This window comes from Solanum lycopersicum, chromosome 8 (assembly GCF_036512215.1).
Source record: "Solanum lycopersicum chromosome 8, SLM_r2.1".
Taxonomy (NCBI): domain Eukaryota; kingdom Viridiplantae; phylum Streptophyta; class Magnoliopsida; order Solanales; family Solanaceae; genus Solanum; species Solanum lycopersicum.
This window is the reverse complement of record NC_090807.1, coordinates 65462553-65532620: the sequence shown is the minus strand read 5'-3', so window position 1 is coordinate 65532620 and position 70068 is coordinate 65462553. Positions and strand designations below refer to the sequence as shown.

General features: G+C 34.4%; 12 protein-coding genes and 2 pseudogenes across 13 annotated transcripts in view; all 14 read right to left on the bottom strand.

Moving 5' to 3' along the window:
* LOC109120963 (subtilisin-like protease) overlaps window positions 1-2460 on the bottom strand; it is a 2640-nt gene extending 180 nt beyond the window's left edge. The window contains exon 1 of the mRNA XM_019215356.3: window positions 1-2460. This exon is cut by the window's left edge and continues 180 nt beyond it. Within this exon, the coding sequence (XP_019070901.1) occupies window positions 1-2169 (2169 nt within the window). The 5' untranslated portion in view covers window positions 2170-2460.
* A 239-nt stretch (window positions 2461-2699) lies between these two features.
* On the bottom strand, window positions 2700-7187 carry LOC101252512 (uncharacterized). 2 transcript variants are annotated; one of them, XM_004245623.5, is made up of 8 exons: window positions 6880-7187; window positions 6714-6805; window positions 5301-5439; window positions 5044-5175; window positions 4726-4875; window positions 3467-4612; window positions 3182-3351; window positions 2700-3090 (listed from the first exon to the last, which is right to left on the bottom strand). In XM_004245623.5, the coding sequence occupies exons 1-8, from the start codon at window positions 6955-6957 to the stop codon at window positions 2934-2936; spliced, it is 2064 nt and encodes a 687-aa protein (XP_004245671.1). In that variant the 5' UTR covers window positions 6958-7187; the 3' UTR covers window positions 2700-2933. The 2 variants fall into 2 exon arrangements, with proteins under 2 accessions (XP_004245671.1, XP_010325439.1); XM_010327137.4 differs by having other exon boundaries at window positions 5301-5452; window positions 6880-7184.
* Window positions 7188-10264: 3077 nt separating this feature from the next.
* On the bottom strand, window positions 10265-12472 carry LOC101267729 (subtilisin-like protease). The gene has a single exon (XM_019215208.3). It carries the CDS (start codon window positions 12470-12472, stop codon window positions 10265-10267), a length of 2208 nt encoding a protein of 735 aa, XP_019070753.1.
* A 2137-nt stretch (window positions 12473-14609) lies between these two features.
* LOC109120842 (subtilisin-like protease 3) lies at window positions 14610-17084 on the bottom strand. Its single transcript, XM_019215053.3, has one exon. The coding sequence runs from the start codon at window positions 17001-17003 to the stop codon at window positions 14733-14735; it is 2271 nt and encodes a 756-aa protein (XP_019070598.1). The 5' UTR covers window positions 17004-17084; the 3' UTR covers window positions 14610-14732.
* Window positions 17085-17872: 788 nt separating this feature from the next.
* On the bottom strand, window positions 17873-20729 carry LOC101252801 (subtilisin-like protease; annotated as a pseudogene).
* Window positions 20730-22297: 1568 nt separating this feature from the next.
* Window positions 22298-22865, bottom strand: LOC101268305 (subtilisin-like protease 3). The gene is made up of 2 exons (XM_004246085.1): window positions 22850-22865; window positions 22298-22638 (listed from the first exon to the last, which is right to left on the bottom strand). The coding sequence occupies exons 1-2, from the start codon at window positions 22863-22865 to the stop codon at window positions 22298-22300; spliced, it is 357 nt and encodes a 118-aa protein (XP_004246133.1).
* A 1075-nt stretch (window positions 22866-23940) lies between these two features.
* LOC101268601 (subtilisin-like protease) lies at window positions 23941-26448 on the bottom strand. The gene has a single exon (XM_019215085.3). The coding sequence runs from the start codon at window positions 26414-26416 to the stop codon at window positions 24176-24178; it is 2241 nt and encodes a 746-aa protein (XP_019070630.1). The 5' UTR covers window positions 26417-26448; the 3' UTR covers window positions 23941-24175.
* A 1624-nt stretch (window positions 26449-28072) lies between these two features.
* LOC101253111 (subtilisin-like protease) lies at window positions 28073-30309 on the bottom strand (annotated as a pseudogene).
* A 1612-nt stretch (window positions 30310-31921) lies between these two features.
* On the bottom strand, window positions 31922-34302 carry LOC109118744 (subtilisin-like protease 4). The gene has a single exon (XM_019215066.1). The coding sequence runs from the start codon at window positions 34274-34276 to the stop codon at window positions 32039-32041; it is 2238 nt and encodes a 745-aa protein (XP_019070611.1). The 5' UTR covers window positions 34277-34302; the 3' UTR covers window positions 31922-32038.
* Window positions 34303-37045: 2743 nt separating this feature from the next.
* On the bottom strand, window positions 37046-39365 carry p69F (subtilisin-like protease). The gene has a single exon (NM_001321071.1). The coding sequence runs from the start codon at window positions 39340-39342 to the stop codon at window positions 37102-37104; it is 2241 nt and encodes a 746-aa protein (NP_001308000.1). The 5' UTR covers window positions 39343-39365; the 3' UTR covers window positions 37046-37101.
* Window positions 39366-44041: 4676 nt separating this feature from the next.
* LOC109120848 (subtilisin-like protease) lies at window positions 44042-46499 on the bottom strand. Its single transcript, XM_019215086.3, has one exon. It carries the CDS (start codon window positions 46443-46445, stop codon window positions 44208-44210), a length of 2238 nt encoding a protein of 745 aa, XP_019070631.1. The 5' UTR covers window positions 46446-46499; the 3' UTR covers window positions 44042-44207.
* A 1289-nt stretch (window positions 46500-47788) lies between these two features.
* LOC778308 (subtilisin-like protease 4) lies at window positions 47789-50230 on the bottom strand. The gene has a single exon (XM_019215389.3). It carries the CDS (start codon window positions 50171-50173, stop codon window positions 47927-47929), a length of 2247 nt encoding a protein of 748 aa, XP_019070934.1. The 5' UTR covers window positions 50174-50230; the 3' UTR covers window positions 47789-47926.
* A 5400-nt stretch (window positions 50231-55630) lies between these two features.
* On the bottom strand, window positions 55631-59963 carry LOC101254322 (subtilisin-like protease 4). The gene has a single exon (XM_019215390.3). It carries the CDS (start codon window positions 58021-58023, stop codon window positions 55783-55785), a length of 2241 nt encoding a protein of 746 aa, XP_019070935.1. The 5' UTR covers window positions 58024-59963; the 3' UTR covers window positions 55631-55782.
* Window positions 59964-60741: 778 nt separating this feature from the next.
* On the bottom strand, window positions 60742-63158 carry p69c (serine protease). The gene has a single exon (NM_001330779.1). It carries the CDS (start codon window positions 63129-63131, stop codon window positions 60867-60869), a length of 2265 nt encoding a protein of 754 aa, NP_001317708.1. The 5' UTR covers window positions 63132-63158; the 3' UTR covers window positions 60742-60866.
* Window positions 63159-70068: the final 6910 nt, after the last annotated feature.

The window sequence follows — 70068 nt, the reverse complement described above, 5'->3', positions numbered from 1 at the left end:
CTTGTTAGAGATCCATGATATAGCTCCTTGAACAAAGCGGTCAGTGATTAACCCCGTTTGGGTAAATGATACTGAATAGGTTTCCTGTTGGTTTACCTGAGTGAAGACGAGGGTGGCGGGCTCAACAACTACATCGACTCCTTGAATTTGAGTGATGTTAACGGTGTAAGTTGAGCTTGCATCACCAACATTTGTAACTGTTCTTGTATAATTCTGAGTCTGTGGTCCAAGTATGATCGAGAAAGAAGGATAGTTCAGTTCTGCTTCGGATATACTTGATTGTAGTGAACACTTGACAGTTTGTTGCGCAAGGAGTTCAATGTCTTTGTCCTTGTAGCCTAGACCACATAGATATTGGATGTAGTTCTCAACTTTGATGTCATAAATAAGTCCGGGATCACTTGCCTTTGATGGATTTACATGGCCGGCACCAGTAGCAAAAATATCAGCAGGTAGATCCCTCTGATCAAGGATGGGTTGGCCTTCGAGGTTGAATTGATCAGCTGTAGTCATTATCGCGGATTTAATAGCAGCTGGTGACCAATCGGGGTGTGCACTTTTAAGCAGAGCTGCAATGCCACTAAGGTGAGGACATGACATTGAGGTTCCTGAGATGATGTTAAATGTCAAATCAGTGCCAGTTTTGTTCTCTACCGAGATGGGCCATGCTGCAAGGATGTTCACTCCAGGACCGATGATGTCCGGTTTGACTATGCCTGGACTTGCCAAGTTAGGACCCCTGGAGGAAAAAGATGATACAGATGGTGAACTCTTAAAGCCTATAATTGTGCCTTTGAAAATGATTCCAGCCGAGGGCGTGGAGGTTGAGTTTATGTATGCTTTAATACTTTCTCCAGCAGTATAACCCACGTGTGTCGCAGGAAGAACATGAGCATCAGCAAATGTGCCATCTCCGTCAATCTCTAGATTGGTAAGAATCATGGCAGCACCACCTGCATCCTTTACTGTCTGGCTTTTCTCAAGTCTTGGAACATCGCCACCTCTGTCACATACAACAACCTTGCCTTTGACATCGGTGTTATTAAGGGATCCTGAAGAACAGAGTGCAGCATCTTGATCGGAAAAGCCAGGGTATACCAAGGGCAATAAAGTATGAGGAAAACTCGCGGGCTGAAAAGCCGATTCACCATCATATTCTTGTCCATTCCCTAGCACAGTTGTTGCCACTATCTTCCTATCATGGGTGCTAGCGCCAACTGTGAGAATCCAAGGGGCCTCATTAGATAATGTAGAATTCAATGGACCTTCATTACCAGCAGAAACGCTCACAAAGATACCCTTTTGCATTGCAGCAAACGCCCCAGTGGCAATACCATCTTCATAAAACGGATCAGAAAATCCTCCAATGGAGAGAGATAGCACGTCAACACCATCATCTATTGCAGAATCTAATGCAGCCAATATATCAACATCTGAACAACTTTCTGTACACACCTTGTACATAGCAATGTGAGCAAGAGGGGCCATACCAGCTGCTGTGCCATTAGCATTGCCAAACAAACTTGCATCATCGACAAAGTTACCAGCTGCCGTACTTGAAGTATGTGTACCATGACCTTCATCATCAAAAGGTGGATCACTTGAACCACCCACCAAATTCCTCGCGCCAATGATCTTCTTGTTACACGTCACATTTCCTCTGAACTCACATTTCCCTTTCCACTTTGCCGGTGGAGATGGCATGTTCTCATCACTAAAAGATGGATGATTAGGAGTAATCCCAGTGTCTAGAACCCCAATAATCACACCCTTACCATAATTTGATTCTTGCCAGAGCCCCATATTCCGATACAACCCCAAGAAGTTTGGAGTATGCGTTGTATGCAAAGCTAATATCTTCTCAACCCTCGCGGACACAAAACCATCTTTCTTTTCCATTTCGTTTACCTCCTCAGCTGACAATCTGGCCGCAAAGCCAATAGCCACATGGTGATAAGAGTGAATAATGCGCGATGGCTCCTCTGCACCAGCCAACACTTCCGGTAAAAAGGAGCTGTAGTAGCTTTCTAGATCATCCGAGTTAGCAAGAATTCGGGCATCTGGCTTATTTACATGAACAAGGTAAGTTTGCAATGCATTTGAACGTTGCGCAACTGTCAAATGCAAACTCAACAAGAAAGCAATAGAGAAAATGAAAATGTAAGTCATGGTTGATATTTGGCTATGGATGATCAAAATATAATTATATATATACTATGAACAGAGGAAAAAGTAATATTATAAACTAATACAAGAAAACAAAAACATAGGTAATTTCTAAGTGAGCCGGCTTAGGAACAAAATTGTTGTATTTATTTACTAAAAGTATTTATCAAAGGAGGGAACATCATAAGAAGTAAATCACAACAATATTGGATTATTTGGGAAATTATTATTGATATTGTCCCCAAAGGCGATAATTCTGTTGTTCATGTAAGAAAAATAATATTGGATATTTCTCAACTCCAAGTATAGTCCAACTGGATTTTCTAATTGTTAGTCATTCATAGATTATGTATTGATTATTTCATTGATCGTTTAAATTAGTAATATCAACTCAACTCAGTGTTACAACAACAATATACTCAGTGTAATCCCACAAGTAGAGTGTGTATGCAAACCTTATTCGTATGTTGAAGGTCATATAAGAAAGACGAAATCATTAAATAGTAATGTACCTGCAGTATGGAGGATATAAGTAATTAACGAATGAGTACTCATTAATTGAAGCTGTTAATTCCATCAAAATTACATGTAACTAATGGAAGTAGATATTTGTTTTTTTTTCTAATCTATTATGGTAATAACTTAGCTTTTTTTCTTTTTAACTTATGAACTAAACCTCATATGCTTATTCTACAGTAAAAATTACAATGAAATGGGCTTAACATATGAAAATCCAGCCCTTACAAGTCTCTCAGACGATGCAGAATCTAATTCTTGAACTTGAGTTTTTCGGAAGGATATATACTATTGAGTTGACGTCCATTTTGTCCATGCCCATACGAGAAATCTCTGCCACGAATCTTCTTACTTTGAGTTCGTTTACTGTTGGCTTCACTGCCTTCTTCCGGTTTGTTTCTCCTACGACTATTATATGTAAATGGCACAAGAATTATGGTGTGACCAAATAGAGAAGATCAAGCAATAAATTGCAAACAGAACTGCGTGAAATACAAACCTGAAATGCAGCAAAAGATACAATACACCAACAAGCGCAGTGCCTCTAGCAACTGTTTTCAGCAATGGTCTCTGTCGATGTTTATCTTTTAATTCACCAGCATCTGTTTCTTGATTTCCCTCTGAAGCATTTTGTTCCCACAAATGTGGAACTTTATGTTTCCTGTCACCCTATTTAACAAAAAGAAACGAAAAAATGTCAATGTGATTAAAAGGTGAATTCTTGAAATTACTAATGAAAAATGAGTCGGAGTTCAAGAAGATTCACAACTAAGAATATACTTACATCATCTCCTGGAAGTGTTGGTTTACATACTTCACTTGCATCACCTGAACCACAGACGGTGCAGGAACAGGGGTGGCCTTTTTCAATATGTTCACAACAATTTGCAGAATTAACGGAATTATTCCGATCCATGTTAACACCATCCAAAGTCATGGATGGTTCACATGTACTACTAACTACTTCAGAAACAAATTTGAGATACTGTGAATCACCATCACATCCTTCATTTCTGCCAACTAAAGAGACATTCTTAAGATTATTTCTACATGCAGCAGTATCAAGACAAACCATATCTTCACTTCTTGCAACCTCGATATCTTCACTATGTGTGGAAGCAGAGAGCGGTTCATCTGAAGCGGGATATGTGAGCTCACTGAGACTGGCAGAAATTTTAGGTTTTATCACAGAGGGTTCCTTAGTATCATGAAAAACAAGTTCAGTAGTAACAACATTCCATGCTACATGACTTGCAGATAAATCCTTTTGCTGCCGATCGGCCTCATTTTCCAGTAAGGAACCAGAGGTTTCTTCTGTTAAACATTCGTCTGCATCAAATTGGTCATCAAAATCCAAAGCATGCACCCGACCTAGTACAGAGCTCATGCTAGTGGTTGATGAAACTTCTGCGTCTTCATTATCCGAATATTTATACTGATGTCCATTCTGAAAAGTCCCTTTACTGGAATTTGGTCTATGGGAATCAATTGCCATAAATAAGTTCAAAATATTATCTTCACCTTCCCGCAAAACAGGCGTACTACCATCAGTTCCACCAATAATTGAATCTGAGAATGATAAGTAGTTGGAAATACAACTACCTTCCATTTCGTAATCATACATAGAATCTCCAACAATTGACTCATCATTTTCCGCATTAAGGTTACTATAATCAAAGTGTATCCTATTATTGGGACTAATATATTTCCCTCCATTTCCTAGAGAAGAGCTGTTTTTCTCTCTTCTGTTCTTGCTAACAGCTGAATATTCACCGAAAGAATTGTCTGCATCTGTATCTGTGGCATTACCATCTTCAAGCTGATTCATAGATGAGCAACAAGACTCTTCTCCCACAAATTTGCTCTCTGCCTCATCAGACTCTTCAGATGAAGAATCATAGTTTGCTTCACACTCTGTGATTTTATTTCTCTATAGCATTCATAAGGATATATTAGCATCTCGCAGATAAGAGTGTAAACATTTTTATCACAAGGAGAAAGAAAATAGTGTACTATTTCCAACTAATGGTGCATTTAACATACCTCCGTAAGTTTTGATCTTGTTTCTTTATACGAGTAATAACCAGAAGAACTTGAAAGGCTGCATTGTGATGTCTCCAAGCTTCTTCGAATGCCACCCACCATATTTTTTGGCATGACTACCATAGAGGTCACCAAGTCGAAGTCAGGAACCTAAGGCATACAAACAGGTTTATAGCAGAAGTAAAGGAAGTACAAGAGTTCGACCGCAACCGAGAGAACATAATAACCAGCCAGAGAAGCACAAGCTATCCAGAAGTAAGTGAACGATGTTACTTGATAAAAAAAGGAAATGAAAAATGTCTGCAAGAAGATTTTTACCTTCAATTGTTTGGAACGGGCCTTATTTGAGAGTGCCCTTAAGCAAATGCAAACTTTCCGAATGTTCTTTTTCTCAACAACATCAGATGGGGAGAAGAGATCGATACCATTTAATCCTAGTATTTTGCATATCTGCCAAAGCCAGGGATTACAAGGTTTATCCCCTTTTCTCGGTCTCATTGAGGGGTTTTCTCCCCCTCATGAATAGCAGTGTCGTTATCTCGCCATTGAAATAGAGACAAATCAGAAGAACTTACCTTTAAAAATGAGTCAACATTAGAATATGGCATATATCTCCCACTGCATTTCCGTGAACCAAGTGGTTCATACTTCATATGTCTTAGCTCTCCACACTTTGCCAATAGCATATTCCATAATTCTTTGGCAACTTCAAACCTACACAAGTTATCTTTTCCAGATGTTAAAATACAAGGTCATATATTCTGGTAAACTGCAACACCCTTCAGAGTATAAAGTGATCTCATACTCCAGACTAGAAAAGATCAGAATGTACATTCAACTAAGGTGCAAGTACTGGACAACATAAGAGAAAGTAGTTTGAAACGGTTGGTCAATCCAACTACTTTAAAAAATAGAGCAAAGAATAGATAAAGGATTCAATCCAACTACTTTGGAAGTAAGTCCTGAATCTTTGCTGCATCATTGCAGCTTCGAGGGATCCTAAATTCCCATACACTAAGAACCATTGATTCTTAGGTGAAGTAATACAGCAGCTGGTAAAACACGGGGCAGGGGATAGTACAGGTGTAACGGTTGATTGAGCTTGCCTGGATTAACACTTCTCTACGCCATACATAATCTCAATTTCAAGGGGCATACAACATGGGGAAAACGGAGCCCTCCCCATTGGATAAAATGAAGAAATAAATGTTAATGTTCCCTTTGTCGTTTTCCTAATATTGGTAGTTGAAGATTTAAGAAGCAGAGAATGTCTCAACTCAACAAGGAGAACTTTAGGAACATAAAGGGTTAACTCTGTCATTTGCCGTTTTTGAGGCAAGTAAAATAACCATTAGTATAGATATAGTAGGATAGGCTTAACAGAATATCAAGTACTCACACTTCCAAGTGTACATACATGATTTTAACATCAACACCTCGAGAATCAATAGATTGATTTTTATTATCTATTGGTAGCTAAAAATAAAAACTTGAACGAATCTTCAGTTTTGATCCCTATAACAAGAAAACATAACAAAGTTGGAACTGAAGGAATACAAAGTCTTCATAATCAATGTGTTAGTTTAGTTTAATCCCACTAATTGCAATTAAGCTCTTCCCTTATCAAACACAATATCAACATTTCAAACTGGATACAAGCAACATCAAATTAAGCCAAAAACGAAAAAAAAAAATGTAACAGTATCAATGTGCAAGAACTCGAACAATTAGTCACAGCATTAATAGCAATGGGGTAAACTGAAATCATCATTTCTTTTCGATAACAGTGGTATCCAAACCAGCTTGTACCTACCAGCTTCCACCATCCCATCATCAACATGTTACCAGTTGAAACCACCATTCTTTAATAATGAAATACCAAAACAGTTGGAAAACCTCTACTTAAACTTCAACAAAAAATAAAAAAATCCTACCTTTACCATAAAAACATCAGTAAAACTCAAATGGGGAAAAGGGGAAATACTTACAAAAGATCCCCATCAGCAAGCAAATCAGAAATATGCAAGTGCTCATCCAATCTCATTTTCAACACTTCCCCAAGCCATATCCTTGTTTGAGTCTAAAAAAACAACAAAATTAACCACAAATTTTTTTTTAAAAAAAAAAAAGAAAAAATGGGGAAAGTCAATTCACCTGCAAGAACACATCATCAAGTTCACGAAAGTTAGATTCAGCTGAAGATTTTGAAGAATCACCACTGTAGCCGCCCATTTTTGTTTTTGAATCAGTCAAAAACAAGTGAACAAAATCACTACAGTAACATAATTTCAAAATGAAAGCTTAGGTATTTGACATTAATGGTGAAATTTAATGTGAGGATGGCGTAGCAGACGCGTATTTAAATTTTAGGGCAGATAAATAGTGAGAGTTCTTGTGGACTGTGTTTTACTTTTTTTTATATCAGAAGAAAATTCACTCACTTTTTCCCCTAATTTCTTGGTATGTTTGAAAGTAGACAAAATTTAAAATAACATCACAATCTCTATGGGCCCACAAATTTTTAAATCTTTTTGTTTTTTTAGGTAGGTGCGAGTTGAGTTGTGAAGAGATAAATTTTGACGTAATTCATGCGAATAAGGAATAGGATTGTATCTAAACGTGATTTATATATACATGGAGAAAGTTGATATTATTCATTGCGAATGAGTGATTGGATTGTATTTGATATAATATACTATTTTTATATGGATAATGTTACCTAAATGTATTTCGATGTTTTGGTTGTTCAATCATGTCATGAACAATATTTTCTCAAAGTAAATTGATTTGTGCTGAAAAATGCATGTTTGTGGTTCATCGTGGTATAAAAAGCTATTTAAGTTTAGATGTTTAAAATTTTAATTTAACAAATAATTGAGCTAAGAAAAAGGTTTTGTACGAGGGGAAGGAAGTTTATGAGCTAATTACTTAGATACATATTAATTTGTATATTTATGCATTTTATCAGATTTTGATGTACTCAAAAACGTGTAGTTACGTCCAGATGTATGTATCTCGAATACATGAAGTCAAAATTAAGTGTAATTTATTCTAGATATATCCAAGATGATTTATATGTATTTTGAGAGACATAACAAATGTCGCTCGCCTTTCTCGCCACTCCCATTTCGTTCTTCATGTATCTGAGATTTAATATACATGGGAAATACATACATATCCACTGTGATTGCATATGTCTAGATACATATCGAATCTTGCTTATCTCCCTCCCCATTTTTGTGTATCTAATAACAAGAATATATATATATATATATATAAAATTCTTATTGAATGATAAAATATGTAATATATTTTTAAAATATAGATGATAATACTATATATGATAGTGAAATATGTCTAATCATATCGAAGTAGAGCTAAAATGGATTCTGCCAAGTCTTTTATTCAAGTATAGTTGGGCTAAAATTTATTAGCCCATTTAAAAGTGAAGCTCAATAACACAGCCTCTCTGGGCCCGTTTATGTCAACAGCCCAATCTCTCTTGGCCCAAAAAGATTGGGCATATAGCAAAATACTTTGGAACAATGCTCATTTTTTATTTATTTTCTAATATAAAGATCATTTATTTGAAATACTCCTCAGGGGTGGATATTCTATATTTGGTTCGAGGTTCTCAAATTTTGGGTTTGATACTTTGGGAATTGATAGTTAAAAGTATATATTAAATATCAAAATTTTAAATTTTTATTCGGTAATTCAGTAATCAGTAAATTAAATTTCGATTTGGTGTGATACTCGATAATATCGCATTGAAGTTGTAATCGATTGTATTATAAAGTTAATACTATTTCTTCAATTAATTTTATGTTTTTTTAAAAAAAATTATTTATATATTTTTGTTATGTGGAGGCACATATAATAGAAGAAGAACAAGTAAGAAGACATCAAGAAAAACACATTAATAAAACTAAAAGACATTTAATTAAATTGTTTATTCTTTAACTTTTTCTTTGAACTTATACTAGTGAGTAATGGACATGTTGATATGTGACCTTCATTAAGAATAATTCGGTATTTGGAGAAATGTCGAATACCAAGTGGTACTAATGTCTTATATCAAACACAAATTCAAATACCATAATTTTATAATTTTACCCCCAAATACCAAAGCGAATAACGAAATTACCAAAAAATTGTGATTTAATTCGATAATTTGACTTTCGAAATTTTATGCCCAGCCTTAATACTCTATACGTTCATTTTTACTTGTCATTTATTTCTATCATTTTTACTTTTCACTTTTAAACATATCAAGAAAAGACAATTATATCCTTCCATATTTTACTTTTAACTTCAAATTTTATTCAAATAATTTTCCAAAAATCAAATACTAAACATCAACTAACAGGGACAATGCGATAAAATATCTATATCAATAATCAATTTCTCAATAGATATATCGAGTCACAAGTAAAAATTAACGGAAAGAGTAGTATCAATAGGGTTTATTAAAAGAAAGTGTGAATTTAAAATCTTTTTAAATATAATTGATAGATATGTTTGCGTATTCTTAATTTTTTCTCTGTCTTAATGTGCTGCAAAAGACTGTGATTTACTCTAATCCCACATCGAGAAAAAGTAAAATTAGTTTAACGTTTAAATGTGATTAACTGGTTGTAGCTTATCGCCGAGCCACGTAACGTTGGCTTGTAACCAAGTGGGGCATTAAAGTGGTGTGGATGTTCGATAATGTGTCTGATAATGCGGATGCCGTTGGGCTTCTCTACTCTTGGCAGAAAAATGGTGCACGCCACAGCTCTACACAGAGCTGGTAGCATTACAAAACCATTGAATGCTTGGGGTTTTAATGCTCGAGAGGCCCCAAAGTTGCGGGAAATTACTAGTGGTCCAAATGGTTCCTTCTAGCCCGCATCAATCTTAGAGATGATTCCTCGGTTCTGATTAAGCGTGTCTGTTAGGCTCGATCAAACATACAACCACTTTTTATAATTTTACAAAAAGATAGATAGCCCCTCCTCCCCTTATTCAAATTTAACAGAGATTGGGCTTCTAACAATATACTTATTAGACATCCATGATATAGCATTACAAAACCATTGAATGCTTGGGGTTTAATGCTCGAGAGGCCCCAAAGTTGCGGGAAATTACTAGTGGTCCAAATGGTTCCTTCTAGCCCGCATCAATCTTAGAGATGATTCCTCGGTTCTGATTAAGCGTGTCTGTTAGGCTCGATCAAACATACAACCACTTTTTATAATTTTACAAAAAGATAGATAGCCCCTCCTCCCCTTATTCAAATTTAACAGAGATTGGGCTTCTAACAATATACTTATTAGACATCCATGATATAGCATTACAAAACCATTGAATGCTTGGGGTTTAATGCTCGAGAGGCCCCAAAGTTGCGGGAAATTACTAGTGGTCCAAATGGTTCCTTCTAGCCCGCATCAATCTTAGAGATGATTCCTCGGTTCTGATTAAGCGTGCCTGTTAGGCTCGATCAAACATACAACCACTTTTTATAATTTTACAAAAAGATAGATAGCCCCTCCTCCCCTTATTCAAATTTAACAGAGATTGGGCTTCTAACAATATACTTATTAGACATCCATGATATAGCTCCTTGAACAAAATGGCCTGTGATATCACCAATTTGTGTAAAGGTAACTGAATAAGTTGCTTGTTGGTTCACCTTGGTGAAAACAAGTGTGGTTGGCTTGACAACTATGTGGACTCCTCGAATTTGAGTGATGTTAACGGTGTAAGTTGAGCTTGCATCACCAACATTTGTAACCGTTCTTGTATAAGTTTGCGATTGTGGTCCTAGTATAATAGAGAAAGAAGGATAGTTTAGTTCTGCCTCAAGTATGGCTGATTGTTGTGAACATTTGATAGTTTGTTGCACTATAAGTCCAATTTGTTTATCGGTGTAGCCAAGACCGCATAGGTACTGGATGTAGTTATGTGGTTGGATGTCATAGATAAGTCCTGGATCATTTGCTTTTGATGGATTTACATGTCCGGCACCAGTAGCAAAAATATCAGCGGGTAAATTCCTCTGATCAAGGATGGGCTGGCCTTCGAGGTTGAATTGATCAGCTGTAGTCATTATCGCGGATTTAATAGCAGCTGGTGACCAATCAGGGTGTGAACTTCTAATCAGAGCCACAATGCCACTAAGGTGAGGACATGAGATTGAGGTACCCGAGACGATGTTAAATGTCAAATAGGTGTCAATTTTGTTCTCCGCTGAAACGTGTGTTGCAGCAAGGATGTTCACACCAGGACCGATAATGTCTGGTTTGAGTATGCCTGGACTTGCCAAGCTAGGACCCCTAGAGGAAAAAGATGATACTGATGGTGCACTCTTAAAGCCTATGCTAGTGCCTTTGAACAAGATTCCTGCCAAAGGCGTGGAGGTTGAATTTACGTAGGCTTTAATTATTTCTCCTGCACTATAACCTACATTCGTCGTAGGAAGGAGATCAACATAAGCTAACGTGCCATCTCCGTCAATCTCTAGATTGGCAAGAACCATGGCAACACCACCTGCATCCCTTACTGTTTTTCCTTTCTCAAGTTTTGTTACACCACCGCTTTTGTCACACACAACAATTTTGCCCTTGACATCAGTGTTATTCAATGATCCTGATTTACATATTGCAGCTTCTTGATTTAACAAGCCAGGATATACCAAAGGAAATAAGGTATGACAGTCTGTGGGGTGAAAAATCGATTGACCGTCATATTCTTGACCATTTCCTAACACAACGGTTGCCACTATCTTTCTATCATGGGTGCTAGCGCCAACTGTGAGAATCCAAGGGGCCACGTTTGATAGTGTAGCACTAAGTGGACCATCGTTACCAGCAGAAGCACTCATAAAGATACCCTTTTGGATTGCAGCAAAAGCGCCAATGGCCATACCATCATCATAAAACGGAGCAGTATATCCACCAATGGAGAGAGAAAGCACGTCAACACCATCGTCTATTGCAGCATCAATTGCAGCTAATGTGTCAACATCGGAACAACCAGAGTCTGAACACACCTTGTACATAGCAATGTGAGCAAGAGGGGCCATACCGGCTGCTGTGCCATTAGCATTGCCAAACACATTTGCATCATCAACAAAGTTTCCAGCAGCTACGCTTGATGTAAGCGTTCCATGGCCTCCTTTTTCAAACAGTGGATCAGTTGAACCTCTCACAAAATTCCTCGCACCAATAAGCTTCTTATTACACGTTACATCCCCTACGAATTCACATTTCCCTTTCCATTTCTCCGGTGGAGGTGGCATGTTTTTATCACTAAAACATGGATGACCTGGATTAATCCCAGTATCCAGAACCCCAATAATCACACCTTTACCATAATTCGACTCTTGCCAGAGCCCCACATTCTGATACAACCCCAAAAAGTTTGGAGTACGCGTTATATGCAAAGCTAAAATCTTCTCAACCCTCGCGTACACAAAACCATCTTTCATTTCCATTTCTTTTACCTCCTCAGCTGACAATCTGGCTGCAAAACCTGATACCACATGGTGATATGAGTGAATAATTCGCGTTGGCTCCTCTGAACCAACAATCTCTACCGGTACAAAAGAGTTATAATAACTTTCCAAATCAGCTGAATTAGCGACAACTTGTACATCAGGCTTATTTACATGAACAATATAAGTTTGCAAACTGCTCTGAGGTTGAGCAACTACGAAATGAAAAATCAACCAAAAAGCAAACGAGATGATCAAAATGCAAGTCATGGTTAGTCTTTCTATCATCATATACAACCCCTAGTGAAGAAACAGGTTCTTTAAACTACGAGTTAACGGAAGAATAATACGATAAACCAAGCAAAGAAAACGAAAAAGAGAGCTTTCTAATACAACCGGCTTACAAACAAAGTCACTGTTATTTTATTTTAGAATAAAGAAAAACATAACAAGAAGACACCAAGTAAACCAGAATGCTGGATTGTTTAAAGAGACGAAAACTGTATTATTTATTTCATTGGCCGATTAAATTAGTAATTCATCCTTCTAACTTAATCAGCATTGACAATGTAGTCAGAGTTTTGGTTAGCAGAGAATTTGTGGGACACAAACTTGATACGTTATCACTTGTATATATTTCGAGTAAACTAGTTGAAATTATTTCTCTCTATACTTTGTACTATTATATGTCGATTGACCAAACCACGTTAAATCGTTGTGTCTTTTGGTACATTTCTCATTTGTCTTCATGGTGCTTTTGAGGTTTGCTTTGCTAGCCTTCGCATTACACAAAATTATTTTTGGTCCTAACAGTTCAACCCTAATATTTGGAAGCTTTAGCTGAAATCCTACCAAAAAATTCAAATATCAAATTCTAATACTACTAAAAATCCAAAATTAACTCTTGGGCGGCCAGACAAGGGGGTTAAGTAAACGTCTAGGTCAATTATGCCACGGAGCAATGTATTAATTGAAATTTTGTTACTAGTATGTTGTCCATTTTTTCCAATCATTATGCATATTTTTAAAATTATTTTTCTGAAAATACAATAGGCAATTAAATTTGCAATATTTTCTACTTCAGGGAAGTCTCAATTTTTTTCTTTTTAATTTTCCTACTACTACCAGAATATTTTGATAGTTGGTGTAACAATTAATTTAATTGATAAAAATTCTAAAACTATAATCAATAAGCTATAATTGATAACAACTTATATGGATATAAACATATATATATGAAATGAAATAAACATAATATCTCTTTTTTTTTAAAATTTTGTTGAATTGGATTTCTGAGGCTGGTGGCCAAGGGGTGACCACCACTTGGTTTAATAGTTAATTGAAAAGCAATATTGAACTCAATATATATATATATATATATAAATCAAATAAACATAATATCTCTTTTTTTAAAATTTTTTTGAATTGGATTTCTTAGTTTAAAAAGTTAATTGAAAAGCAATATTGAATTCAATGTTAAGCGGCAAAAAACAAAATATTATTAATTAATAAAATCAGATGCTGTTAAGTAAAGTTATAAAAGAAAATTTTGAAACTAAGTAAATTTGTCTTATTCAAATATTAATTAACTCAATCAGAGTCAAATCCATAAATAAGTTGCGGATCATTGATATTGACGAATTTGATCGAATCCATAAATAAGTTGAGAATTATTAGGAAAAATTAATTTATAGTGTTTTGTCGTTGAAAAACACTTTCTATTAAAATGTGAATATAACTTCTTCAGAATTTTATGTCATATCCCATACCACTTCAAACATAATTATAAATCTCTAATACTAAAAAAGTTTCTTTTGACACTATTTCAATTTGGTAGACTAGAAACATAAGTCCAGTCATCCAATCCTGTACTATATATTCATTTCACTCAAAGAATCAAAAGTCTAGTCACCAAATCTTGTAATGCTATATTTCACTCAAAGAATCACTTTTCAACACAGTTGAATAAAAAACATTGTAAATGACATGATGAACAACAAGCGCAATGTAATTTTAATTTGCTACTTAAAAAAATCTAGATATAATTATGTAGGCTCGACATAATCATCATAAAGTTTGAGTAATTTCACGAATGAATACTCGAAAGTCAACTTTTAGATTCTGAATTGGTGTCCATATCCACAGTAGTTCCAAAGTGCTAACCATAAATCTAGAAGTCAACTTAGCTTTTGCAACATGGCTAACTAAAATATTCATTTTGAATTATTGCCTATAGATTTCTCCTTTTCAGTTTAAAGATATTTTACTTTGCTTACTAATTTATTAGCCTTATCTTGACTTCTCCTGATCGAAAATCGTTGAAAATATGAGTTGTTAAACATTTACTCGGAAAAATTGGTATAGTATTTCATTTTTTTGTACTGTTGGGTTGACAAGAGAGAAAAAAGACAACATAACAGTATTTGATTTTATTGCAAATAAAATAGAAAGATAAGAGGATACATTTATGTAGAACATATTTTATTGCTAATGAAAAATCTTGATCAGTGTCTCACTGAGATCAGCTTCTTCATAAAAATCGAACAGCGATTTGGCTTCTAACAATGTGTTTTTCAGAAATCCATCTGAAAGATCCCTGACTAAAAGTGGTGTTTGGTAAAGTAGCCAAAGGTGTAAATGTCACTTGATAGCTCAGTTTTTGTTTCACCTCTGAAAAAACAAGTGTAGTTGGTTCAATTTTCACATCAATGCCCGGCGGTGAACCAATTTCAACTCTGTATGTTGAGTAGGCTTGTCCTACGTTTGTCACAGTTCTTGAATATACTTGAGCTGTTGAGTTGACTCTGACAAGGATCGAAAATGATGGATAATTTAGTTGAACTTCTAAGATGCTAGTAATCTCTGAACAGTTAGCTTTGCGTTGCAGAAAGATCCCGACTTGTCTGTCTGTGTAATTTAAACCACATAGATAAGATAAGTAATCGGATGGTTCTATGTCATATATCAGGCCGGGATCATTTGCTTTTGATGGATTAACGTGGCCTGCACCCGTGGCAAAGACATCAGCTGGAAGGTACGTCTCGTCCTCGATTAAGTTGGATCTGAGGTTTACATCATCGGCTGTTGTCATAATTGCTGACTTTATTGCAGCTGGAGACCAATCGGGGTGAACACTTTTTAGTAATGCTGCAACGCCACTGAGGTGAGGACATGACATTGACGTGCCTGAGATCATGTTGAATCTCGAGTTGGTATTTGTTTTGTTTTCCAAGGAAATATGCCAAGCTGCTAGGATATTAACACCAGGACCAATAATGTCCGGTTTTAGAATTCCAGGACTTGCAAAATTTGGACCCCTGGAAGAAAATCCAGCAACCACTGGAGCACGATCATCACCGATTATAGTTCCCTTGAATACTATTGTTGCAGTAGGGATCAATGTTGAGTTTATATACTCTTTGATTTTTACACCAGCTGCATAGCTAACGTGTGTGACCGGAAGGACATGTACCTCGGCCAATGTTGTGTTAGCCATGTCTTCTGGATTCATAAGAATCATGCCAGCACCACCAGCTGCCTCAACTGCTATTCCTTTATTAGCTCGTGTCGTTATACCAACCTCACACAACACAATCTTTCCCACGACATTTGTGTTATTCAACGAATCAGGGGTACAATATTTAGCATTAAAGTTACTAACATTGCTTCCAGGATAAATAAGAGGCAACACTGTTGGAGGAAAGTCACTAGGTTGAAAGGCCGATTCTCCGTCAAATTCTTGATTGTTTCCAAGCACAGCAGTGGCCTTGATTTTCCTATCGATTGTGCTTGCACCAACAGTTAAAATCCAGGGTGCTTCATTAGATGTTGAAAAACTGGACGGCCCTGAATTTCCAGCAGCACAGCTGACAAAGATTCCCTTTTGCATAGCACTAAATGCTCCGAGTGCAACGTTGTCTTCATAGAAATTGTTAGTTAATGTTCCAAGGGAAAGAGAAAGCACGTCGACTCCATCATCAATAGCCATATCCATTGCAGCCAAAACATGGCTCTCAGAGCAAGTGAGACCAGAACACACCTTGTACATGGCAATATGAGCAAGAGGTGCAACGCCCACGGCTGTGCCATTGGCATTACCAAAAATGTTAGCACCTGGCACAAAACGTCCAGCAGCCGTGCTAGCAGTGTGTGTACCATGCCCAATCTCGTCCCATGATGTTTCATTCCCCGAGGACTGGAAGTACCTCGCACCAATGAGCTTGTTGTTACACTTTGTGACATTAAATTCACACTTACCCTTCCATTTAGCAGGGGGAGGTGGCATCCCATCATCGTTAAACGAAGGATGGTCAGGGAAAATCCCCGTGTCAATAACACCAATAATCACACCTTTCCCATAATTCGAGTCATTCCAGAGCCCCGTATTCTGGTGCAACCCCAAGAAATCAACACTATGTGTGGTGTATAAATCAAGTAACCTCTCGGGGCGTGCTGAGATAAATCCTTCCATTTTCTCCATTTCCTTTAAGTCATCCGGGGACAACTTAACTGCAAAACCTGTTAGAACATTTCGATAGGAATATATCAAACGTGGCGCCTCACGAGAACTATCTGAGGTTGTTGCAGGCAAGAAAGAAAGATACCAGCTATCTAAATCTAGATATCTGGTACCCCTTTCGCCCTCCGGAAACTCACAATGAACAATATAAACTTCTGAATTTCTCTGTTCTTGATCTTCTTTAGGCCTTCGATAAATAGGATGTTCAGTTGCATTACTGGTGCATAAAAAGAAAACACAAATAAGCCCAAGTATAGTGACAATTGAACTAAATTGAGCCATGAAAACTTTAAGAAATACAATTTTGGATTATATCCTTCATAGAGGTATGAACTTAGAAAAATGATATATTTGTCTCAAGGATTTTATAATTTTGATTGAGGGTATAAAATATATATAGTCATTGAAGTATAGATTTTTATTTGCTAGTCAGAAGCAACTGTAGATATTGTGAAATAGTCATACCTGGAGATTCTTGGATTATATTTAAAAAAATAAAAATTGATTTGGTCATCAACACGCTAAACACAATATGATTATATTTTTAATTTCTCTTTGAAATTGACATACCAACAGCATATCGACACGGAGAAGTCGGTGTATGATATACTTTTTCTGTTCGAGCCAACTTGGGCATACCTAAAGTAATATACCAGATAACTTTATCAGGTAACAGCTTGAGTTGAAAATATGTATTTATGATGTGCATTATTTTTTAAAAATTTGGTATTCGGTATTTATTTACAAATATTGAAATATCAAATATTGTACCGAAATACATATTAAATATACAATCTATATGTTATCTCTCTTAATCAATGGAGAGATGATGAAAGTGAACTAAAATAATAATAATGTTATAAGCTTGCAACTCCTCCAAATAATTTTTTTAAATATAGATTTGGAGAATCCCAATAGGGGCCTGATGTCAATTACTTGCATAATATGCTTTCTTAGTTTATAAGTTTTGAGATTTGTCAATATTGACAAAATCAAGCATTTTACCACTTAAAATGACAACATAATATTTGTTTTTATTGCAAACAACAATAATAACATACTCAATATAGTCTCATAAGTGTGGTCTGATGAGGGTGAGGGTGACAAGGCGGGGTGCAACGGAAGAAGAAGATACATTTACAATGATAAACTAATGTTAACATCTTCAAGATGGTTTTATTGCAAATGAAAAATCTTAATCAGTGTATTACACTATAACAAAAATGATCATTCTTAATTGCCACTAAATAGGGATAATGCCCAAGTACCTCCTCAACCTATGTCCGAAATCTCACAGACACACTTATACTATACTAAGGTCCTATTCCCCCCTGAACTTATTTTATTAGTAACTTTTTACCCCTTTTTAGCTTACGTGGCACTATCTTGTGGGCTCAACGATGATTGACTTTTTTTTTCAAACTAGTGCCACGTAGGCTAAAAAGGGTAGAAAATTACATATAAAATAAGTTCAGGGGTAATAGGACCTTACTATAGTATAAGTGTGTCTCTGGAATTTCGGGCATAGGTTGAGGGGGTACTTGAGTATTTTCCCCACTAAATATGTATTTTAAGCGGCATTTGTCACTCTTTGTATATGTCCCTAAATCCTTTAGCGACATTGGTTCTAGCGGCACTTAACTAATGCCGGTAAAGGCTTTAGCACTCTTTATTAGTGTCAATATTTAATGCCGCTAAAGGTCGTTTTTGTTGTAGTGTCACTGAGATCAGCTCCTTCATTTGTTTTTTCAAAATAAATCGGAAAACCCAACAGCAATGGGGCTCCGAACTACATAATTTTCAGAAATCCATCTGAGAGATCCCTGAGTATATATGGTACTTGGTCTAGAAAAAGGTGTAAATGTTACTTGATAGCTCAATTTTTGTTTTACCTTTGAAAAAACAAGTGTAGTTGGTTCAACTTTCACATCAAGGCCTCGCGGTGAATCAATATCAACTCGGTATGTTGAGTTGGCTGTTCCTACATTTGTCACAGTTCTTGAATAAACTTGAGCTTCTGAGTTGTTTCTGACTTGAATTGCGAATGATGGGTAATTTAGTTGACCTTCTAAGATGCTCGTAATCTCTGAACAATTAACTTTGCGCTGCACAATGACAGTAACTTGTCTGTTTGTGTAATTCAAACCACATAAATAAGGTATGTAATCAGATGGCTCAATATCATATACCAGGCCAGGATCATTTGCTTTTGATGGATTAACGTGGCCTGCACCTGTGGCAAAGACATCGGCTGGAAGGTATGTTTCATCCTCGATTAATTTGGATCCGAGGTTAAAGACATCAGCTGTTGTCATAATTGCCGACTTAATTGCAGCTGGAGACCAATCGGGGTGAACACTTTTAAGTAGTGCTGCAACGCCACTGAGGTGAGGACAAGACATTGATGTGCCTGCAATCATGTTGAATGTCGAGTTGGTATTTGTGTTGTTCTCCAAGGAAATAGGCCAAGCTGCTAAAATATTTACACCAGGACCAATAATATCCGGTTTCAGAATTCTAGGACTTGCATAACTTGGACCCTGGAAGAAAATCCAGCAACTACTGGAGCACGATTATCTCCTATTTAGTTCCCTTGAACGCGATTGTTGCAGTGGGGGTTGTTGTTGAGTTTATGTACTCTTGAATTTTTAGACCATCACCATAGGTAACGTGTGTCACAGGTAGGACATGTGCTTCAGCTAATGTTGTGTTAGCCCAGGATTCTGGATTCATAATAATCATTGCAGCACCACCAGCTGCCTTCACTGCTATTCCTTTATCAACTCCTGCTGTTATACCAGCCACACACAACACAATCTTTCCCATGACATTCGTGTTGTTCAGCGAACTAGGGTAACAATATTGAGCAAGAGTGTCACTAGTATTCATTCCAGGATAGATAAGAGGCAATAGTGTTGAAGGAAAGTGACTAGGTTGAAAGGCTGATTCTCCGTCAAATTTTTGATTGTTTCCAAGCACAGCAGTGGCCTTGATTCTCCTATCGATAGTGCTTGCACCAACTGTGAGAATCCAGGGTGCATCATTAGATACTGAAAAAGTGTATGGTCCTGAATTTCCAGCAGAACAGCTGACAAAGATTCCCCTTTCTATAGCACTAAATGCACCAAGTGCAATGACATCTTCATAGAATTGTCTAGATCGATTACCAAGGGAAATTGAAAGTACATCGACACCATCTTCAATAGCCATATCCATTGCTGCCAAAATATCGCTCCCAAAACAACCAATAGCAGAGCACGTTTTGTAAATGGCAACATGAGCGAGAGGTGCAACACCCATAGCTGTGCCATTAGCATTGCCTAAAATGTTAGCACCTGGAACGAAACGTCCAGCTGCTGTGCTAGCAGTATGTGTACCATGTCCATTTTCGTCCCATGGATCATTCCCCGTGTAGCTGAAGTACCTCGCACCAATGAGCTTGTTGTTACACTTAGTGGTATTAAACTGACATTTACCCTTCCATTTAGCAGGGGGAGGTGGCATCCCATCATCGCTAAACGAAGGGTGGTCCGGGAAAATTCCCGTGTCAATAACTCCAATGATCACACCTTTCCCATAATTCGAGTCATTCCAGAACCCTATGTTCTGGTTCAACCCCATGAAATTTACACTATGTGTGGTGTGTAAATCAAGTAGCCCCTCGGGGCGTGCAGAGACAAATCCTTCCATTTTCTCCATTTCCTTTAAATCTTCTAGTGATAACTTAGCTGCAAAACCTGTTATAACATTTCGATAGGAATATATCAATCGTGGTGCTTCACGAGAACTATCTGAGGTTGTTGCAGGCAAGAAAGAAAGATAATAGCTTTCTAAATCTTGATTTCTGGTAGTCCTTTCCCCATCAGGGAACTGACAATGAACAATATAGATTTGTGAATTGTCCTGTTCTGTTGCATTAGTGGTAAATGGAAAAAGCACACAAATCAGCCCAATCATAGTAAGAATTGATCTGTATTGAGCCATTATAACTTTAGTGCTAGTGAAAGAACTGTCATTTGGTGAGTGTTTTGGAATTTTCATTGAGGGTATATATACTTACTGGAAGTATAATTTTTTATTTGCAAGTCAGAAGATATTTAATATAGTCATGCCTGGAGAGATACACACTAAAAACAATTTTATTCTATTTAACTTCTCTGTGACAATGAACTTGGCATAGCAACATCATATAAATGAAGTCATTAATCTACAATATACTTTTTAAGTAATGTTTGAGTCAACTTGGATGCACCTTAACTAATACATGAGGTGAGTTGTTCACCTCGCAAGTACATGTTACCAAAGTAATCGTGCTCATAAAAGTTGGAGCAGACAGACCCCCACACCTTGTGTCGTGGCTGAATTTTTAACCTGAAATCTTCAGATGGTTACTCCGATCACTAGGGCATTTCCTTTGGAACCAAAATAAGTCTATAAGTACACCTAAATTTGAGAGTTGAAAACAAGTTTAATCAATAAAATGACAGAGAACCACGAGGTTGCAGGTTTGAATCTCGGTGAAGGCAGAAGAAAATTAATAACACAAGGATCCATCTTAACTAATGGTGAGATTTGTTGCGAGCGTGCACCTCCCTCCAAATAGGTTCGATGTTAGTTAGTTCTATAAATTTTTAGTTTTGTCATTATTGACAAAATCAAGCATCATTACCACTTAATTTGACATTTTGTTTGGACTTAAAATTTTAGATTCGCGTTTTGGTGACACTATCGTCTATCTAGTGTACATCATTATATTCTCAAAAAGTCATAGCCTGGATAACACCTTTTTAATCTACTAATCTATACCTTACCATCTATAATGATTCTATACCAAAAATGTCATGGCTGAGCTCATACTAAAGAATATAGCCAAAAATGTCATGGCTGAGCTCATACTTAAAATATAACCGAATATGCCATGGCTGTGTTACCTTTTATATTGCACAAATTTCCCCATCAGGAAACTCACAATGAACAATATTGATTTGTGAATTGTTCCGTTCAGATTCATTAGTGGTTAATGGAAAGAGAATACAAATCAGCCCAATTATTATTATAATGAAAAAAAGACAACATAATATTTGTTTTTATAGCTATAACAATATACTCAGTGTAATCTCACAAGTGCGATCTTTAAAGGATATATTTACAATGTGAAGACATGACTAAACAAAGTTAACATCTTGAAGATGGTTTTTTTGCAAATGGAAATTCTTGATCAGTATGTCACTGAGGTCAGCTCCTTCATTTGTTTCTTCACAAATAATTGGAAAACCAAACAGCAATTGGGCTCCTAACAATATGATATTCAGAAATCCATCTGAGAGATCCCTGAATATATATGGTACTTGGTGTAGCAAAAGGTGTAAATGTCACTGGATAGCTCAATTTTCGTTTCACCTCAGAAAAAAACGAGTCTAGTTGGTTCAACTTTCACATCAAGGCCTCACGGGGGATCATGTCAACTCGGTATGTTGAGTTGGCTTGTCCTAAGTTTGTTACAGTTCTTGAATAAACTTGAGCTCCTGAGTTGCTTATGACTTGAATTGAAAATGATGGATAATTTAGTTGACCTTCTAAGATGCTCGTAATCTCCGAACAATTAACTTTGCACTGCACAATGACAGCAACTGTCTGTTTGTATAATTCAAACCACATAAATAAGATATGTAATCGGATGGCTCTATATCATATATCAGGCCGGGATCATTTGCTTTTGATGGATTAACATGGCCTGCACCTGTGGCAAAGACATCGGCTGGAAGGTACGTTTCATCCTCGATTAAGTTGGATTTGAGGTTTATGACATCGGCTGTTGTCATAATTGCTGACTTAATTCCAGCTGGAGACCAATCCAGGTGAACACTTTTTAGTAGCGCTGCAATGTCACTCAGATGGAGACAAGACACTGAGGTACCTGAAATTTCAATGAAAGCGGAAGAAAATTAGTGAAACAAGAAATCACTCTTGACTAATGGTGAGATTATGAAAGAGAATTATAATAATGTTGCAAGCGTGCACCACCCTCCAAATAGGCCTATTGTTAATTACTTTTATAATACAAATATGCTAGCTTCCAAGTTTTATAAGTTTTGAGATTTGTCAACATTGACAAAATCAAGCATTACCAGTTAAATTTGACATTTTGTTTTGAATTAGTTTCATGTTTGTTTTATTTCATACTAAACTGAGTACATTTCCAAGAAAAAATCAAGCATGACAACACCAGTGGATGCAGTCTTAGTAGCACATTAGATTTTAAATCGTAATTTCAAAAGTTTAATGGAAATCAAGATGAATATACTTCCATATAATTTTTAAATCTACTATGGCTTAATAATTTTTTTACTAGCTACAAATCTATACCTTACTAATACAATAAATTGTAAAACTTCATGGACTATTGTTGTGCGGAATTTGAGATAATACGAGAAAATATAAACGCGAAAAACAAGACAACAGATTTACGTGGTTCACCAATAAATTGGCTACGTCCACGGGAAGAGAGGGAACAGTTTTATTATGGAGAGGCAAAAAACAGAATTACAGAATAGGGTTTCCCATAGCGTCTATATATAGTGCTAAGCTACGCCCTAACAGGCTTGGGCCCAACATACAGAATCAACAGAAAATTAAGGGCCCAATACAACAACATTGTATACTGTCGGGCCGGGGGCGTCTCCGCCCCCCGGACCCCAGGCCAGGGGGCGCGTCGCCCCCCTGGACCCCCCGACTCGCTGACCGGGCAGCGAGACCCCGTCCTTTCTGTTTGTAGCGGGTCCAATTCAAGGCATTCAACAACTATCTTTATTCAGATCCCTTAAAACAGATACTTGTTGGAAATATTCTCTTGAATTTTGAAATGTTCAATGTGAATATGAGTTATGTATTACATTCTTCAACAGTTTTAGTAGTTCAAAATGTTGTTTTACTAAAATTATGAGGTTGTCACCAAATTATTTAATTTTTTACTTTAAACTAATTTTTTTCTTTGAAACACACTACAATTTGCAGGTGCAGACCTTTGCAGGCTTCATGCTGAGCATTTTTATATTGCACAAATTATTGAACTTGAGGGAAAAAGAAGTGTTGAAATCTCGATATCTGGTTGACATTTCCTCATCATTAAACTCACTATGAACAATATATATTTGTGAATTGTTCTATTCATATGCATTAGTGGTTAATGGAAAGAGCACATAAATCAGCCCAGTTATAGCGAAAAAGATAAACATAATATTTGTTTTTATTGCAAACAACAAAAATAACATACTCAGTGTAGTTTTACAAGTGTGGTCTGTGGAGGGTGAGGCTGACAAGGTGGGGTGGAACATATGAACACAAGAGTAAACATATGGGATAATAAACCAATGTTAACATCTTTAAGATGGTTTTATTGCAAATGAAAAATCTTGATCAGTATGTCACTGAGATCAGCTCCTTCATTTGTTTCTTCACAAATAATCAGAAAACCAAGCAGCAATTTGGCTCCTAACAATGTGGTTTTCAGAAATCCATCTAAGAGATCCCTGAGTATATGTAGTACTTGGTGCAGCAAAAGGTGTAAATGTTACTTGATAGCTCAATTTTTGTTTCACATCTGAAAAAACAAGTGTAGTTGGTTCAACTTTCACATCAAGGCCTTGCGGTGAATCAATATCAACTCGGTATGTCGAGTTGGCTTGTCCTACATTTGTCACAGTTCTTGAATATACTTGAACTCCTGAGTTGCTTTTAACTTGAATTGCAAACGATGGATAATTTAGTTGACCTTCTAAGATACTCGTAACCTCTGAACAATTAACTTTGCGCTGCAGAATGACTGCAATTTGTCTGTTTGTGTAATTCAAACCACATAAATAAGGTAAGTAATCAGATGGCTTGATATCATATATCAGGCCGGGGGCATTTGCTTTTGATGGATTAACATGACCGGCACCTGTGGCAAAGACATCGGCTGGAAGGTAAGTTTCGTCCTCGATTAAGTTGGATCCGAGGTTTAAGACATCGGCTGTTGTCATAATAGCTGACTTAATTGCAGCTGGAGACCAATCGGGGTGAACACTTTTTAGTAGTGCTGCAACGCCACTGAGGTGAGGACAAGACATTGAGGTGCCTGAGATCATGTTGAATGTCGAGTTGGTATTTGTGTTGTTCTCCAAGGAAACAGGCCAAGCTGCTAAAATGTTAACACCAGGACCAATAATGTCCGGTTTCAGAATTCTAGGACTTACATAACTTGGACCCCTGGAAGAAAATCCAGCAACCACTGGAGCACGATTATCTCCGATTGTAGTTCCCTTGAATGCGATTGTTGCAGTGGGGGTTGTTGTTGAGTTTATGTACGCTTGGATTTTTAGACCATCAGCATAGGTAACGTGTGTCACGGGTAGGACATGTGCTTCAGCAAATGTTGTGTTAGCCCAGGATTTTGGATTCATAATGATCATGGCAGCACCACCAGCTGCCTTCACTGCTATTCCTTTATCAACTGCTCTTGTTATACCAGCCTCACACAACACAATCTTTCCCATGACATTTGTGTTGTTCAGCGAACTAGGGTAACAATACTGAGCAAGAATGTCACTATCATTGCTTCCAGGATAGATAAGAGGCAACAGTGTTGAAGGAAAGTCACTAGGTTGAAAGGCTGATTCTCCGTCGAATTCTTGATTGTTTCCAAGCACAGCAGTGGCCTTTATTTTCCTGTCGATAGTGCTTGCACCAACTGTGAGAATCCAGGGCGCATCATTAGATACTGAAAAAGTGTATGGTCCTGAATTTCCAGCAGAACAGCTGACAAAGATTCCCCTTTCCATAGCACTAAATGCACCAAGTGCAATGACATCTTCATAGAATTGTCTAGATCGACTACCAAGGGAAATTGAAAGTATATCGACACCATCTTCAATAGCCATATCCATAGCTGCCAAAATATCGCTCCCAAAACAACCAATAGCAGAGCACGTTTTGTAAATGGCAACATGAGCGAGAGGTGCAACACCCATAGCTGTGCCATTAGCATTGCCTAAAATGTTAGCACCTGGAACGAAACGTCCAGATGCTGTGCTAGCAGTATGTGTACCATGTCCATTTTCGTCCCATGGATCATTTCCCGTGTAGCTGAAGTACCTCGCACCAATGAGCTTGTTGTTACACTTAGTGGTATTAAACTGACATATACCCTTCCATTTAGCAGGGGGAGGTGGCATCCCATCATCGCTAAACGAAGGGTGGTCCGGGAAAATTCCCGTGTCAATAACTCCAATGATCACACCTTTCCCATAATTCGAGTCATTCCAGAACCCCATGTTCTGGTTCAACCCCATGAAATTTACACTATGTGTGGTGTGTAAATCAAGTAGCCCCTCGGGGCGTGCAGAGACAAATCCTTCCATTTTCTCCATTTCCTTTAAATCTTCTAGTGATAACTTAGCTGCAAAACCTGTTATAACATTTCGATAGGAATATATCAATCGTGGTGCTTCACGAGAACTATCTGAGGTTGTTGCAGGCAAGAAAGAAAGATAATAGCTTTCCAAATCTTGATTATTGGTAGATCTTTTCCCATCAGGGAACTCACAATGAACAATATAGATTTGTGAATTGTCCTGTTCTGTTGCATTAGTGGTAAATGGAAATAGCACACAAATCAGCCCAATTATAGAGAGAATTGACCTGTATTGAGCCACCATAACTTAAGTACTAGTGAAACAACTGGTATTTGGTGATTATTTCTCAGTTTTGATTGAGGGTATATATACTTACTGGAAGTTTACTTTTTTATTTGCAAGTCAGAAGATATTTTAGAAATATGAAATAGTCATGCCTGAAGATACACGCTAAGACGATTTTATTCTATTTAACATCCTCTGTGAAAATGAACTTGGCAGAGCAACATCATATAGATGAAGTCATCACTCTAAAATATACTTTTTAGGTAATATTCCAGGTAACTTGGACGCACCTTACATGAGGCGACTTGTTCAACTCCCAAGTACATGTTACCAAAGTAACCGTTCTCATAAAGGCTGGAGCAGACAGATTCACACAACCAGTGTCGTAGCTGAATTCTTAACCTGAAATCTCCAGATGGTTACTCTGATGGCTAGATCATTAGGCCATCTACTTGGAACCAAAATATACCTAAACTTGAGTTCTGAAAACAAGTAATAGTCAATAAAGTGTATAGAGAATCACGAGGTTTCAGGTTTAAATCTCAATGAAGGCGGAAGAAAATTAATAAAACAAGCATCCCTCTTGACTAATGGTGAGATTATGACAGAGAATTATATTAATGTTGCAAGCGTACACCTCCCTCCAAATATTGTTAATTTCTTCTATAATACAAATATTCTAAACTTCCAAAGTTTTATAAATTTTGAGATTTGTCAATATTGAATAAATCAAGCATTACCACTTAATTTGACATTTTTATTTTGAATTAGTTTCATGTTTGATTTATTTTCATACTAAACTAAGTACATTTCCAAGAAAAAACCAAGCATGACAACACCAGTGGATGCAGTCTTAGTATCATATTAGATTTTAAATCATAATTTTAAAGTTTAATGAATTCAATGTTAAGAGTTCTAAAGATCAAAATTTATTTAGTTTAAATTTTGGATTCGCATTTTGATGACAATATATCTATCTAGTGTTCATTATTTATATTCTTGAAAAGTCATAACCTCATCTTCACCGGATAACATGCTTTTTTTCTAAAAATATTAATTTACTAAAAGTAAACTATAAAGGTACTAATCATGAAAAAGTAACCTTACACTTGATGACCACTTCAAGATAAGGATATCAAGATGAATTTACTTCCATATTTAACTTATTTGGAAATATTCTTTTGGAATTTTGAAATGTTCAATGTGATCATGAGCTATGTATTACATTATTAAATTAATTTTCTAAAATTATTGGTTTTGTCACCAAATTGAATCAGGCAAATTATTCGATTTTTCTCTTTAAACTAATTTTTTTCTTTGAAACACTCTACAAGTTGAAGGTGTGCAGCCTTTTGCAGGGCTTCACGCTGAGCTCCATACTAAAGAACATATTTAAAAAGGGCATGGTTGTGTTACCTTCTATATTGCACAAATTATTTAACTTGAGGGAAAAAGAAGGGTCTAACATGTAAAAATATGTGTTAAGGATTTAGTGTTGTACATATATTGCTTTTTCTTGTGTTCGTAATATAAAAAAAGTTTGTACTTTTAAGTGTACTATGTGGTGGGGATGGTACTTTGGATATTTAATAGAAATGTATATTGAACATGATTTTATTGCAAAAGAAAAATCTCAATGAGTGTGTCACTGAGATCAGATCCTTCAATTATTTTTCAGAAAAGGAAAAATCGAACAGCAATTGGACTATTAACAATGTGTTTTTCAGAAATCCATCTGAGAGATCCCTGATTAAAAGTACTGTTTGGTATGGTATCCAGAGGTGTAAATGTCACTTGATAGCTCAATGCTTGTTTCACCTCTGAAAAAACAAGTGTAGTTGGTTCAACTTTCACATCAAGATTCGGCGGTGAACCAATTTCAACTCTGTATGTTGAGTTGGTTTGTCCAACATTCATCACAGTTCTTGAATATACTTGAGCTGCTGAGTTGACTCTGACTTGGATCGAAAACGATGGATAATTTAGTTGACCATCTGAGATGCTAGTAACCTCTGAACAATTAACTTTTCCCGGAAAAAAGAATCCAACTTCTGTGTCTATGTAATTTAGACCACATAAATAAGGTAAGTAAACGGTTGGTCTACGTCATATATCAGACCTAGATCATTTGCTTTTGACGGATTAACATGGCCTGCACCAGTGGCGAAAACATTGGCCGGAAGGTATGTTTCATCCTCGATTAAGTTAGATCCGAGGTTGAAGACATTGGCTGTTGTCATAATTACAGACTTAATTGCAGCTGGAGACCAATCGGGGTGAACACTTTTTAGTAGTGCTGCAACGCCACTGAGGTGAGGACAAGACATTGAGGTGCCTGAGATCATGTTGAATCTCGAGTTGGTGTTTGTATTGTTCTCCAAGGAAATATGCCAAGCTGCTAGAATGTTAACGCCAGGACCAATAATGTCTGATTTTAGAATTCCAGGGCTTTGCATAACTAGGACCTCTGGAAGACAATGAAGCAACCACTGGAGCACGATCATCTCTGATTATAGTTCCCTTGAACACTATTGTGGCTGTTGGGGTTGGTGTTGAGTCTATGTATTCTTTGATTTTTATACCATCAGCATAACCAACATGTGTCGTTGCAAGGACATAAGCCTGGGCCAATGTTGTGTTAGCATTGGCTTCTCAGTTCATAAAAATCATGGCAGCACCACCAGCTGCCTTCACTGCTTCTCCTTTATCAGCTTGCGATATTTTACCAGACTCGCACAACACAATCTTTTCCATGACAATTGTGTTGTTCAGGGAAGCAGGGGTACAATATTTAGCATCAGAATCACTAGCATTGCTTCCAGGATAGGCAAGAGGCAATAGTGTGGGAGGAAAGTCATTAGGTTGCAAAGCTGATTCTCCCTCGAATTCTTGATTGTTATCAAGCATAACAGTGGCCTTTATTTTCCTGTCGATAGTGCTTGCACCAACTGTAAGAATCCAGGGCGCTTCATTAGACATTGAAAAACTATATGGTCCTGAATTTCCTCCAGAACAGCTGATAAAGATTCCCTTTTTCACAGCACTAAATGCACCAATCACAATGCTTTTTCTATAGAAAGCATTAAATAGACTACCAAGGGAAACCGAAAGAATATCCACACCATCTTCAATAGCCATATCCATTGCAGCCAAAATGTCGCTCACCGAACAAAAGTTAGCAGAGCACGCTTTGTAAAAAGCAACATGAGCAAGAGGTTAACTCCCGTGGCAGTGCCATTAGCATTGCCAAAAATGTTGGCACCTGACACGAAACGTCCAGCAGCCGTGCTAGCAGTATGTGTACCATGACCATCTTCATCTCATGGATCAATCCCCGAGTTCAGGAAGACCCTGGCTCCAATGAGCTTGTTGTTACACTTTGTGACATTCAATTCACACTCACCCTTCCATTTAGCAGGGGGAGGTGGCATCCCATCATCATTAAACGAAGGGTGGTCGGGGAAAATTCCCCCGTCAATAACTCCAATAATCACACCTTTCCCATAATTCGAGTCATTCCAGAGCCCCATGTTATGATACAGCCCCATTAAATTGACACTATGTGTGCTGTGTAAAATAAGTAGCTCCTCGGGGCATGCAGAAACAAATCCTTCCATTTTCTCCATTTCCTTTATATCGTCTGGTGATAACTTAGCTGCAAAACCTGTTAGGACATTTCGATAGGAATATATTAAACGTGGTGCCTCACGAGAACTATCCGAGGTTGTTGCAGGCAAGAAAGAAAGATACCAGCTTTCTAAATCTTGATATCTGGTTGCCATTTCCCCATCAGGGAGCTCACAATGAACAATATAGATTTGTGAATTGTTCTGTTCAGCTGCATTAGTGGTAAATGGAAAAAACACATAAATCAGCCCAATTATAATAAGAATTGAATTGTACTGAGCCATGATAACTTTAGTACAAGTGAAAGAGCTGTTATTTGGTAAGTGTTTTGAGAATTTTGATTGAGGGAATATATACTTATTGGAAGTATATTTTTTTATTTGCAAGTTAGAAGCCATCGAAAGTGGTCAACAATACGCTAAAATGATTTTAATCTACTTAACTTCTATTTGCTAATGAAGTTGGCATATAAGCATCATATATATATGAAGTCATCAATCTACAATATACTTGAGTAATGTCGAGTCAATTTGTACACATCTTAACTCAGGTGACTGGTTCACCTCGCAAGTACTACCTCCGTCCCAAAAATAGGTGTTATCTTAGGAATTCAACACAAAAAATAGTTTATACTCCATCTTCTTAGTAGTGTTCGATTTTCAAGAGACGTTTATAAAATAAGGGTAGTTTAGTAAACTAATGCTGAGATAGTGAAAGGGAATTACGATAAAGTTTAAAGAATCCCAACTGGCCGCCTGATATTGTTAATTACTTCTGTAATAAAATATGCCAATTTCTAAGATTATACGTTTTGAGCTTTGTCAATATTGACAAAATCAAGCATTAACACTTAATTTGACCTTTTGTTTTTAATGAGAAAAAAAACATGTGCATGGCATCAGCATGTGGTGTCTCCTTAACTCCATACCGTTGAATCCTTGAACTAGTTTCATGCTTGTCCGCCTGAATTATGCGAGATAGACTACTTATACGCTCTGTCATATTTTTGGATCAAAATTACCACCGCTATTATCCACAAGAGACCACAAATACCATCAAGAGTTAACAATCCAAATTTTTAGTGATATGAGACTGATCCTTCCACCTAACCGTTGCCAACTAGCATTTACTACGAGAAATTAGATCTTTCGTGGCAACAAGAGTCGCCACAAATTTTTAAAATATCGCAACTAAAGGTTTTCAGTGATTATGCGAAAACCAAAAGTCGCTGCTAAAGGTGCAGTTTGTTGTAGTGAATCTTAGTTGTCAATACTTAGGTGGAGAGGTTAATTCCACGTGGCTTGCCATATCACTAAAAATTTGGATTGTTAGCTCTTGAGGGTATTTGTGGTCTTTCTCAAAATGTAGTAGAGGATATAAATAGACTATTACACAGAATTCAGGGGCAATTTTGACTATATTCCAAAATTTTAATAAACATTATATTATAAATTTTAATAGCCTCAGCAACTATAAATTTACTAAGCATGAGAAAGAGACCTTACAGCAGACCTCTTCAAAATAGGATGATCAACATGAAGACACTTTCAAATTATTTTAAAAATCGCTAATGCATCATTCTTTTTCATTAATATAATCAATAATTAATAATTTTAGTGTCGCCTGAGAATATTCAAATTATGTCATATCACACTATTATAATGTTCTAAATTTACAACTGAAATTTCAGGACATTATCTTGGAGTTTTATCAATACAATTTGAAAGTTTGTGACGATAGCTATTTTTCGTACGAATGCTATAAGGTGTTCTCATCTCTTATGCTAGCTTTGTAAACAACATATATGATTGGAGATAACATACATTTTTGAACTCTTGTCTTAAAAAAAAAATGGAACATATAAAAAGTAAGAGAAACGATGAACGAAAAACTGACTTCTATCAAAGAGGATATGCTTTTTATTCTACAATCAGTTGTGAACAAACAGCGACACTTTATTCAATAATGAAATAGTAACATAAAGTATACAGTAAAAGCAAGCCAATTTTTTCACTAGACCAACACAACTGCAATAGGACTTCTCACAGAGTGCCTAGTAGAAGTCCATTTCAAGAATCCCTCAACAACCACAACTTCTGAACTGCTGGTTGTCTTGGAAAATGTCACTTGGTATGTTAACTTCTGGTTCAACTCGGAGAAATTTAGCTCTGTGGGTACAACTTCTACGGCAACTCCTATAAGTGAAGCTATCTTCACTTTGTAAGATGATGTAGCATCACCAACGTTGGTCACAGTTCTTGTATATGTCTGAGGAGTTGATCCAAGTCCATATATGGAAAAAGAAGGATAGTTTAATTGTGCTTCAGGGATACTATTCACTTCCAAGCAATTCACTGTGCGTCGTAACAGGCTACTTACCTGTGCATTTGTGTATCCCAAACCACATAAATACGGGAAGTAGTCCTCGGAGGGGGTATCATAAACTAGTCCTGGATCATTTGCACTTGATGGATTAACGTGTCCTGCACCAATTGCAAAGATGTCTGCAGGAAGTAACCTTTCATCTAGTATTGGACTACTGTCAAGGTTTAACGTGTAAGCGGTTGTCATGATTGCAGACTTAATAGCAGCAGGAGACCAATCAGGATGTGTGCTCTTCAGCAGAGCTGCTATGCCACTAAGGTGTGGGCAAGACATCGAGGTGCCTGATATAATATTGAATGTGGATTTGGTGTCCTTGTTGTCATCCACAGAAGTAGGCCAAGCAGCGAGGATATTAACACCAGGACCAATTATGTCAGGTTTCAAGATCCCAGGATTAGGTTTACTTGGTCCGCGAGAAGAAAATGCAGCAACTATGGGAGCATTTTTATCTCCAATTACTGTTCCTTGGATTGTGATTGTAGCAATAGGGTTCGATATTGAGTTGGTATAATCAAGAATTTTGCTTCCATCTGCAGCTGAAACAACCAATGCTGGAAGAACATGAGCATCAGCTGATTTAGTGACACCATATTGTGATGGGTTGATGACAATCATGCCAACACCTCCAGCATCCTTCACAGCTTGTCCTTTTTCAATATTTGAAACGACACCTGCCTGACATATGGCTATCTTTCCTTTTATTGCAGGGTCAGTGAGTGACCCTGGTTTGCAATAAGGGGTTTCAGATGGATCACCTATACTTTTTGCAGCATCATATAGAGTGAAGTATGTAGAGTCGGAAATCTGTGGACGATAAGCAGATTCCCCTTCAAATTCCTCTGTATTTCCAAGTGTAACAGTGGCTTTTATCTTTCTATCAATAGTGCTGGCTCCTACCGTAAGAATCCAAGGGGCTGTGTTTGATGCTGTGATGTAGGATGGACCACTATTTCCAGCAGAGCAACTCACAAGAATCCCTCTTTCTGTTGCAGCATAGGCCCCGAAAGCAATACTGTCTTCATAGAAAGGAACTGGACTTCCACCAAGGGACATTGAAAGAATATCTACTCCATCATCTATAGCTGAATCCATGGCAGCTAAAATATCACTGTCAGAACAACTATTAGAATTACACACCTTATATATGGCTATGTGGGCAAGAGGGGCAACACCAACAGCAGTGCCATTAGCATTGCCATATACATTAGCACCTTCCACAAAGGCTCCTGCAGTTGTGCCTGCTGTGTGTGTACCATGTCCATCATTATCTATTGGGGAACCATTAGCAATTTGGTAAGACCTCGCTCCAATGAGCTTGTTGTTACACTTGGTCGCGAAATCGGACTCACACACTCCTTTCCATTTAGCAGGGATAGGTGGCATCCCGACATCGCTAAATGAGGGGTGATCTGGGAAAACACCCGAGTCAATAACTCCAATAATCACACCTTTCCCATAATTCGAGTCTTTCCAGAACCCCATGTTCTGTTGCAACCCCAAGAAATCGACACTATGTGTGGTGTGTAATTTAAGTAGCCGCTGGGGGCGCGCAGAAACAAATCCTTCCATTTTTTCCATTTCCTTTATATCTTCTTGTGATAACTTAGCTGCAAAACCTGTCAGGACATTTCGATAGGAATATATCAAACGTGGTGCCTCACGAGAACTATCCGAGGTTGTTGCAGGCAAGAAAGAAAGATACCAGCTTTCTAAATCTTGGTATTTGGAAGTCCTTTCCCCAGAAGGGAACTCACAATGAACAATATAGATTTGTGAATTGTTCTGTTCAGTTGCATTAGTGGAAAATAAAAAGAGCACACAAATCAGCCCAAATATAGTAAGAATTGAACTGTATTGAGGCATCATAGTACTAAAGAAAGAAATATTATTTGGTGTGTGCTTTTTGAATTTTGATTGAGGCTATATATACACATTGGAAGTTATTTTTTAATTTGCAAGTCAGAAGTTAGTTTTAGAAAAGTGAAATAGTCATCTTTGGATTGAATAGAAAATAGAAAGTGAACTGGTCATCTATACGCTAAAACAAATTTATTATACTTAACTTCTATTTGCTAATGAAGTTGGAATAGCAACATCATATAGATGAAGTCATCAATCTACAATATACTTAAGTAATGTTCGAGTCAACTTGAACACGCCTTAACTAATACATGAGGCGTCTTGTTCATCTCCCGAGTACTCACTCCGTCCCAAAGTAAGTGTGATGTTAGGGATTTCAGACAAAAAATAATATGACTTTTTGAATGATACATGTATACTCCATTTTCTTAATAGTGTTCAATTTTTAAGAGATGTTTATAAAATAAGGGTAGTTAAGTAAACTACAGATGCCACCATCAGATTTTGACATAGTCTCCTGTAAAATTAGTGGAGGTGCGACAAGTTAACTCATACACCACAAATATAATTAAAATAAAAAGAAAGTACTATATAACTCAAACAATAATGTCATTAGCTTTTCCCCCAAATTTGAAAAATACATGTACATTTCCTTATATATTCCCTCTTAACTAACGCTGAGATAGTGAAAGGGAATTACAATAAAGTTTAAAAAATCCCAACAGGTCTGATGTCAAGTATTTCTATAATAAAAAAGATTAACTTCTAAGTTTTATAATTTTTGAGCCTTGTCAATATATATTGAAAAAATCAAATCATTACCACTTAAAGTTGACCTTTTGTTTTAATGAGATAAAAATATGTGTGGTGCCTCCTTAACTACAGATCGTGAAATCTTTGAACTAAATTTATGCTTGTCAACCTGAACTATTCGAAATAGATTACTTATACCCTCGGTCATATTTTGGGATAAAAAATACCTTTGTTATTATCCTAAGAGACCACAAATACCTTAAGAAGTTATCAAACCAATTTTTTTTGTGACGTGAGACTAATCCCTCCACCTACGAGTTGCCAACTAGGAAAGCGGCGATAATAGTCGCAATAAAGTTCCAAAAGTCGCTGGTAAGGGTCCAGTTTCTTGTAGTAAATCTTAATTGTCAACGGTAAAGTGAAGGGATTGGTTCCACGTGGCTTGCCACATCACTAAAAATTTGGGTTGTTATCTCTTGATGATACTTGTGGTCTGTTGGGGATAACTGCAGGGACATCTTTTCATCCCAAAATGTAATGGAAGGCATCATCAGTGGTCTATTTCGCAGAGTTAAGGATAATATTGATCCTATTCCGAAATTTTCATAAACATTAAATTATAAATCATAACTTTCAACTGTATCATCTATCTAGTGTACGATTATTTATATTCCTGAAAAGTCACAACCTCATCTGCAACTATAAATTTACTAAGCATGAGAAATAGACCTTACACCAGACTTCTTCAAGATGGGATGATCAAGATGAAGACACTTCCAAATTATTTTTAAAATCGCTATATGCATCATTCTGTTTCATTAATATATTCAATACTGATTTTAGTTTCTCCTGAGAATATTCATAATTAGAGGGTTGAAGAAATATAATTATGTCATGTCACACGATTGTAATGTTCTAAATTTACAACTGAAATTTGAGGACATTATCTTGGAGTTTTCGAATGGAATTTGAAAGTTCGTGACAATAGCTATTTTTCGTATGAATGCTATCAAGTTTTCTCAACTCTTACATATGCTAGCTTTGTAAACGGAATATATAATTGGAGTCTGGAGATTAACAGGCATTTTTGAACTCTCTTTCTTTAAAAAAAAGGGAAAAGTGTCTGATATATCCTTCAACTTTGTCATTTAGAGCTGATATACCCCTTGTTATGAAAGTGGCTCATATATACCCCACCCTACTTGTAAACAAATGGCTCACATATACCCTTTTCCTCTAACGGAAATGAAAAAAATAATAATTTTAATCTAAATTTTTATTATTTTTTCTAAAAAATATAATCCCATATGAGTAAATTTAATCCTCATCAAACATATTTTTTTTGACTTTTTTTTTGTTTCAATGACTAATTTATAATTATTATTTTGATAATCAGATTTATTTATGTTTCACTAATATTCTTGTAAAACTTATTGTACATGATCAAATTTTTTCTTCGAATACGAGAGTAAATTACAATACACACAAAAATATAGTTTAATTTTTTTATTCTTTAAACTAAGGAATGAAAGAAAAAAACAAAATAAGAATAAGAAATTCAAATAATTATAATAAAAGAAGTCAAAAAATAATTTATGTATCAAAAAAATTAAAATATACCTTGAACTTTGATAAAAGAATCATATATACCCCTAAATAATTTTTTTTTTAAAATTAGAAGTAATAAATATAAATTTAAAACTAATTTTTTAACTTCCGTTAAATGAAGGGTATATGTGAGCCATTTTGTAACGGCAGGGGTATATGTGAGCCGTTTGTATAACGGTAAGGGCATATATGAGCCACTTTTATAACGAGAGTTATATCAGCTCCAAATGACAAAATTGAGGGGTATATCGGACCCTTTTCCCTTAAAAAAATGGAACATATAAAAAGTAAAAGAAACGATCAATGAAAATATGACTTCTATCAAAGAGGATATGCTTTTATGTTCTTCAATCAGCTGTGAACAAACAGTGAAACACTTTGTTTAATAATGAAAAAGTAACATAGAGTATACAGTAAAACAATCAAATGTTCGAGTACTTTATGCACTTATATATATAGCCAATTTTTCACTAGACCAATACAACTGCAATTGGACTTCTCACAGAGTGCCTAGTAGAAGTCCACTTCAAGAATCCCTCAACAACCACAACTTCTGAACTGCTGGTTGTCTTGGAAAATGTCACTTGGTATGTTAACTTCTGGTTCAACTTGGAGAAATTTAGTTCTGTGGGTACAACTTCTATGGCAACTCCTATAGGTGAAGCTATCTCCACTTTGTAAGATGATGCAACATCACCAACGTTGGTCACAGTTCTTGTGTATGTCTGAGGAGTTGATCCAAGTCCAAATATGGAAAACGAAGGATAGTTTAATTCTGCTTCAGGGATACTCTTTACTTCTAAGCAATTTACCTTGCGTTGTAACAGTTTACTTACCTGTGCATTTGTGTACCTCAAACCACATAAATACGGGAAATAGTCCTCGGAGGGGGTATCATAAACTAGTCCTGGATCATTTGCACTTGATGGATTAACGTGTCCTGCACCAATTGCAAAGATGTCTGCAGGAAGTAACCTTTCATCTAGTATTGGACTACTGGCAAGGTTTAAAGTGTAAGCGGTTGTCATGATTGCAGACTTAATAGCAGCAGGAGACCAATCAGGATGTGTGCTCTTCAGCAGAGCTGCTACGCCACTAAGGTGAGGGCAAGACATCGAGGTGCCTGATATAATATTGAATGTGGATTTGGTTTTTTTGTTGTCATCCACGGAGGTAGGCCAAGCAGCAAGGATATTAACACCAGGACCGATTATGTCAGGTTTCAAGATGCCAGGACTAGGTTTATTTGGTCCGCGAGAAGAAAATGAAGCAACTATGGGAGCGTTTTCATCTCCAATTATTGTTCCTTGGAATGTGATTTTAGCTGTAGGGTTTGATATTGAGTTTGTATAAGTAAGAATTCTGATTCCATCTGCAGCTGAAACCTCCAAAGCTGGAAGAACATGAGCATCAGCTGATTTTGTGACACCATCTTCTGGCAGGTTGATGGCAATCATACCAACACCTCCAGCATCCTTCACAGCTTGTCCTTTTACAACCTTAGAAACGACACCTGGATAACATATGACTATCTTTCCTTTTATTGCAGGGTCAGTGAGTGACCCTGGTTTGCAGTAAGGGGTTTTAGATGGATCACCTTTACCTTTTGAAGCATCATACAGAGTGAAGAATTTTGAGTCGGAAATCTGTGGACGATAAGAAGCTTCCCCTTCAAATTCCTCTGTATTTCCAAGTGTAACAGTAACTTTTATCTTTCTATCAGTAGTGCTGGCGCCTACCGTAAGAATCCAAGGGGCGGTGTTCCCTGCTGTGATAAGGGATGGACCACTATTTCCAGCAGAGGCACTTACAAGAATCCCTCTTTCTGTTGCACTGTATGCCCCGAGAGCAATATTGTCACTATGGAAAGGGACTGGACCTCCACCAAGGGACATTGAAATAATATCTACTCCATCATCTATAGCTGAATCCATGGCAGCTAAAATATCGCTGTCAGAACACTTGCCATCGGAACCACATACCTTATATATGGCTATATGGGCAAGAGGTGCAACACCAACTGCAGTTCCATTAGCATTGCCATATACATTAGCACCTTTCACAAAGGCTCCTGCAGCTGTGCTTGCTGTGTGTGTACCGTGTCCATTACCATCTATCGGGGAACCATTGCCAAGTTGGTAAGACCTCGCTCCAATGAGCTTTTTGTTACACTTGTTCATAAAATTTGACTCACAAACTCCTTTCCACTTAGCAGGTGGGGTAGGCATCCCAACGTCACTAAATGAAGGATGGTCAGGAAGAATTCCAGTGTCTAGAACTCCGATGATCACACCTTTCCCATAATTAGAGTCTTTCCAGAACCCCATGTTCTGTTGCAATCCCAAGAAATTGACACTATGTGTGGTGTGTAAACTAACAAACTGCTGGGGGCGTGCAGAAACAAATCCTTCCTTTTTTTCCATTTCCTTTATATCTTCTTCTGATAACTTAGCTGCAAAGCCTGTTAAGACATTTCGATAGGAATATATCAAACGTGGTGCCTCACGAGAACTAACGGAGGTTGTTGTAGGCAAGAAAGAAAGATACCAGCTTTCTAAATCTTGGTATTCTGCAGTCCTTTCCCCAGAAGGGAACTCACAATGAACAATATAGATTTGTGAATTGTTCTGTTCAGCTGCATGAGTAGTAAATGAAAAGAGCACACAAATCAGCCCAATTATAGTAAGAACTGAACTGTATTGAGCCATCATAATTTTACTACTAAAGAAAGAGATGTTATTTGGTGGTGTGTGTTTTTTGAATTTTCATTGAGGCTATATATACAAATTGGAAGTTTATTTTTTTATTTGCAAGTCAGAAGGTAGTTTTAGAAATGTGAAATAGTCATTCTTGGATTAAATAGAAAATAGAATGTGAATTGGTCATTCTATACGCTAAAACGATTTTATTATACTTAACTTCTATTTTTTTAATGAAGTTGGCATAGCAACATCATATAGATGAAGTCATTAATCTACAATATACTTTTTAAGTAGTGTTCAAGCCAACTTGAGCATGACTTAACTAATACATGAGGTGTCTTGTTCATCTCACAAGTACTCACTCCGTCCCAAAATAAGTGTGACGTTAAAAATTCAAGACGAAAATTAGTATGTTTTTCAACCAGACCCTTATATTAATAGTGTTCAATTTTTAAGAGAAGTATATAACAAGGGTAGTTTAGTAAACTACACATTATGTTTGTTGATTTCTTAATGGACGTGATTTTTGCCAAGGTGTTCATATATGTTAGAGCTAACGGACTCACACACCTAGTGTATAGTAGCTGAGTTTTTAACCTGATATCTCTAGAAGGTTACTCCAATGTGTGATGGCTCGATCGTTAGGTCATCCTTGCGGGGACCTAAAAAAGTCTAGAAATATATCCAAAAAAATCACTTGAGAGCTTGGAACCCTAGGATAACCCACAATCTCTGCCATAACTTTTGCCTTTTGAGTGAGCACTTAGTCAAACTGAGCATTGTTGAGCTGGAGTTGACTAGCCTCAATCGCCACATGCTACCTTCTAATACTTTCGGATGCCACAATAGAATTTTGACCTAGTATGATGTGAAATTAGTTGAGGTACGATAAATTAATCTAGACACCAGAACTATAATAATAATACTAATAAAAGTTAATAAAAGTACAATATGACTTGAAATAATGTTATTAGCTTTTCCCCCAAAATTGTATAATACATGTACATTTAACATTCCCCTATTGCATCCCTCTTAACTAACGCTGAGATAGTGATAGGGAATTTCAACAAAATTTAAAAATCCCAACAGGCTGATGTTAACTACTTCTATAATAAAATATAATAACTTCTAATTAGTTTTATGTATAAGTTTTGATCTTTTCCAATAATTTGACAAAATCAACCATAATTTTAAAATTGTAGTGAACTCAATGTTAAGAACTTTAAAAATAAAACTCATTAAGTTAAAATTTTAGATTCTGTGTTTGGGTAATTGTATCATATATCTAGTGTACATTACTTATATTCTCCAAAAGTCATAACTTCATCTTCAATAGGATAATATGTTTTTCTTACAAAAATAAATAAATAAATTATTTAAGAGTAAACTATAAATTTATTAAGCATGAGAAAGAGACGTTACACCTGGCCCCTTTAAGATAGGATGATCAAGATTTAGACACGTCCAAATTATTTTTTTAAAATTATTATAGCTTAATTAATCATTTTTCAATAGCTACATATCTATACTTTAAAACATTATGGACTATATTAATTTAGATACTAAAAATACAGATAATATTTTTTAATATTTTCTTGACTTTGGAAATGTTCCATGACATTGTGAGTTATGTATTACATTCTTTAATATTTTTAGTAGTTTAATTGTTATTTCACTAAAATTATGGTGTTGCCACCGAATTGAATCAGGCATGCAAATTATTTGATTTTTCTCTTTAAACTAAATATGTATGTTCTGCCAAAATGTGACCATAAAATTTAAATAGTGAACATTGTTTTTCGTAATTTCTCATTTTGTTCCAAAAAGTTCACCACTTGCAACTCGAAAAAAGAATCCTATCTCGTTATATTACTTGTAGCAATTAAGAGAATAGACGTATGACTAGTATAAGGGTTAGAATTTGAAGAGAAAAAATATTATTCAATATCATGAATTCACATTATAACTAAATATAATACCATTTAATGCTACATTTTTTTTGGAGTACGGACCCTTTAGGGTACAAAATATTAACAAAAATTTCAAAACGGTATATAAAATTTTATATTAACCAAAACGGCAAAATCGCTGCATCAACAACGATTTACATCCCCGAAAAAGCAAAATCACTGCCGAGGCAGCGATTTTGCAAAATGTGAATTTTTTTTTTAAAAAAATGAAATCGCTACCTAGGCAGCGATTTTAATTTATTTTAAAAAAAAGTCGCTGCCTAGGCAGCGATTTTAAAAAAAAAGAATTTTTTTTAAATGAGGAAGTCTATAAAATTTTTTTTTTTTGAAATGTGCAAAGTCGCTGCCTGGGCAGCGACTTGTATAATTTTTTATTTTTTTTGAAATTTTTAATTTTTTTTCTTTAAAAAAATGTGGAAACAATGTGGAAATTAAAAAAAAAGACTTTTTAAAGCAATAATTTTATAATTTTACTTTAAATTTTATTTTTTTAAAAAAAATATTTGTGGAAAATCGCAGCGATTTAAAAAATTTATAAATTTATAAATTGGGTAATATTTTTGGAAAATCACAGCGATTTTCATATTTTAAAAAAAATTATAAATTTTTTAAATCGCTGCCTACGCAGCGATTTATAATTTTTTTTAAAAAATATGTAAATCAGTTAGCGAATTTATAATTTTTTTTTAAAATATGAAAATCGCTGCGATTTTCCATAAATAATTATTTTAAAAAAATAAAATTTAAAGTAGCAATTTTATAAAAAAAGATATTATAACTTTTTTTTTATCTTATAAAATTGCTGCTTTAAAAAGAATTTTTTTTTAAAAAAAATTCCACATTTATTTTAAGAAAAAAAATTAAAATTTTTTTAAAAAAAATTATACAAGTCTCTGCCTGGGCAGCGACTTGCACATTTCAAAATATTTTTTTTTATAAAAGTCGCTGCCCAGGCAGCGACTTCCCCATTTAAAAAAAAAATCTTTTTTTAAAAATCGCTGCCTAGGTAGCGATTTCATTTTTTTAAAAAAAAAAAAGCAGCGATTTTGCTTTTTCCGGGGAAGTAAATAGCTGTTGATACAGCGATTTTACTGTTTTGGTTAATATAAAATTTTATATACCATTTTGAAATTTTTATTAATATTTTGTACCCTTTAGGCTCCATACTCCATTTTTTTGTTTCCCTAGTTGATTTGGTAAAAATGTTTTTAGAAAATTTATAATTTTTCGTGGATTTTCATTCGAATGAACAAGGCAAAAATTAAAAGGTCGGAAAAGAAAAAATGATTCTGTCATTAATCTTCTGTGTCAGTTAACTCGGCACTGAACAAAATAAAGTTATTAATTCATTCATGACAAAAATAAAAGAAATACTTGTTCCATAATGGTTGTTGAACTTATCAATTAGTCAAATACAACATAAATCACAATTTTAGTATCGTAAATTTCCATTATAATATTAGTTCATAAAAACATGAATTAACCATATTTTAATAAAATTACATATTGCAGTTTGTACCAATAAAATTTGTAATTATACTTCGCAATTTAATTTCGAAATTTACTACTACAATTTATTTAATTTTCCACATTAAATTTATCGATACTAATCAATTAAAATAAACTTCAGAAAAAATTTTAATTAACTAACTAGTTTAACCCTCTATTTTATACTTAACTTATCTCTTATCTCGAATCCTGGGTCTCACATGAAAATCGAATCCTGGGTCTGATATGAAAAACTTATAAGTAATTATAATGGGGTATCTTCTATCTCAAATTTGAGACATGGTTATATTAATCAATTATTATTTATTTATGTGATTTTTCATTATTCAATCTATTAAAAATATATTGACTCGTAATAGAGTCTCACATTTTAATAGATTAAAATAATAAATTAAACTACATAGATCATAATAATTATATTAAATTAAGAATATCAGTTCATGTAATGGACTAAAGATATTGTTTATTAATATTAGAATAAAAAATAATATCACTATTTGGTTCATTTAATACATAAAAAAATGTACTAATACAAGAAGTTAGAATTACTCATAATTAAGATCGAATTATTTTTAATCTTGTGATACAAGCATCAATATTCTGTCCTACCTCATCTTTGATTGTGAACAATGATAGTAACTTACAAGAACCGACAATTTTAATATTCTGTGTATGAATTAAATAACTTCATACACAAAATCATTTACTAAACAAAGGAGTCACATATAAACATAATAACTTAATCAATTAGAAACTTTATTATAATAAATAAAATAAAACAACTAATCTTTACCAGGGATCAATAAAACACTTCAAATAAATCACATGGTTAATAATATCACAACAATAAGATACATTGTTCACAAAAAAAAAAAAAAAAAAAAGAGCGTTAGGCAATTTGCTAATGAAAAGAAACTACAATTAAGATCGATACCGGTCAAACTAAAGGTATTAAACATAACAAACTTTTTATTCTCGAAGATAATTACATTTTAATCAAGTTATTCATATAAGAAAAATAGAAGTAAGTATGTCACAATCAAGATTCGGAGTCATGATTAAAGGCTACATTATTAGGTAACTAACAACAAATTTCTCAGATTCGAGTAATAACAAAAATTCTCACATGGTCACTCACCTTATGTTTATTATCTCAAAAAGTCGTTTTTTTTTCTATGAACATAATGAAATCAAGAAAGAAAAGAAAATAAATATATAAAATGTAATGATAAAGGAAAAGCAATGGTTTCATATTATTTAATCAGCTGTGAACAAACATTGAAACAATATTTCATAATGATAAAATTATTAAAGACCAGTGAAAATCAAAATAGTAATAAAAGATTGAAAAAGTAAAATAAAGTATACAGTGAAAACAAACAGCATTTTCTGCACTTATGTAGTCAATACTAACACAACTGCAATTGGACTTCTCACAGAGTACGTATTAGAATTCCACTTCAAGAATCCCTCAACAACCTCAGGCTGTGAGCTGCTGATTGTCTTGGAAAACGTTACCTGGTATGTTAACTTCTGGTTCAACTCGGAGAAATTCAGCTCGGAGGGTTCAACTTCCACGACAACACCTTTTGGTGAAGCTATCTCCACTTTGTAAGATGATTCGGCGTCACCAACGTTGGTAACTGTTCTGGTATATGTCTGAGGAGTTGATCCAAGTCCGGATATGGAAAATGAAGGATAGTTTAATTGTGCTTCAGGGATACTTTCAACCTCCCAGCAATTCACTTTGCGTTGTAAGAGTTTACTTACCTGTGGATTTGTGTAGTTCAAACCACACAAATAAGCTACATAGTCCTCAAATGGAGTATCATAAACTAGTCCTGGATCATTTGCCCTCGATGGATTAACATGTCCTGCACCAATTGCATAGATGTCAGCAAAAAGGAGTCTTTCGTCTAGTATTGGACTATTGGCAAGGTTTAACGTGTCAGCGGTTGTCATGATTGCAGACTTTATAGCAGCAGGAGACCAATCAGGATGTGTGCTTTTCAGCAGAGCTGCTACGCCACTAAGGTGAGGGCAAGACATTGAGGTGCCTGATATAATATTGAATGTGGATTTGGTGTTTTTGTTGCCATCCATAGAGGTAGGCCAAGCAGCAAGGATATTAACACCAGGACCGATTATGTCAGGTTTCAAGATTCCAGGACTAGCTTCACTTGGTCCGCGAGAAGAAAATGCAGCTACAATGGGAGCATATTTATCTCCAATTACTGTTCCATGGAATGTGATTCTAGCAATAGGGTTTGATGTTGAGTGCATATAGGAAATGATTTTTGTTCCATCTGCAGCTGAAACATCCATTGCTGGAAGAACATGAGCATCAGCTGATTTAGTGGCACCGTAACTTGGCTGGTTGATGATAATCATGCCAACACCTCCAGCATCCTTCACAGCTTGTCCTTTTTCAATATTGGAAACAATATCATCTTGTAGACATAATACTATCTTTCCTCTTACAGCAGGGTCAGTTAGTGATCCTGGTCTGCAATAAGGAGTTTCACTTGCATTTTTTGCAGCATCATATAGAGTGAAGAATGTTGAGCTGGAAATCTTTGGACGATAAGTTGATTCTCCTTCATATTTCTTTCTATTTCCGAGATTAACAGTAGCTTTTATCTTTCTATCAAGTGTGCTGGCACCTACTGTAAGAATCCACGGGGCTGCTTTTTCCACTGAGGCAACAGAAGGACCTTCATTGCCTGCAGAAGAACTTACAAGAATGCCTCTTTCTGTTGCACTGTATGCCCCAAGAGCGATACAGTCATCATAGAAAGGGCTCGGAGATCCACCCAAGGATATTGAAAGAATATCTACTCCATCATCTATAGCTGAATCTATGGCAGCTAAAATATCACAGTCAGGACACTCGCCATCAGAATTGCAAACCTTATATATGGCTAGGTGGGCAAGAGGGGCAACACCAACAGCAGTGCCATTAGCATTCCCAAATACATTAGCACCTTTTGCAAAGGCTCCTGCAGCTGTGCCTGCTGTGTGTGTACCATGTCCAGTATCATCTATCAAGGAACCGTTAGCAATTTGGTAAGACCTCGCTCCAATGAGCTTGTTGTTACACTTGGTTTTGAAATTAGACTCACAAACTCCTTTCCACTTAGCAGGCGGAGGAGGCATCCCAAAGTCGCTAAATGAAGGATGGTCAGGATAAATTCCAGTGTCTATAACTCCGATGATCACGCCTTTCCCATAGTTGGAATCCTTCCACAAGCCCATGTTCTGTTGCAAACCGAGAAAGTTCGGAGTATGAGTAGTATGCAAGGTGAAAATCCTCTGTTTCTGAGCAGAGACAAAGCCGTGTTTATTCTCCATTTCCTTCACTTGTGCTGCTGTTAATCTTGCTGCAAACCCTTTCATCACATTGTGATAGGAATAGAGCATGCTAGCAGCCTCTTCATTTTCACTTGAGCTGATTGTTGTAGTTTTAGGCAAAAAAGATAGATAATAGTTATCTAAATCCGTTACCGATGATTGTGTAGAAATTACGCTTTCAGGAGATTCAACATGGACTATATAAGTCTCGAGATCATTCTGAATAGTAGGCCTTGGGAAAGAACAAAAGATGAAAACAAGAAATATTTTCAAGAATCCCATGGCTGCTAATACAAGAACTGATTATGTTTTTAGAAAGTTTATTTGATGAATTTATCTGCTTTGAAGCAACTCTATTTATAGTGTTTTGTTAGTGACCTATTCAATTTCTAGAAAAAAAACTATTATATTGTGGCAAAAAGACCATGTGGAGAAGAAAAGAAAGGTTAGTAGTGTGAATGAGACTAGCTAAATTGAACTATATTCTATAGTTTTATTCTTCTTTATTTTCTTTTCTTCCCTAAAAGGGAAAAGAGTCAAATATGTCATCGAGCTTTAATTAATGGCTCATCTATGACATCCGTTAAAAATAATTTATTTTTTTTCCTTAAAAGGAAAAGCCTTAAAATATCGCCAAGCTTTATGAAAGGTCTTATACATGATATTCGTTAAAAGTTTGACTTATCTATGTTATTTACAGTTGAGAAAAGGCTCATCCATGCACTTCAATGCGATAAGAACATTAGAAAAATGACTTATTCAATCAAAGTGGACCAAGGTAAAAAAAGTTGGTACTTTTTAAAGCGAGATAAATTCATCTAATTTTTTATTTAATTCAATTTCATTGGGCGTGCATAAAGGGGTTGATTAAGAATGAGAATATCTATTTATGTAGATTTCAACGATCCTTACTCTATTAACTAGTTTTAAGGGTTTAGGTACGAAAAAATCATTTCTAATTATATTAGAGTTATATTCATCCTAATTCTTGATTCATTTCATTTCACTTGGCGAGTAGAAAAATTATTAAGAATGAGAACATCTCTTTATATGAATTTAAACAACCCTTACTCTAATAACTAGTTGTAAGGGTTTAGGTAGGGAAAATTCATTTCTTAGTATAATAATGCCACCAATACATGATGGGCCACACGCAAATAGCAACAATGCATTCTATAATTCTAGTTCTTTTTTTTCTTTTTTTGAAAATTATAACAAAACAAAATATGTATTGGTTAATTTCATTTCTTTGCAAGACAATATGTACCATGGATGATGTACATTAGTCCCCTTCAATAATATGTTAAAAAATAAAAGTTCAATCGATTTCTAGGAAATTCATAGGATATGTCTCCATTATTTTAATTGTCCTATTAATAATTTTAGCATTGACGTCACAATTACTTTTTGAAGTCACCAAAGACTAAGACTTTATATTTGAAGTCACTGTCAATATTCTGGATCAAAGGGTGTGTTATTATGTAGGTGACAACAAATTTCCCAAATTTAAGTATGAACTGAGATTCTTACTCGGTCACTTAACTAATATTTATTATCTCGAGAAGTCACTTTATTTGTCGAACAAAAATGAAATCAAGAAGAAAAGTTAAGCAGAGCAAGGACACTAATATCAAAGAGGATATGCTTTTGCTTTCTTCAATCAGCTGTGAACATAAAGTTTATTGTTTTAACAATGAAAAAAGTAACAGAACGTTTATTGTGTAATCAAACAGCATTTTCAAATGTTTGAATACTTTGTGCACTTACTTAGCCAATGCCAACACAACTGCAATTGGACTTCTCACAGAGTGCCTGTTAGAATTCCACTTCAAGAATCCCTCAACAACCCCAGACATTGAGCTGTTAATTGTCTTGGAAAATGTCACTTGGTATGTTAGCTTCTGGTTCAACTCCGAGAAATTTAGCTTGCTGGGCTTAACTTTCACGACAACGCCTTTAGGTGAAGCTATCTGCACCGTGTAAGATGATTTGGCATCACCAACATTGGTCACAGTTCTGGTGTATGTCTGAGGAGTTGATCCAAGTCTCGATATGCAAAATGAAGGATAGTTTAATTGTGCTTCAGGGATACTTTCAACCTCCGAGCAATTCACCCTGCGTCGTAACAATTTACCTACCTGTGGATTTGTGTAGTTCAAACCACATAAATAAGGTACATAATCCTCAAATGGGGTATCATAAACTAGTCCTGGATCATTTGCCCTCGATGGATTAACATGTCCTGCACCTATTGCATAGATATCAGCAGGACGGAGCCTTTGGTCGAGTATTGGACTACTGGCAAGGTTTAATGTGTCAGCGGTTGTCATCATTGCAGACTTAATAACAGCAGGAGACCAATCAGGATGTGTTCTCTTCAGCAGAGCTGCTACCCCACTAAGGTGTGGGCAAGACATCGAGGTGCCTGATATAATATTGAATGTGGATTTGGTGTCCTTGTTGTCATCCACAGAAGTAGGCCAAGCAGCGAGGATATTAACACCAGGACCAATTATGTCAGGTTTCAAGATCCCAGGATTAGGTTTACTTGGTCCGCGAGAAGAAAATGCAGCAACTATTGGAGCATTTTTATCTCCAATTACTGTTCCTTGGATTGTGATTGTAGCAACAGGGTTCGATATTGAGTTTGTATAGGCACGAATTTTGCTTCCATCTGCAGCTGAAACAACCAATGCTGGAAGAACATGAGCATCAGCTGATTTAGTGACACCATATTGTGATGGGTTGATGACAATCATGCCAACACCTCCAGCATCCTTCACAGCTTGTCCTTTATCAACATTGGCTACACCGCCGAATGCTAAACATAATACTATCTTTCCTCTTATAGCAGGGTCAGTGAGTGACCCTCGTCTGCAATAAGGGGTTTCAGATGGATCTTTTGCATTTTTTGCAGCATCAAATAGAGTGAAGAATGTTGAGTTGGAAATCTTTGGACGATAAGCAGATTCTCCTTCAAATTCCTCTCCATTTCCGAGCTTAGCAGTAGCTTTTATCTTTCTATCAAGCGTGCTGGCACCTACTGTAAGAATCCAAGGGGCTGAGTTATCTACTGAGGCAGGCGAAGGACCATTATTGCCTGCTGAGCAACTAACAAGAATGCCTCTTTGTGTTGCACTGTACGCCCCGAGAGCAATACTTTCATCATAAAGAGGTCTCAGAGATCCACCAATGGATATAGAAAGAATATCTACTCCATCATCTATAGCTGAATCCATGGCAGCTAAAATATCACTGTCAGAACAACCAACAGAGTTACACACCTTATATATGGCTATATGGGCAAGAGGAGCAACACCAACTGCAGTTCCATTAGCATTTTCATATACATTAGCACCTTTCACAAAAGCCCCCGCAGCTGTGCTTGCTGTGTGTGTACCATGTCCATCATCGTCTATCGGGGAACCATTGCCAAGTTTGTAAGACCTGGCTCCAATGAGCTTGTTGTTACACTTGTTGGTGAAATTGGGCTCACAAACTCCTTTCCACTTAGCAGGCGGGGGAGGCATCCCAACATCGCTAAATGAAGGATGATCAGGAAGAATTCCAGTGTCTAGAACTCCGATGATCACGCCTTCTCCAAAATTGGAATCTTTCCACAAGCCCATGTTCTGCTGCAAACCAAGAAAACTTGGAGTATGAGTAGTGTGCAAAGACAAAATCCTCTGTTTCTGAGCAGAGACAAAGCCGTGTTTTTTCTCCATTTCCTTCACTTGTTCTGCAGTTAATCTTGCTGCAAACCCTGTCATCACATTGTGATAAGAATAGATCATTGTAGCAGCCTCTTCATTTCCACTAGAGCTAATTGCGGTAGTAGTTTTAGGCAAAAAAGAAAGGTAATAGCTATCTAAATCCATTAACGATGATTGAGCAGTAATTAGGCTTTCAGGGGATTCAACATGGACGATATAAGTCTCGAGATTACTCTGAATAGTAGGCCATGGGAATGAACAAAAGATGAAAACAAAAAGGATTTTCAAGAATCCCATGGCTGCAAATATAAGAAGTGCTGATGTATTTGGACAGTGTATTTGATGAATTTTTCTGCTTTTGAAGCAACTCTCTATTTATAGTGTTTTATTATTGACCTATTCAACTTCTAGAAAAATTATTGTGGAAAAAAGACCATGTGTATGAACAAAATTATCACTTCTAGTGTCAGAAAATTATATTCTATAGTTTTATTTTCCAAATGACATCCACTATAATATATTTAATGTTAAACAATCACTTTGTTATAAAAAAAGTTGCAAGTGTTCGAAAACATGCAGCTATTTCGGATCCTTCTTGGAAGAGTAAACATCCATTCAAGGATTTAAAACTAAAATTTGCAGATATATAATATATGTACCTAGTCTATGAATAATAAGTGTAAAATAGTGAAAAGTATTAGTATTATTCTTCTTTAATTTCTTTTATCCCTAAAAGGAAAATCGCTCAAATTTGTTAATGAACTTTAGGAAAAAAGCTCATTTTATAACATCTGTTAAAAGTTTGAATTATCTATGTCATTTTCGATTGAGAAAAGGCACATCGATGCACTTGAATGTGATAAAAGAACATTAGAAACATGCCACATTCAATAGAGGTATACCAAGGTGAAAGTAGGTACTTTCTAATGCGAGAACCATCCGAGAAATAAAACTGAAATTATCTAATTACATAAATATTTCTATAATATTTACTAGTTTTCTTTATAGTTTGAAATAATTATGTATATATAGTTTCACTAATTTACAGTTTCATTACAGATATTAAGTCAGATACACTAATCTATATATATATATATATATATATATATATATATGTATTTTTGCTACCAAATAAAAAAAATAGTGAGAAATACGAGCGAAAAAAAGAAAGAGGCGACCGAAATACCCAAATATATGTGACTCATCCCCATAAACATCATGAAAATCGTATTAACTACATGTCTACAGGAGATAAGAAAGAGGCGAGTGAGATAATCACATACATGTCAATCGATAGAAAATTACACTTAATTTAAATTTTAACTTCATATATTATTTGAACTTCTAAACTATTATTATCATAATAATTTCTCGTATAATTGGCGTATACTAATCATCAAACTCATTTACCTAACAAAAGTTGACCCAAGACTTAATATCCCAACACAACTTAAACTTTTATTTATTTTGTGTTGTGTTTTTATATGTGGAAATCCATATTTATCTATTTATTCCTTTGAATTACTGCAGAAATTCCTAGAGAAAATTGGCACTACATTTCAGTCCACTTGATTACTTGTGGGGGCACCAAAGGACCAACAGGGGCTGCTAGAAAAAAATATTGTCTTTACATGTGGAAATCCAAGGAATAAAACTGATAGTGGATAGATATATAATATACTCACATTCGTCCCATTTTATATGACATTATTTGACCTGACACATAGTTCAAAAAATAAATGAAATGTTGTGCGAAATTCGAGATAATACGAGAAAATATAAACGCGAAAAACAAGACAATAGATTTACGTGGTTCACCAATAAGTTGGCTACGTCCACGGAAAGAGGGGAGCAGTTTTATTATGGAAAGGCAAAAATAGAATTACAGAATAGGGTTTGTCATAGCGTCTATATATAGTGCTAAGCTATGCCCTAACAGGCTTGGGCCCAAAATACATAATTGACAGATAACTAAGGGCTCAATTCAAGGCATTCAACAAATCTCCACCTTGACTTGAATTCTCCAAACAGATTCTTCAGACGCACTATGATAGTGCCAGGCCTCCCCCTCTTCCTCAGAATTGCCCCGCAGGGCAATTAACAGCTTCTGATGTTGAGCAAGTCCAAACAGTGTTGAAACTTGCTCTGTGGAACCGGCTTTGTGAACATATCAGCAAGATTATCAGCAGTTCCTACTTTCTTCACCTTGATTCTCTTCTCACTTCTCAGAAAATGATACCTCACGTTCAAAGCAGACATCTCGAAATTCTCCAAGAACACCGATTAACCGGGAGGCTCTGATACCAATTTATTATGCGGAATTCGAGATAATACGAGAAAATATAAACGCGAAAAACAAGACAACAGATTTACGTGGTTCACCAATAAGTTGGCTACGTCCACGGAAAGAGGGGAGCAGTTTTATTACGGAAAGGCAAAAACAGAATTACAGAATAGGGTTTGTCATAGCGTCTATATATAGTGCTAAGCTACGCCCTAACAGGCTTGGGCCCAAAATACATAATTGACAGATAACTAAGGCTCAATTCAAGGCATTCAACATGAAGACTTTTTGAATTGTTTACCATATTGTCCTTCAAAAGTGAATTGACGTTTCTGTCTCTTCATAAATGTATTAGAGTATTATTTAAAATTAAGCAGGACCAATAAAGATAAAAGAGAAATTGTACCTTTAAATACTTGTCGTATCATATAAGGAAATGTGACATTCTTTTTGACACTGACTAAAAAGGAAACAATGTCACATAAATTAGGACGAAGTGAGTATGTATTTAATTCATGAATAATAAGTGTATAATTAATATATAATCTATGTATATCAAAAAAGGAAAGTACACAACGAATTCAATCAATTCTTTGTGTTAAAAATAATTATTTGTTTTTCCTTTCTTTGGGGCACGTAGGGGTGTACATGATTGTGTTGGTTCGGGTTTTTCAAATACCAAACTAAATCATTTGTATAAAAATTTTAAATTTATAAACCAAACCAAACTTATAAAATTTGAATATTTTGAGTTTTTCAACCTCGGATTGGTTCGGCTTTTACAAATATCAAACGAAATCATTGTGGCGAATTTTTAAATTTATAAATCAGACCAAATAATAAACCTTGAACTTTTTTCAGTTTTTTGAATTTTTCGGTAAAGTTTACATACAAACATATAATTAACTTGTGCTTCAGATTTTTCTTTAGTCCAACCAAAGTACTATTATCTAAGGTGTTTCTTAAAAAAAATATACAAAACATGAGAGGAGTATTGATGACTCAAAAATATTACATTAAATAATAATGAAATCATCATACAAAATAAATATTGTAAAGTCATAATGAAAATGATCGTAATTTGAAAGTATTAAATCATGTTAAAATAAGTTTAATAAGTATTAGTTACATTACTAACTATTTAAGAAAAATTAGAATTAACTATGTATGTTAATTATCTAAACTAATGTAAAACTAAAGAACAAATTTTCAATATTATTGTCATTCTTAGTGTTGAATTGATTTTCTTTTTGCATTATTATAAATTTAATTATGATTTAAGTATTATTATAATTATCAACATCTATGAACTATAATAGTTGTTGGACATTTCAAATTCTAAGTATATTAAATTTATAAAATTATGAAAAAATACAAAAAATATTTTAAAATCATATCAAAGTAAATATTTTTATACATAAAATAAATTTAAAATAACATATATAATGTCGAGTTGATTTTTTCTAGTTAAAACCAAATACAGTCAATTTTTTTTTTCAATTCCAAACCACTAATCGGGTTTTTTTGGGGGGTTAACTCGATTTGCGATTTGGTTCGGTTTTCTGTTCGTTTTTGTATACCGTAGAGGCACGATATGCATAAAATTATGCACGTTCATAAAGTGTTGAGTCATATTTAGAGAAGATTTGAATTGGTTGAGATTCAAGAAAACACATTGTTGAGGAAGATGAACTACAATGCATAAACATTGTACAAACAGAGTATATGGATGTATATACATCTCTGATACATAGTTATACATCATATATACATAATTATACAAGATTGATACATTGCATGAAGCCCTCCCTTACGATCTTGGGCAGTGACTCTTAATGAGCTATTTTGAGGTCGATTTAGGACTAAGTTAAGTTTTTATTATTATTATTATTATTATTATTATTATTATTATTATGATATTGAGTCAAATCCATTCATACTTTTTATTCATTCAATTTCATTTAGCGTGCAGAAAGGAGTTAATTAAGAAAAAAAATATTTTTTTATGCGAATTTGAACTATCCTTACTCTATCAATTATTGTAAGGGTTTAGGTAGGGAAAATTCCAAAATTCATTTCTTATTACATTAGAATCATATTCGTCCTAATTCTTGATTCATTCCATTTCACTGATCGTACAAAAAAAGGATAATTAAGAATAAGAATATTTATTATACGCATTTGAACAATCCTTCTCTATTAAGTAGTAGTAAGGGTTTAGGCAGTGCAAATTTATTTCTAAAAGTATAAAATAATGCCACTAGTACATGAGGGGCAACACACGAATAGCAACATTTCATTTGAATTATTACAAATGTTTTTCCTAGGAAAATTCATAGGATATTGTCTCTATTATTTTTCCTGTCTTATTGATAAAGTTAAGCATTAATGTTCTAATTAATTTTCGAAGTCACCAAAGACTAAGAACTTTATTTGTTGAAAATAATGAAATTTACTATAATAGAAGAGTGAGTTTAAATTTGAGGTATCAAAATGTGTGCTTTGTCATTTCATGATTAGTTGTTATATTTTAAAACTTTTTTTTTTTTGGTTTATTCCATATGTGCATAATATTAAGAGAGAAATTATCTGTGCACAATTATTAATGAATCTATTCCTTCATATTATTAGTTTATATTTTATTTACACACTTTTAAAAAAATCCTAAACAAAAAGAGTGTATTTATTAATTTAAATCTTTTAACTCTTTTAATACTTTTTAGTTTAATCTACTTTTCATTTATCACATTTGAACTTGACATATCTATTAAGAAAACAATGCTTGATATGACTATTGAAGATTATTTTTTCTAATACTATTTTACCACATTAATAATCCTAATAATTGATGTTAGTATTGTTGAATTTTTTGTAATGTAGAATTTTTATATTAAATTGACACATCATGAAAGAACATGATTCTTATGAAAATCATCTGATCATGAAAGGACATGACTATTATGAAAAGTCATATATTCATGAAAAAACATGACTCTTATGAAAAGTCATCTCTTAAATTCTACAAATATAATAAAGACTCTCTATAAGTAGTATAAGAAAAAATTGCATGTATAAATATAGGATTTTATTGTATCGAAGAGGGATTTGTTTGTATTTTCCAATATGTATACGATGAATGTCTCTTCTTCGTCAATCACATTTCCAATTATTGTTTCTAACAAGTATTAATTCTTGGAAAATAATTTAGAAGTAATTAATGTTAAGAATAAAACGCTACTAAAATTTGAACCCTTCATTTTATGAAAGATTAAGCACTCATCAACCCATTGACTTAAATTCAAATTATAGAACTATAACAAATCATATTCAAATTAAATGAATTCAATTTAATAATTATTATTTAAATTAATTGAATTATAATCATATTTATTTACCTAAGGCTCGTGCTTGCTATTGTCTAGTTGAAGAAGAAAAGTTGAGCAGGGCATGGCCACTAATAGAAATTAATGTGCATTAATCAAAGAGGATATTCTTTTGTATTTTTCAATCAGCTGTAAATATACAATTAATAATGTAAAAGTAACATAAAATATATTGTGAAAACAAACAGCATTTTCACTACAATCAAATGTCCTTATGCACTTATAAAGCCAATTTTTGATTAGGCTAACACAACTGCAATTGGACTTCTCACTGAGTGCCTATTAGAAGTCCATTTCAAGAATCCATCAACAATCACAAAGTTTGAGCTGTTGGTTCTTTTGGAAAATGTCACTTGGTATGTTAACTTCTGGTTCAACTCAGAGAAATTGAGCTCTGTGGGCTTAACTTCCACGGCAACGCCTTTTGGTGAAGCTACCTCCACTTTGTAAGATGATGTTGCGTCACCAACGTTGGTCACAGTTCTGGTATATGTTTGAGGAGTTGATCCAAGTCTGAATATGGAAAATGAAGGATAGTTTAATTGTGCTTCAGGGATACTTTTCACCTTCAAACAATTCACCTGACGTTGTAACATTTTACCTACCTCTCGATTGGTATAGTTTAAACCACAAAAATAAGGTACATAGTCCTCAAATGGGGTATCATAAACTAGTCCTGGATCATTTGCCCTCGATGGATTAACATGTCCTGCACCAGTGGTAAAAATGTCAGCAGGAAGGAGCCTTTCGTCTAGTATTGGACTATTGGCAAGGTTTAACGTGTCAGCCGTTGTCATGATTGCAGACTTAATAACAGCAGGAGACCAATCAGGATGTGCGCTCTTCAGCAGAGCTGCTACACCACTAAGGTGAGGGCAAGACATTGAGGTGCCTGATATAATATTGAATGTGGATTTGGTGTTTTTGTCGTCATCCACGGGTGTAGGCCAAGCAGCAAGGATGTTAACACCAGGACCGATTATGTCAGGTTTCAAGATTCCAGGACTAGCTCTACTTGGTCCCCGAGAAGAAAATGCAGCAACTATTGGAGCATTTTCATCTCCAATTGTTGTTCCTTGGAATGTGATTGTAGCAACAGGGTTTAATATTGAGTTTGTATAGGCACGAATTCTTAATCCATCTGCATCTGAAATATCCAATGCTGGAAGAACATGAGCATCAGCTGTTTTAGTGACACCATATTGTGATGTTTTGATGACAATCATGCCAACACCTCCAGCATCCTTCACAACTTTTCCTTTAGCAACACTGGAGACGCCACCGCCTGCTAGACATAATACTATCTTTCCTCTTATAACAGGGCCCTTGAGTGACCCTGGTTTGCAATAAGGGGTTTCCGATGGATCTTTTGCATGTTTTGCAGCATCAAATAGAGTGAAGAATGTTGAGTTGGAAATCTGTGGACGATAAGCAGATTCTCCTTCGAATTCCTCTCCATTTCCAAGCTTAACAGTAGCTTTTATCTTTCTATCAAGCGTGCTGGCACCTACTGTAAGAATCCAAGGGGCTGCATTTCCAACTGAGGCAAGCAAAGGGCCTCTATTACCTGCAGAACAACTTACAAAAACACCTCTTGCCGTTGCACTGTATGCCCCAAGAGCAATAGGGTCATCATAGAAAGAGTTGGGAGATCCACCAATGGATATAGAAAGAATATCTACTCCATCATCTATAGCTGAATCCATGGCAGCTAAAATATCACTGTCAGAACAACCGCCATCAGAACTACATACCTTATATACAGCTATGTGGGCAAGAGGGGCAACACCAACTGCAGTTCCATTAGCATTGCCATATACATTAGCACCTTTCACAAAAGCTCCCGCAGCTGTGCTTGCTGTGTGTGTACCATGCCCATTACCATCTATCGGGGAACCATTGCCAAGATGGTAAGACCTCGCTCCTATGAGCTTGTTGTTACACTTGTTGATGAAGTTGGACTCACAAACTCCTTTCCATTTAGCAGGCGGAGGAGGCATTCCAACATCACTAAACGAAGGATGGTCAGGAAGAATTCCAGTGTCTATAACTCCGATGATCACGCCTTCTCCATAGTTGGAATCCTTCCATACACCCATGTTCTGCTGCAAACCAAGAAAACTTGGAGTATGAGTAGTATCCAAGGACAAAATCCTCTGTTTCTGAGCGGAAACAAAGCCTCGTTTCTTCTCCATTTCCTTCACATGAGATTCTGTTAATCTTGCTGCAAATCCTTTCATCACATTGTGATAGGAATAGATCATGGTAGCAGCCTCTTCATTTCCACTCGAGCTAATTGCGGTAGTAGTTTTAGGCAAAAAAGAATGGTAATAGCTGTCTAGATCCGTTAACGATGATTTAGTAGAAATCAGGCTTTCAGGGGATTCAACATGGACTATATAAATCTCGAGACCACTCTGAATAGTCGGCCATGGGAAAGAACAAAAGATGAGAACAAGAAGGACTTTGAAGAATCCCATGGCTGAAGCGATAATGTATTTGATGAATTTTTCTGCTTTGATGCAACTGTCTATTTATACTTCATCTTTGCTCATGACATTATTTTATTCCAAGTGGAAAAAAAGAATAATGTGGACAAGAAAATTAAAATTAATACTTAAAGGAAAAGAAAAGAAAGGCCACTAAGAGTGAATGAAACTAAAGTTACATTGAACTTTATTCTATGAATTTGTAGATTTTCCAAAAGACTTTCCACTGTAAATTTGCTTAATTATATGAACATCTTTTTACCATACAAATTTTAACTGTTAAATCACTTTGTAATAAAAAGTTGCAAATATTATGTCTAAATAAAGTTGCAATGCATGAACATGTAACTATTCAAGATCCTTTTCCGAGAATTAATTTCAATAGTCATCAATTATTTTGAACGAATAATATATTAATAGTCTTGAAATATTGAGAGGAGCTCAAATTTAAAATTCGAGGTGCTCATAGGAGATTTCAGTTGGTCGAGATTAAAAATATTAATTATAAAACTAAAATTGGTTAATTTTAAATACTAAAATAAAAATTGGTTAATTTAATTTATTTGCAAGACAAAACGTGAATGATGGATGATGTACATTGCTCTCCTTCAATTGGACTTGCGTGGACATTTGACATATATAGTTGGTATAACGTGAAGGGTAGAGCTAGTAACCTGCACGCAGATTTGATCGAATTTAGTAGATTTTGCTCGCATACCTTAAAATCTCATTAAATTAATATATGTGAGATCATAAAATATTGTTATTCTACAAAGGTATTATTTAATTCATAAATTAATATTTATTAATTAAAGAGTGTTTTTGAGATTCAATGAAGGTCAACTTTGATTACATTAAAATAATTATATCTTATTAATTTATGTATCATATTTATTGAATTCACATAAGAAATAAATTTATTATATATAGTAAGTACAGTGAATATATCAAAATCATTATATCTTACTAAATTATACATTATATTTATTGAACTTATATTTAAAAAAAAATCATTATACACAAAGTACAATGTATATGTATGAATCACGGTAATATATATATTTTTTTTTAATGATTCATTATAAAATAAATTCAAAAATTCAGTGATTCATCGTAAAAACAAATTCACTATATATAATGGTCATTGTTTCTTAATAACAAAATATTATTCAATGTATCTTCACAAGAAATATTCAATGTACGATGATGAGAGAATAAATTATATAAGCAACATAGGAAATTTTTGTAACCATATGCATAAATGGTTTCTCATTTAAAATGTGTCAACATAGGAGGCGCACTCAGGAAGATAATTTGTAGTCGTGACAACACTAGAATTTTTGGATGCAATAAAAAAATTAGACATGAATTTAACTAGATTTAAATTTGTAAGAAAGATAATAAAATCACATTTCACTTAAATTATCTTAGATATATTCATATTTTTAAAGATAATATTAGTGGGATAGTATATTTATATAGGGTCTTCTGAAAATATATTGTCATATTATCATATTGAAATGAGTGATTTTTTTCATTGACACAAATCAAGACATGAAAAAACCTATTGTCTTGGATAAACTATTAATATACCGAATATTAATTTAGTACTATTATATTATATTTGTGTTAGTAAGTCTATTTGGCCACAATATGTTAATAAAAAATATCCATGTGAATTAATTACAACGTCTTTTGCAGGAAATTCGAAGTTTTTTTTTTTTTTTGGTCATCATATGAATAAGCTAAGCATCAACAAGTTAATGTTATTCTTCGATCAATCCTCTTTAATTTGATTTTATAATTTATCCTTTTGCTTAAAGAAAGTGTCACTATTTCATATTTTTAGAGAATCAAATGAACATCAACTCTTAAAGTGTTGAGTCCCTATATCATAATCAAATCTTTTCTATATATATATATATATACAAAAGATATACAATTCAATAAGAGCTAGCGAACAACAAAACTGTTTGGAATGATTAGAGAAGATTTGAGTTGGTTAAGAATTTAAGATTCAAGAAAACACATTATTGAGGAAGATGAATTGATACAATGTATAAATACTATATATACATAATTATACATTATTCATACAAATATCGATATATTACATATACTACGACCATTTTAGTAAGAAAGTTTTTTTTGTCGGGTGTACATTTACATAAGAAGCCCCTCCTCCTCGTGAGTTATTTTGAGGCCGAGTATTAAGAATGAATTCTTCTTCATATGGATTTGAACAATCCTTACTCTATTAACTAATCGTAAGGATTTAGGTAGGGCAAATTCATTTCTTATTATATTAGTCATATTTGTCTTTAATTCTTGATTCATTCCATTTCATTGGGGGTGCAGAAAGGGGCTAATTGAGAATGAGAATCTTTTTTTTTATATAAGGATTTGAACGAACCTTACTCTATTAACTAGTTGTAAGGGTTTACGTAACATTACAACGTAACAGTTTTTCCAGGAAATTCATAGGATATGTCTCTATTATTTTTCTTGTCTTATTAATAAGTTTGAAGTCACCAAAGACTAAGACTTTATTTTTGAAGTCACTGTCAAGATTCTGGATCAAAGGGTGCTTAATTATGAACTGAGATTCTTTTACGGTCACTCAACTAATATTTATTATCTCGAGAAGTCATTTTATTTGTTGAAAAAAATGAAATCAAGAAGAAAGGTTGAGCAGGGCATGGTCACTAATATCAAAGAGGATATGCTTTTGCATTCTTCAATCAGCTGAGAACGTAAAGTTTATTGAAACAATACATTTAATAATATATATGAAAAAAGTAACATAAAGTTAATTGTGTAAACAAACAGCATTTTCAAATGTCTGAATACTTTGTAGCCAATGCAAACTCAACTGCAATTGGACTTCTCACAGAGTACTTGTTAGAATTCCACTTCAAGAATCCCTCAAAGACCCCAGACTTTGAGCTGTTGGTTCTCTTGGAAAATGTCACTTGGTATGTTAACTTCTGCTTCAACTCCGAGAAAATTAGCTTGCGGGGCTTAACTTTCACGACAACGCCTTTAGGTGAAGCTATCTGCACCGTGTAAGATGATTTGGCATCACCAACATTGGTCACAGTTCTTGTGAATGTCTGAGGAGTTGATCCAAGTCTCGATATGCAAAATGAAGGATAGTTTAATTGTGCTTCAGGGATACTTTCAACCTCCGAGCAATTTACTTTGCGTTTCAACAATTTACCTACCTGTGAATTTGTGTAGTTCAAACCACACAAATAAGGTAGATAGTCCTCAAATGGGGTATCATAAACTAGTCCTGGGTCATTTGCCCTTGATGGATTAACATGTCCTGCACCAATTGCATAGATATCAGCAGGACTGAGCCTTTCGTCGAGTATTGGACTACTGGCAAGGTTTAATGTGTCAGCGGTTGTCATGATTGCAGACTTAATAACAGCAGGAGACCAATCAGGATGTGAGCTCTTCAGCAGAGCTGCTACGCCACTAAGGTGAGGGCAAGACATTGAGGTGCCTGATATAATATTGAATGTGGATTTGGTGTTTTTGTTGCCATCCACGGAGGTAGGCCAAGCAGCAAGGATATTAACACCAGGACCGATTATGTCAGGTTTCAAGATTCCACGACTAGCTGTATTTGGTCCCCGAGAAGAAAATGCAGCAACTATTGGAGCATTTTTATCTCCAATTATTGTTCCTTGGAATGTGATTGTAGCAACAGGGTTTAATATTGAGTTTGTATAGGCGCGAATTTTTGTTCCATCTGCAGCTGAAACAACCAATGCTGGAAGAACATGAGCATCAGCTGATTTAGTGACACCATATTGTGATGGGTTGATGACAATCATGCCAACACCTCCAGCATCCTTCACAGCTTGTCCTTTATCAACATTGGCAACACCGCCGAATGCTAAGCATAATACTATCTTTCCTCTTATAGCAGGGTCAGTGAGTGACCCTCGTCTGCAATAAGGTGTTTCGGATGGATCTTTTGCATTTTTTGCAGCATCAAATAGAGTGAAGAATGTTGCGTTTGAAGTCTTTGGATGATAAGCAGATTCTCCTTCAAATTCCTCTCCATTTCCAAGCTTAACAGTAGCTTTTATCTTTCTATCAAGCGTGCTGGCACCTACTGTAAGAATCCAAGGGGCTGAGTTATCTACTGAGGCAGGTGATGGACCACTATTTCCGGCAGAACAACTAACAAGAATGCCTCTTTGTGTTGTACTGTACGCCCCGAGAGCAATAGTTTCATCATAAAGAGGGCTCAGAGATCCACCAAGGGAGATTGAAAGAATATCTACTCCATCATCTATAGCTGCATCCATGGCAGCTAAAATATCACTGCCAGGACACTTTCCATCGAAACCACATACCTTATATATGGCTATATGGGCAAGAGGAGCAACACCAACTGCAGTTCCATTAGCATTGCCATGTACATTAGCACCTTTCACAAAAGCCCCCGCAGCTGTGCTTGCTGTGTGTGTACCATGTCCATCATTATCTATCGGGGAAGCATTGCCAAGTTCGTAAGACCTGGCTCCAATGAGCTTGTTGTTACACTTGTTGGTGAAATTGGACTTACAAACTCCTTTCCACTTAGCTGGCGGGGAAGGCATCCCAACGTCGCTAAAAGAAGGATGGTCAGGAATAATTCCAGTGTCTAGAACTCCGATGATCACGCCTTTCCCATAGTTGGAATCCTTCCATACACCCTTGTTCTGCTGCAAACCAAGAAAACTTGGAGTATGAGTAGTGTGCAAGGACAAAATCCTCTGTTTCTGAGCAGAGACAAAGCCGTGTTTTTTCTCCATTTCCTTCACTTGTTCTGCAGTTAATCTTGCTGCAAACCCCGTCATCACATTGTGATAGGAATAGATAATGCTGGCTGCCTCTTCATTTCCACTCGAACTAATTGCGGACATAGTTTCAGGCAAAAAGGAAAGGTAATAGCTCTCTAAATCCATGAACGACGATTGAGTAGTAATTAGGCTTTCAGGGGATTCAACATGGACTATATAAGTTTCGAAATCACTCTGAATAGTAGGCCATGGGAAAGAACAAAAGATGAAAACAAAAAAGATTTTGAGGAATCCCATGGCTGAAGTGATAATGTATTTGATGAATTTTTCTGCTTTGATGCAACTGTCTATTTATACTTCATCTTTGCTCATGACTTTATTTAGCTAGTGGAGAAAAAGAATAATGTGGACAACATAGTTAAAATTAATAAATCTAACTGTCTCTAACTATTTGTCTACAATTTTTTTATTGTTTTTAGTTGTCTCTAATTACTTGTTTATTTTTATAAATCACTAGGCGTGAATAAACTAGTTAAACTGAACTTTATTCTATGAAATTTGTAGATTTTCCAGAAGACCATCCTCTGTAAATTTGCTTAATTATATTTGGATACAAAGAACATCTTTCCATATACAAATTTTTTACTGTAAAATCACTTGGTAATAAAAAGTTGCAAATATTTTGTCTAAATGAAATTGCAATGCATGTTCTCAAAGACACGCATCTATTCAAGATCCTTCTTCCAAGAATCAATTTTAGTAGTCATCCATCCGAGCACTTTAACTTATAAAGAGCTTTGAAACTCAAATTTTTAAAATTTGATGTGTCACAAACGTAAATATCTTGAACGTATAATATATCAATAGACTTGAAATATGAGATGAGTTCATATATAAAATTGGAAGGTTCAAAGAAGATTTGAGTTGATCGAGTTAAAAAAAAATAAAAACAAATCTAAAGTTTAGGTTAATTTAATTTCTTTGCAAGACGAAACGTGTTACATGGAGATTGGACTTGCGTGGACATTTGACATGTATAGTTGTTCAAATAGTATATTTGCTTTAACAAACTAATAAAAAAAATATGTACAAATTATTTTTAAAAAAAAGGAACGGATAAGTAAGGTATACTAGTTAATTAGCTAATATAGTTCTAATAAATTATGACATGCAGCTAAATTTTAGTTGTAATTATGTCACTTATATATACACAAATATAAATTACATATATATATATATATATATATATATATATATATATATATATATATATATATATTATTATTATTATTATAAGCATGAAGCTCAAAACTTAAAAGTTGAATTACCATTTTAACCTTATATTAAATTAAAATATTATAAAATAATTAATTAATTAAATATTAAATATGCTTAAATTGTTAATTAAGTTGATTCACTTGAATTACCATTTTAGCCTTATACTAACTTAAAATATTATAAAATAATTAATTAATTAAATTTTAAATATGCTTAAATTGTTAATTAAGTTGATTCACTTATTGTTAAAATAAAGTAGGAGAATGAATAGTTGTAAAAATAATTAATTATAAAGTTATTACGTAAATGTATTAGAGAAACTTTTCATTTCTCTATCTGATCAGTTTTAGGTTTAATTTTGTCATAATGTGTATTAATACCACACCTTCACTATCTCATCATTAATATTCACACCTTCATAATCTTTCCACACTCTCAAGAAGTTGATGGCATAATTATGAGACTTTTGATTTTACTCAATGATGTCCTATAAATTGCGGTATTTGACACAACAATCTATACACTTTGAAGATATTTAGGTACAGTTTGGAAGAAATTAAAAAAAAAAATTCTATATTTCTATTGTTTTTATCCTTTAGTATATATTTAAGTCACTTTTAGCTTCTGTTCATAACACTGATTACTAATTTTCCTTATCTTCATTTGTTGTTTATAGAAAAGAAATGTGTACAAATTGTTAGATCTTCTAATGGAGTTTACAACGACAGAAGGGATGTTCAAGTCTTCCCGAAGGTTGAAATCAATTTTAATTTCCGTATTATATTCATGCTTTAGATGAATTTTTTTTTTGTATAATTACTCTTATTTAAAAAAATTCATTGTTATCATATTAAATATCATTTTCTTCTGTTGTTTTTAACATGTCATGAGATCAAAAGAAAATTATTAAGAAATTGCAATCGAAGTTTGTAATTGAAGATGTTTTGATCTAATATATATACTCAACTGTTAACATAATATATCGCTAGGAGTATAAATCACATTTAACCAACCGTTTGATGCAATGCTAATTAATTTTGTTTAGCTTTGGTTGCATGTTATATTATTTTTGGTCTGACAATTTTCATTTTAAAGAAAATTATTACTTGTAGATTGTATAATGTGTTTTAGTTTCTATTTGAGGAATCAATTATTAATTAGGCAATGAGAAAATCGTCTTTTGTGATTTAAATAATAAGCTTGTGCTCATGATTAAGAACTATTTTTTTAAAGCGCAATTTGAAATTTTCTATTATTCTTAAATCTCATTATAAAGAATTTTTTAATTATTTAATTTGATTAAATATAGTTCTTACAAAACATAACATGATAATCGTGTTTCAATTTTAATATCTATTAGTAGTTCAATAAAAACTTTATAAAATAGAAATATAATTAAAAATTAAACTAATCTAACAATTTCTAAAAATTCATACTTTAACTATGATTCTCCAAATTAACAAATCTGCAACCTCAGATGAGAGTTTTAAATAACTTTTACCGCTTTCAAGTGTTGGATCATTATGACATCATAAATATTGAAGGGGTGTCACTCATAAACGATTTTTAATTTTGTAAAGTGAAGAAGGGGATTACAGTTTAAAATAATGAGAAATTATCTTATATCTGAGTACGAGAAATCACATTTTAAATATCTAACCACTTATAAATTTACTATAGATAAAGAAGAGGTTATTCTTATATGCACATGTATATATATATCATTCTTCAATATCAAATTTCTAGCAACCCATCATCATATTGAGGGCCTTCAAAAGCAATAATTATTTTATTGCATACTAATATTATAATTTTATGAAAGATAAAATTAAATATAATTATAATCGTAATAAATATTATATTAAATATAAATATATCATAATATTTGTTACATCTATAGCACATATTTGTTCTTTAAAATACAAACAATAAACACTCTAAACATTGTGCAAGCCTAACTTAACTTGTTAAATTTTTTTAGGTTTATATATATATATATATATATATTCAAATGAGTCAACATAGACTAACATGAGACGCAAGGTCAGAAAATTGGAGTATCATAATTAGTAGTAAAACAAAGTAAGAAATCTCAATTAGATATATTTTATTATCTTTTAAGAAATAATACACTCATGGGTATAAGTGTGAAGCTCCAAAATGCAAAGTTGAATCACCATTGTATTCCTATAATAGTTAATTATTTTTAAATATTAGTTCATATGATATTATTAAATTATACTTACTGAAATTAATAACATAATAAAAACCAAATTCAGCTTTGAAGTGCAAATTTATCGTTCTTCATTATTGATAAGCTGAATGCACTAAAAACCATTTAATATCCTCGGAAGGTGGAAGAGCGAAAGCATTCATAATTAATTTCTAGATAAAATTTTACTAGATAAAAAAGTATACATGCATTGGAATTAATAATTTAAAAAATAAAGCAATAATGATTTATCCTTTTAAGTTACCTACTTTTATTATGCTCTTTAAACCATTGTTATTATTTAAAAAAAAGAAAACTCATATTAAGGTGTTAGCCAGTTAGTCTAAAGATATCAAAATGTCACTTCTTGGATCACTTAATTTGTAACGTTTTTATCTTCTATTAGCAGATTCTCCATTTCCTATATTATATATTATACTTTCTCATGTAATCATGTTATCTTTATTTATTTTTTTTATATGAGTTTGTTATGCTCAATGTTTTATTTATCTTTATTTGAACTCATCTAAATTGTTGAATATTTCAACTACTAATAAATTTTTTAAATTGACTTTTTTTTTATGAAGATACAATTAAGAAATGACGCTAATATTTCATAGTGATGATGCAGTAAGTGAAGCAACACAGATTGAACTATTTCAAGTGGTATCAATTTTCAGGTAATAAATTATTGTTCCTTATATGCAATTAATTATTTTTGTGTAAGTTGATATGTTCTTAATAAAATTTTGGTTTGATTTTTAAATAAAAATTATTTTATAGAAGTTGAGACGGTACACTTAATTGGATTATCCAAAAAAAAATCTTTTACACAAGGACAAGAAGAAAGACTTCTAGCTTTATCACTACATCCATGACAATCAATAAATATCCTACAAGATAAAAAGTTGATGTGATTCTGTACAAGTGAATCCAACTCACTAACGAAAAAATTAAAGAAAGAAAAAAATGAACATGAAGAGAATAAAAATGAAGATGAAGAGAACCAATGGTGTCTTATAAGTTGATGAACCACTGTAACTTCATTATTTTTTAAATTTACGAGGAAATGAATTATTGACGAAATTTGTGAAATGTACATATATACCTTTGGGTCGGTAACAAATGTGATTGAAATGCATAATAGTTAATTCTTGATATATATATATATATATATATATATATATATATATATATATATATTGTTTAAATTTATTATTTGCACTACAAACATTGTACGAAGTATTTTAGGATAAACGTGCAACGCACGTTTTCGGAAACTAGTATTATTGTAAGCATGAACCTCTTAACTCCAAAGTTGATTTACCATTTTAACCCTACAATATCATTTATATATTAATTTATTAAATATATTAGTTAAACCTATTAACCCTATATTAGTTAAACCTATTAATATTGATTATTATAAATTTAATTTCCTAACAGCCTAATTTAATTATTCAGAAACGGTCATCTGCTCCACTTCTCTTCTGACGATTATGAAGTTTCATCATCTTCTTCCAAAACCTTTTTAGCTACTCTCATCATCTGTATAAATGTCTCAAATCACATGTTATTGTCCATTAAATTGTTTCTCTTTTTTGTGTCTGGATGATATACAGGTAAATATTTTTGGATGAGGAACTTAGCTATTCTTTATCATGAGCTCTGCCTTTTGATATGGAACTTTTTGGCTGCTGGGATTTGTTGACAGAGAAACTACTCTTATTGGAACATTGACAGTCCGTGAATACCTCTACTACTCAGCATTGCTTCAGCTTCCTGGTTTTCTTTGTCAGAAAAGGAGTTTGGTGGACATCGCTGCATGAAAGGTCTTCGAAGTGGCGAGAGAAGGCGTGTCAGTATACAGGTAAATATTTTTGGTGCTTTGTTTTTGTTGCCTAATAGTTACAGTCAATTTTTGATGTTAATGCTTTGGTTTTGCTCTGTTTTGCTGCTAATTGCAAATATAAACTTTTTATGAATGAGATGGAGGCCAGTATTCGAGTTTTCACAAAGCAATTGTGCAATGGAGTTGTTGACAGTTCTGTTTTTTTTTGTTTGTTTTAGGGAACAAAGAAGCAGTAGAAGAAGAGTTTGAGTCAATTCTCTATTCTGTTGCTCTTTTCAATCATTTTTGTGTTTTGGTTCTCCAAAACACATTCTGTCTCTTCATTATAATATGGCTTAATGTGATTTCGGAATTTTTATGATCATTAACAAAGAACAACAGCAGGAGTTAAAGACATTGAAGGACAGTTAAACTATGTTGAAAATCCTACATTCTATTGTACTATTCAACAGTATGTGTGTGTACTAATATGTGTAAAAATTAACATCGAACAAAGAATTAAACGTTGAAAGTCAACAAATCAAGGGGAAAAAATGAGTAAACCTTGAGGTTCAGATTGATCCTACCAAGGTTTTAGATCAGCAACTGAAAGTGCTCTGTCATAAACTGCATAGGCGTATGGATATACATATTATTTAAAAAACAAAGTGCTGACCTGATTCACAATGGTTGAGTTTGATTGCGTACTTGTAAGTTGTAATTAATGTCTCTCTGAAGCAGGTTGTTGCGCGTTCAAAATAATTGAACTTGGTGCTGCAACAGATTTGAGAGTAGGAATCAATTATATTCCAACGGAATTTCTTTTAGATCCAAGGTAATTTCCTACTCTGCAACTTGAAAGTAAATAACACGAATTTGTGTAAGATTGTACATGTTTCACTTACTAAAGAAGTGAAGAATAAAGGCAATAAAATTTACAAGAGTTATGATTTGCTTACTGATCCTGCTTCAGACGTTAAGCAGACATGCAAAAATAAACATGTAATGTGAATAAGTGGGAAGAATGTTAAGCAAACGTTGAATTACTATTTTGCCCCTATACTAAATCTTAATCAAAGTAACTAAATATTAGTAAATAAATTGCTAATTATTTTATAGTCTTTAACTTAATTACTCTTAATTTTTAAATTTGAAAAGTCTTACCCTTGTCCTTGCATTGAAATAGTAAAAATCATCTAATTGGTTATTAGTAAAATATTAGTATATAATAAAGTTTAATTATCTTAAAGACACGTTTTCCTGTTATTATTTTTTTTAAATAGTTTAAATTTTTTGAAGTTTATCTCTTAGACTATTTATAAATTAATTAATTGTTAATTTGTTTATATGTGTTGATTTATGTTTCCTTAATTCTAATTTGATGCTTTAATAGGTGAGAAAAATATTTTAATGAGATTTTTTTTTTTGTAATTTGTTCAATTTCTTGGAGTTATTTTTTAATATTAAATATAAAACTTTTAATTTATAGTATCTTAATTACCATATATAATTATTAGTTTCAGCCTTCAGTAATTCTATCATATAATAATGAAGACATATTTAAATGATGCAACTGAAAAGGCATAACAGACAAGGGAAACAAAGAGTCTCATTTACTATAATATATTGTGTGTATTCTATGTTAATCATTCAAAAATCTAATCTACCATCTTCCTAATTTCATATGTTCATCGGAGATACTCCAGTAAGTATGTATTATTTCTTTTCTTTTTGTTTCATTTTTGCATATTCTTATTTTGTGGGTACAAAAAAAAAATACATCAATGAACATTCTGAAAATTCTTATGTTTTCTTTGATATGCTTTTCTTTTTCGATAGCAGAATGATGGTATCAGAACCTTTGATTATAAGAGTGCCCTGCTAGACTTAAAAGATAAGTTATTAGTGTAATT

Coding starts and splice junctions, on each gene's coding strand:
- LOC101252512 (XM_004245623.5), bottom strand. CDS start 6,957: ATGGGCGGCTACAGTGGTGATTCTTCAAAATCTTCAGCTGAATCTAAC. Junction 5,176..5,300: donor ATGTTGACTCATTTTTAAAG/GTAAGTTCTTCT, acceptor TGGCTTTGGCAG/ATATGCAAAATACTAGGATT. Junction 3,091..3,181: donor TATCTTTTGCTGCATTTCAG/GTTTGTATTTCA, acceptor TACATATAATAG/TCGTAGGAGAAACAAACCGG.
- LOC101267729 (XM_019215208.3), bottom strand. CDS start 12,472: ATGACTTGCATTTTGATCATCTCGTTTGCTTTTTGGTTGATTTTTCAT.
- LOC109120842 (XM_019215053.3), bottom strand. CDS start 17,003: ATGGCTCAATTTAGTTCAATTGTCACTATACTTGGGCTTATTTGTGTT.
- LOC101268601 (XM_019215085.3), bottom strand. CDS start 26,416: ATGGTGGCTCAATACAGGTCAATTCTCTCTATAATTGGGCTGATTTGT.
- LOC109118744 (XM_019215066.1), bottom strand. CDS start 34,276: ATGATGCCTCAATACAGTTCAATTCTTACTATATTTGGGCTGATTTGT.
- p69F (NM_001321071.1), bottom strand. CDS start 39,342: ATGATGGCTCAATACAGTTCAGTTCTTACTATAATTGGGCTGATTTGT.
- LOC109120848 (XM_019215086.3), bottom strand. CDS start 46,445: ATGGGATTCTTGAAAATATTTCTTGTTTTCATCTTTTGTTCTTTCCCA.
- LOC778308 (XM_019215389.3), bottom strand. CDS start 50,173: ATGGGATTCTTGAAAATCCTTTTTGTTTTCATCTTTTGTTCATTCCCA.
- LOC101254322 (XM_019215390.3), bottom strand. CDS start 58,023: ATGGGATTCTTCAAAGTCCTTCTTGTTCTCATCTTTTGTTCTTTCCCA.
- p69c (NM_001330779.1), bottom strand. CDS start 63,131: ATGGGATTCCTCAAAATCTTTTTTGTTTTCATCTTTTGTTCTTTCCCA.